A 72,089-nucleotide genomic window follows, 5' to 3' on the forward strand; every position below is an offset into this window, starting at 1 on the left:
CGTCAATTATTAGGCGGTGCTGGGGAATATTCAGCGATCGCTGATGCTTCAGCATACGGCTGGAGTGTACGGGCGATCGGCGGATGTGCGAGCAAAGTCCTCGCACCTTCAGGAGCAGGGCTGGTAACTCCGAATTTTTTATCAGGAAGCACTGCACCACCAGGTTCAAGGTGTGAGCCAGGCAAGGTATGTGTTTCAGCTCTGAAAAGGCTATGGCAGCCATAAAATTCCTTCTGTTATCACTGACTACCTTGCCTCAAGATGTACACTGCCCAGCCATGACTGAGTTTCTTACTGCAACTACTCGGCCAGTACTTCCGCGGTTTGTATGTTGTCGCCCAAACACTTCATTTGTAGCACAGCCTGCTGACGCTTACCACTAGGTGTTCCATAATGGGACACCTCGTGTGCAACACTGGCAGCTGACGATGGAGTGGTCGTGCGACTGCGTTCTGTGGACGAGCTTTCGCTCCTGGAGGAGGAGGAGGAGTGGTGGCGAATGCCTACAGCCAACTGTTTCCTAGACCGTGGGCTAGGCAGAACTGTCCCACTATTGCTGTGGACCCTGCATCCACCACATTAACCCAGTGCGCCGTGATGGACACATAACGTCCCTGGCCATGCCTACTGGTCCATGCATCTGTTGTGAGGTGCACCTTTCTACTGACTAATTGCCTCAGTGCATGAACAATGTGGTCTTTGACATGCTGGTGGAGGGCTGGGATGGCTTTTCTCGCAAAGAAGTGTCGACTGGGTAGGTCATAGCGTGGTACTGTGTAAGCCATCAGGGCTTTGAAAGCTTCGCTTTCAAACAACTGGTAGGGCATCATCTCTAACAAGATTAGTCTAGCAATGTGGGCGTTCAAACCCTGTGTAACATAGTAACATAGTTAGCAAGGCTGAAAAAAGACATTTGTCCATCCAGTTCAGCCTATATTCCATCATAATCAATCCCCAGATCTACGTCCTTCTACAGAACATAATAATTGTATATAGTAACATAGTTACGCGGATGACAGGAGGAGTACTTTCTTTTCCAAACGAGAGTCTCTTGTAGGGTGAGCTGGACTGGAGAGCTAAATATGGTGGAACTAGCGGGGGTGGTGGTGGATATGGCAGATTGAGAGAGGGTTAGTGATGGTATTCTTGATGTTGGCCTACATACAGTGTTTCCTACCAAGAACCTTGTGATTCCCTGACTGCTTTGGCCTTGCAACAATACCTCCACATTTGCTGCTGGTGTTGTCCTAACCGGTGGGCTTACAGTGAGGGAAGCAATGTAGCATTGCTGACTACCTTCATTCTGAGCATGTGCACCAATGGTACGGGACGTTTGGCAGTTAGTCCAGGCTTGCAAGTGCATGCTGGTTAAATGTCTAAGCATGCACATTGTATTTAAGTTTTGAAGATTCTTCCCTCTGCTAAAGGTCTTTGAGCATTTCTTACTGATAACTTTGCACTAATCATTCGGATCTTGGTTAAAAAATTTCCACACTGCACTCTTCCTACTATGGAATACCTTTTCAGGCATTGCACGCTGTGCTACTTTAACCGGATAGCCACGCTGTCCTAAAACTGTTTTTGGTTTTGACAAACGTTTTTGGCCAGATATGGGCCTGCCAGATGAAAGCTGTTGCGATGTAGATGGCTGCTGCAGATCATCCTCCTCCGCTTCTGAGCTACAGGCAGCGGCACCCTCTTCCCCCAATGGCTGTCAATCTGGATCAACAACTGGGTCATCTATCACCTCCTCTTCAATTTCATGTGCACCTTCCTCTGTGTCACCGTGTAAGGTGCTATAGTGTTCGGGACGGGGCTACCGTCAGGGTCACATTCTGGCTCAGTACACTGCGAGGACAATGTAGTGATCTGAGTCAATGAAACAGCATAATAATCTAGCTGTGGCTGTGCATCTGTGCACTCCATGTCCGATTCATCTTGTAATGGGCTTTTAACAATTTCCCTCTCTAACCCAGGCATGGTATGTGTAAAGAGCTCCATGGAGTACACTGTAGTGTCGCCTGCCGCATCCTTCACTTTTGGTTTGGGTGAAGGACACAAGGAAGCGACTTGTTCCTGACCGGGAGCATCCACTGACGACTCACTGCTTTTATATTTGGAACCTTCCGAAGAGGAGGCGAAAGAGCTAGAGGCTGAGTCAGCAAGGAAAGCCAAAACTTTTTCCTGCTGCTCCGGCTTTAAAAGCTGTTTTCCTACTCCCAGATAAGGGAGCCTTCGAGGCCTTGTGTAGCCAGACGATGACGCTGGCTCAACACCTTGAGCCTTTGGTGCTATTTTGCTTTTTCCCCACTACCACTAGATGCTCCACCACCACCACCACCACCACCATCAGTACCAGCTGGCAACGACCGCCCACGGCCTCTTCCACCAGACTTCCTCATTTTTTGGAAAAATCTAACCAAAATAACAACCATTATATGGTAGTGTGAAACAAGGTAGAAGGTGTATATAAACTTGATGAGAATTTAAATCTCCCTTTTTCTGGGGGGAGACTGCACCAAAACTCATGCCCAATGTATTACACTACAAAATGTAAGTGGCAGAACGTGGCTGGAAGATATACGACAAACAGAACTGACGTAGATCCACTTAGAGCCAATTTAAATCTCCCTTTTTTGGGGGGAAGACTGCAACAAAACTCAGGCCCAGTGTATTACACTACACAATGTAAGTGGCAGAACGTGGCTGGAAGATATACGAAAAACAGAACTGACGTAGATCCACTTAGTGCCAAATTAAATCTCCCTTTTTTGGGGGGAGACTGCAACAAAACTCAGGCCCAGTGTATTACACTACACAATGTAAGTGGCAGAACATGGCTGGAAGATATACGACAAACAGAACTGACGTAGATCCACTTAGAGCCTATTTTAATCTCCCTTTTTTGGGGGGGAGACTGCACCAAAACTCAGGCCCAGTGTATTACACTACACAATGTAAGTGGCAGAACGTGGCTGGAAGATATATGACAAATAGAACTGACATAGATCCACTTAGTGCCAATTTAAGTCTCCCTTTCTTGGCGGGGGAGACTGCAACAAAACTCAGGCCTCTTCCACCAGACATCCTCATTTTTTGGAAAAATCTAACCAAAATAACAACCGTTATATGGTACTGTGAAACAAGGTAGAATGTGTATATAAACTTGATGAGAATTTAAATCTCCCTTTTTCTGGGGGGAGACGGCACCAAAACTCATGCCCAATGTATTACACTACAAAATGTAAGTGGCAGAACGTGACTGGAAGATATACGACAAACAGAACTGACGTAGATCCACTTAGAGCCAATTTAAATCTCCCTTTTTTGGGGGGAAGACTGCAACAAAACTCAGGCCCAGTGAATTACACTACACAATGTAAGTGGCAGAATGTGGCTGGAAGATATACGACAAACAGAACTGACGTTGATCCACTTAGTGCCAATTTTAATCTCCCTTTTTTTTGGGGGGAGACTGCACCAAAACTCAGGCCCAGTGTATTACACTACACAATGTAAGTGGCAGAACATGACTGGAAGATATATAAAAAAATACAAGGACTGTAGTACAATTTCAATCTCCCAACAATGATCTCAGGACAAGTATGGCAGCCAGCAATAAAAAGGACTGCTGCACACAAAAGTGTGGACAAATAAACAAGAGAACTGTGCAGAAAGGAACAACAGGATTTTTGTGTTTAAAAAAGCAGTTGGTTTGAACAATGGCGTACAAACAACAATGCAGCTATCAGAGAGCCTTATAAGGCAGCCTAATAAGCTACAGCGCTGATGCACAAAACTATAAACTCCACTGTCCCTGCAAAGAAAAGGTGGTGTTGGACAGTGGAAATCGCTACAGCACAAGCAGTTTTGGGGTTAATCTTCCCTCCCTAACTATATCCCTTCTTCTGATGCAGCTGCAGCAACCTCTCCCTATGCTAAGATCAGCAGAAGTAAGATGGCGGTCGGCGTGCATGCCCCTTTATTGCCCCTGTGATGCTGCAGAACGCAAGCCAATCACTGCCATGCCCTTCTCTAAGGTGGTGGGGACCGAGACCTATGTCATCACGCTGCCCACACTCTGCGTCTGCCTTCATTGGATGAAAAATGACGCTGAAAACGTCATACAAAATGCAACTTTGGCGCGCTGATCGCCGACCTCATGGCCGATCCCACACTAGGATCGGGTCGGGTTTCACGAAACCCGACTTTGCCGAAAGTCGGCGATTTTTCAATTTGTCCGATCTGTTTCACTCAACCCTAGTAGTATGCATTCCCTTGTTTGGGAGTTGTAATAATCATTCCAGTAAAAGAATCGTCCGAGGCTGATATTTTTTAGCTTTTGCAATGCCTTTAAAACATTTTTAAAGAAATAAATTAATAGAAGACTTTAATTGACTGAAAGTCTAATTGACTGATTCAAATGAATGGAACTGATGACATCTCGTACTTTTAAAAATAGTCTTGAATTAAACTTGCTACATACATCCTAAACCTATATGCACCACGCAACTATGGCTTCCATTATTACAGACTAAGCAAATCCTGATGTGTAATCTGATCAACAGTTGTGCAATTTGTTTCCACTTGCAAATAGCCAATGTGCAAATATGTAAACATGTAAGTTGTAAGTCGCATGTGACTTACATTGAATCCCATTGGAGTAAAGTCACATGTGACTCGCCAGAAAAAAAACGTCACTTGCATTGTTGCCATGATAGACTGAGGTCTCAAAGCAACTCTAATAAGAATCATTACATAGTATGTCACAGTTCAGCCACATCAATCAGCAACCACAGTCTGTTTATCTCTAGCCATGCTTACATGCTTACTCACAAAATGCTACAAATATAAAACATGCCTTGTCAATACCTTCATAAGACTTTTTTTCATACAGTTTTTGAAGAATTCTTTTTTGGCTTCTGAAGATGTAGAATTTCTAAAAAACTGTTTTATTCACAAGTAGTTTTATGATTTGTTTTTCATACAGATCTAGTCACACACATTAGATAGATGACAGCAAAATGATGCTTCAGCAGATCATTCGGCCACCACCATCTCGACCATCATATTCCGGAGACTTCGTTCAGTTGAGCACTCTGTAGCAAGTTTCTCATAGAAAACAACCATCTCTGCCAAAGGCTTATCTAAGGGAAATCAGAGTGGCTGGCGGTCAGAAATCGAACATGCATAATATTGATATCTTCCCTGGTAAACAGTTGACTAGTACGCGCATACACATTAGAATTTAAGCAAAGCCTGTCAATGCTGGCGGGTGCAACCAGGAATAGTCTGTGTATGAGGGGCTTTACTTTGGCTCACATAACACTGGGATATATCGCCTAATTTTATATCAGTTATCTAATATCAAACTAGGTGTTGAATAACAGTTTACTCAGTGTTTAATTATCTTAATCCTTTTGTGACCTTTCACAATATATTTTATTTTAACCAGATATGTCAGTAAAAATGGACAAAGGAACTAATCTCTCTATGGCATTGCTGAGATATGGGCTTTTGAAGTTTATACAAATGTGCCCTTCAATCAAAGGGGTGCTCCATTTTTTTGTTTACAATGAGAGTGAAGAAAAATTACTTTGGAATTACAACAGGTATTAACATCTAGAAGACGCAAAAACACACAGAGAGGTCAAAAATACTCTGTTGTAAAAAAAAGTCACAGTAAATAAGCAAGTGCTAGTCAAAAAATGAAAAAAATACAGGGTATTTAGTTAATACGTTTTTTTTGCAAAAAAATGTATGTTAAGCTGCTCCACCAATCGCCAAGGTATACCCATAATAGAGCAGTCCTATCTAATGTATATAATCCCTATCTGATGTACTTAAAAACCTGATCATCTGTATAGTACCTGTGTAAGCAGGGCTCAGAGAGAAAAATATAAAAATATACATGTGGACATGCAGGATGGAACAGCTACAATGCAAATGACCCACAGAGGAGTGGTGGACTCCCCAGTCTTGTAGAAACAAGAGAACAATTATAGAACCAAAAACACATGGGCTACTTGCATAGTGAACAAGTCTGTAGACTTGTTTTAGGTATTAACATCTGTAGCAGTTCAAGAGCACTGAAAATGACAAACACTTCTCTCAGGATGCTGGCTCCCTCCTCTCTCGACCCTGTAATGAAAGTAAGCAATAATAGTAAGACATTCTCACTAGATCATGCAGAAAATATGTTATGACACTGCATGACTCTTCCTTCTTATGATTGAGCAATGTCATACAGGGGATTTCTATTAATACTCCCTTTGTTGAAGGGGAAATTTGCATATAAGCTTAAAAAAATTCTGCCCTTTTTTACTGACACATACAGTTTGAAATAAGTAATATAGGTAATGGTCTACTTAACATATTACTTTGATTCTTAAATTAAATATAAATATTTGCAATGAGTGAATTTAATTAAATTTGAATTTGTAAGTTTGCTTTAATTTGGCCAGGAAACAATTTGATTTTTAACCCCTTTTGTGTGCATTTTATCAGCATTTTTGTGATTTGATTGCAAATAACTTGGATTTTGGAAAATCTATTTTTTTCGGCCAAAAAGTTAATTTATTTTAGATCTTCAATAGAAAAAGTGAAGCTCATATATAGAGTCATTACAAACAGAGTAATCTATTTCAAGTGTTTATTTATGTTAATGTTGATGATTATGGCTTACAGCCAATGAAAACCCAAAAGTCATTGTTAGGAGTCGAGTTCCCACCGCTGCACAGGGGGAATCTCGAACCATGTCTGCTGCGGTGTCTCATTCTGCATCAGCCGCAGTGGAGCCTTCTCAGCGGAGACGTCGGTCCCAGCGTCTTGCTCAGTCTCACTCTGTGCAAAGGGTTACAGCTGCTTTTCCTGCTTCTGCCATTGAAGCCAGTGCTGGGCAGCGGCAAGCATATGCTTTTGGGACTAAGTCCTCTTTTCCCCTTCTGAGCATGCCCAGGGCAAGATCTCCCATTGGAGATCGAGGGTCACATGCTCAGATACTGCAGCAGATCCCATTGGTCCTCCAGGAAGGTCCTGAAGGTGCTAAACTTCTGTGGCAGCCTCCCATTGGTCCTTCTGGGAAGGTCCTGTACATGCTGCAGCTATAAAAGGTTTGCATGGCCGCACGGCCATGCGCTAGTATACAATTGTAATCGTGTGTGTGTGTTGATGAGTGCAAGTCGTTCCTTAAAATACCCATCCCTTGTGTATGCCTTTTCGCGTAAGGTGTATGGCTGCTATCTAGCGCCCAGCTGAATTCACAGTGTTAACACACGAAACAGCGTCTACTGCTATGACCGCCAGTATGGCACCATGCGCCATTGGAGCGCTTCTTTAGCCCAAGTCTGGGTGGTTAGTGGCGTCCGTCAGTACGGCACAGCTTGCACTCTCGTGCTATTTAATTATTAGTTTTGTTACATGCAGTACTGCGGCCCTGTGATGCAACAGGGTTCACTTTTTTCCCACAGGGTGAAGCTAACCCATGAGTATCCTTATTGTACCACCATATAGTCCGTCATTGCTTAGCAGCAGGTACCATCTCTGCACGGTGGACCCCGGGCTGCGAACTCACGTTATTCCTTTTCTCTAATTATTTGGTGCGTTCCGCTAGCCCTAACAGTCACTATCTCAGTAAATTAAAATACTTTATGACACCAGCATGAAAAATGATGTTAAAATCCAAAATGTGGTCTACTGAAATGCACTCAATACTAGGTTGGGATCCTTTTGCATCATTTAGTGCATCAATACGACGTGGCATGGAGGCGATCAGCCTGTGGCACTGCTGAGGTGTTATGGAAGCCCAGGTTGCTTTTATAGCAGCCTTCAACTCATCTGCATTGTTGGGTCTGGTGTCTTTCATCTTCTTCTTGACAATACCCCACAGATTACCTACGAGGTTAAGGTCAGGTGAGTTTGTTGGCCAATCAAGCACAGTAATAGTGTTGTTTTTAAACCAGGTATTGGTACTTTTGGCATTGTGGACAGATGCCAAGTCCTGCTGGAGAATGAAATTTCCATCTCCAAAAAGCTTGTTGGCAGAGGGAAGCATGAAGTGCTCTAAAATTTCCTGGAAAACGGCTTCGCTGACTTTGGTCTTAATGAAACACAGTGGACCTACACTAGCAGATGATATGGATCCCATAACCATCACTGATTGTGGAAACTTCATACTAGACTTCAAGCAGCTTGGATTGTGTGCCTCTCCACTCTTGCTCCAGACTCTGGGACCTTGATTTCCAAATGAAATTCAAAATTTACTTTCATCTGAAAATAACACCTTGGATCACTGAACAACAGCCCTGTTCTTTTTCTCCTTGGCCCAGGTTAGAGTCTTCTGGTATTGTCTATTAGTTATGAGTGGCTTGAAACAAGGAATTCGACACTGGCAGCCCTTGTCCTGGATTTGTCTGTTTGTGGTGGCTCTTGAAGCAACGACTCCAGCAGCAGTCCACTCCTTGTGAATCGCCCCCAAATTTTTGAATGGCTTTTTCTTAACAATACTTTCAAGGCTGCAGTTATCTCGGTTGCTTGTGCAACTTTTTCTACCACACTTTTTCCTTTAACTCAATTATACATTAATATGCTTGGATACGGCACTCTGAACAGCCAGCTTCTTTATTTGTTTGCACTGGTGTGCCAAACGGCCAATCCCTGATGGTAGGCTGGCTGTCTCATTGGTATTATTGCACCTGTGTAGTCGCCATCTGTACTTGGGCCCGCTGCACCATGATAGTGCATTTGATTCAAGGCCTAGATAGGTAAGCACCTTTGTCTGTTTTTTTGGTGTTTTTTCTAGAATAGTGGAGGCTTTTTCCTCTTTTACCTCCTTTTGTGGTTTTTGCTGTTAGAGTAGGACTGGCAAGTGTGAGGACCCTTGATGTGAGTTGCCAGCCTACGTATTGTGTCCACAATATTAACTAATACCTTACATATTTTGATATGTTTTTGTGTACTTTATTTTTAATTTTCCGGGTGCATTTGGGCCCAGATGACTTTGTAGACTGTGGCCTCTGTTCACACAGGATATATTACAGTTAGCACTGGGCAGCCTGCCACAGGGCATTATTAATAGGCTATGATCCAGATGCTTTGCATTCTCTGTGTGAATACTGCTGCAGATTATTTGTTTGCACTTGTGTGCCAAACGGCCAATCGCTGATTGTAGGCTGGCTGTCTCACTGGTATTATCACACTTGTGTAGTTGCCATCTTTACTTGAGCCCGCTACACCATGATATTCCATTTGATTCAAGGCCTATATGGGTAAGCACCTTTGTCTGTTTTTTTGGTGTTTTTTTCTTTTGTGGCTTTAGCAAAGACCTTTTTGTGGCTTACCCTCTTTGTGGAGTGTGTCAATGACTGCCTTCTGGACATCTGTCATGTCAGCAGTCTTCCCCATGGTTATGTAGCCTACTGAAACAGACTATGGGATCTTTTTGAATGCCTAGGAAGCCTTTGAAGGTGTTTTTTGTTAATTATTCTAATTTACTGAGATAATGACTTTTGGGTTTTCATTGGCTCTGAGCCATAATCATCAACATTAACAGAAATAAACACTTGAAATCGATCACCCTGTTTGCATTAACTCTATATAATATGTTTCACTTTTTGTATTGAAGAACTCAAATAAATTGACTTTTTCATGATATTCTAATTTTGTGAGAAGCGCCTGTAAATTTGCATTCAAACTATTTGCTGATTGACAGCTATATCTATATGCACACTTATACAGAGATAGATGTCAGTCACTGATAAGAACGCCCACTGGACCAAACATCTCAGAAAAAGCAGAGGATTAAATTATTAAATCACAGGTTGTACTGAATCTTATTTAACAAAACTATATATCAATTTACTCATCTGCTCCTTCTCTGTAACATAGTGCCTGAAGATTGGAATGCATTTTTATGGTGACAGGTTCCCTGTAGGAGCTGGTAAGATGTGCTTTTCAGTATCTGCAAGTTGCAAAAAGTGTCTTGACACATTATCTCTTTAGAAATATTCGTTAGGCTACGTTCAGATTAGCGTTTCCCGACGCTGTGTCGGGAAACGCAGCGGCGACGCACGCGTCATGCGCCCCTATGTTTTACATGGGGGCCGCATGCGTTTTTCTTGTTGCGTTTTCCGACACGTGCGTCGTTTTTGACGCTAGCGTCGGACGCAAGAAAATGCAACAAGTTGCATTTTTCTTGCGTCCGATTTTGTCAAAAAAACGACGCACGCGTCGCAAAACGCAGCGTTTTTGCGTGCGTTTGCACGCGTTTTTTCGTGCGTCGTGCGTTGCGTCACCGACGCAGCGGCGCGCAACGCTAATCTGAACGTAGCCTTAGCAAGTATTATTTCTTATGTGTCTTGTACATACTTAACTCAAAAACAGTTAAAATATTAATGGCACAAACAATATTGTGCTGTGTCTTTGCACTTTGCACTTGACAGAGCAGATACAAACACAAAGAAATTTGAACTCCTACAGCAGATTTCTAGGTCTAATTTTTGTAGCTTGGCAAGAAAATGTCTTGCTGAGATTCGGTAAGAGTGCAAACTTTTTCCCTGGAGACTTGTTTTTATGTGCACTGTTATGGATATGAGCTTTGAAAAAATCTGCCAGAGCTGTGTACAGCTCGGTAGGATAAAAGATAAAATAAGGAGAATGTGATATCTTATTGTGGATTTATGTGTGAAGAACAGTTAATCCTGTCTGCAAAAGCTGCCAATGTCAAGGCTTCCCCAGGGAGAAACTATGATAGGAAGAAAAGGACAGCAGCTTATCATTTTATTGGTAGTATATTGAGCCATAGTCATTACAAGATAAATGTGATCAAACCATGTATTGCAAAACCAGAGCTATATATATATATATATATACAGTCATGGCCAAAAGTTTTGAGAATGACACCAAAATTATATTTTCACATGATCTGCTGCCCTCTGGTTTTTATTAGTGTTTATCTGATGTTTATATCACATACAGAAATATAATTGCAATCATATTATGAGTACCAATAGGTTATATTGACAGAATGAGTTAATGCAGCAAGTCAATATTTGCAGTGTTGACCCTTCTTCTTCAAGACCTCTGCAATTCTCCCTGGCATGCTCTCAATCAAATTCTGGACCAAATCCTGACTGATAGCAGTCCATTCTTGCATAATCAATGCTTGCATTTTGCCAGAATTTGTTGGTTTTTGTTTGTCCACCCGTCTCTTGATGATTGACCACAAGTTCTCAATGGGATTAAGATCTGGGGAGTTTCCAGGCCATGGACCCAAAATCTCTATGTTTTGTTCCATGAGCCATTTAGTTATCACCTTTGCTTTATGGCAAGGTACTCTATCATGCTGGAAAATGCATTGTTGGGCGCCAAACTGCTCTTGGACGGTTGGGAGAAGTTGCTCTTGGAGGACATTCTGGTACCATTCTTTATTCATGGCTGTGTTTTAAGGCAAGACTGTGAGTGAGCCGATTCCCTTGGCTGAGAAGCAACCCCACACATGAATGGTTTCAGGATGCTTTACAGTTGGCATGAGACAAGACTGGTGGTATCGCTCACCTCTTCTTCTCCGAATAAGCTGTTTTCCAGATGTCCCAAACAATCGAAAAGGGAATTCATCAGAGAAAATGACTTTGCCCCAGTCCTCAGCAGTCCACTTCCTGTACCTTTTGCAGAATATCAGTCGGTCCCTGATGTTTTTTCTGGAGAGAAGTGGCTTCTTTGCTGCCCTCATTGAAACCAGGCCTTGCTCAAAGAGTCTCCGCCTCACAGTGCGTGCAGAAACACTCACACCAGCCTGCTGCCATTCCTGAGCAAGCTCGGCATTGCGGGTAATCCGATCCCGCAGCTGAAACTTTTTTAAGATACGGTCCTGGCGCTTGCTGGTCTTTCTTGGGCGCCCTGGAGCCTTTTTGACAACAATGGAAGCTCTCTCCTTGAAGTTCTTGATGATGCGATAGATTGTTGACAGAGGTGCAATCTTTGTAGCTGCAATACTCTTCCCTTTTAGGCCATTTTTGTGCAGTGCAATGATGGCTGCACGTGTTTCTTTAGAGATAACCATGGTTAACTGAAGAGAAACAATGATACCAAGCACCAGCCTCCTTTTAAAGTGTCCAGTGATGTCATTCTTACTTAATCATGACTGATTGATCGCCAGCCCTGTCCTTATCAACACCCACACCTGTGTTAATGGATCAATCACTAAAACGATGTTAGCTGCTCCTTTTAAGGCAGGACTGCAATGATGTTGAAATGTGTTTGGGGGGTTAAAGTTAATTTTCTGGGCAAATATTGACTTTGCAAGTACAGTAATTGCTGTTAAGCTGATCACTCTGACATTCAGGAGTATATGCAAATTGCCATTAGAAAAAATGAAGCAGTAGACTTTGGAAAAATTAATATTTGTCTCATTCTCAAAATTTTTGTCCATGACTGTATATGTATATATATTAAGTTGAATGTGTGTATGTGTGTGTGTATGTCCGGGATTGGCATCTGCACCGTCGCAGCTACAGCCACAAAATTTTGCACACTCACACTTCTGGACCCCAAGAGCGTCATAGGCTATGTTGTGAGGTGAAATTTTAACCCCGCATGTTCCAATTCACCAAAAAATTTTGCCCCTATCTATATAATGGGGGAAAAAGTGAAAGGAAAAGTGTTGGAGGCGTCTCAGCTACAGCCACAAAATTTTGCACAGTCACACGTCTGGACCCTGAGAGCGTCATAGGCTATGTTGTGAGGTGAAATTTTAACCCCGCACTTTCCAATTCACCAAACAATTTTGCCCCTATCTACATAATGGGGGAAAAGTGAAAGGAAAAGTGTTGGAGGCAAATTTACAGCTGCCAGATGTGAACAAGGGGGACTTAAAGAGTGAGAGCGATGGCGCCAAAGAGTATCGTTATGAAAGGCAATTCAGAATCACAATGGACATGGAGGTCAGAGCACATACAGTGAACTGACAATAACCCAAAATAATAGAACGAGCTCTGAGACGTGGGAACTCTGCAGACCGCAATCCCTAAGCCTATCAAACCACACTAAAGGTAGCCGTGGAGCGCTCCTGACCAGAACCTAGGCGCCTCGTCACAGCCTGAGAAACTAGCTAATCCTGAAGATAGAAAAATAAGCCTACCTTGCCTCAGAATAATTCCCGAAAGGAAAAGGCAGCCCCCCACATATAATGACTGTGAGTAAGATGAAAACACAAACATAGAGATGAAACAGATTTAGCAAAGTGAGGCCCGACTAGCTGAACAGAACGAGGATAGGGAAGATAACTTTGCGGTCAGCACAAAAACCTATAAAAAACCACGCAGAGGGGACAAAAAGACCCTCCGCACCGACTAACGGTACGGAGGTGGTCCCTCTGCGTCTCAAAGCTTCCAGCAGGCGAGAAAAACCAATAAAGCAAGCTGGACAGAAAAATAGCAATAAAATAACATAAGCAAAACTTAGCTTTGCAGAGCAGCAGGCCACAGGAATGATCCAGGGAAAAAACAAGTCCCACACTGAAACATTGACAGGAAGCATAGATCAAAGCATCAGGTGGAGTTAAGTAGAGAAGAAGCTAACGAGCTCAACAGATCACCTGAGGGAGGAAACTCAGGAGCTGCAGTACCACTTTCCTCCACAAACGGAAGATCCCAGAGAGAATCAGCCGAAGTACCACTTGTGACCACAGGAGTGAACTCTGCCACAGAATTCACAACAGTACCCCCCCCCTTGAGGAGGAGTCACCGAACCCTCACCAGAGCCCCCAGGCCGACTAGGATGAGCCACATGAAAGGCACGAACAAGATCGGGAGCATGGACATCAGAGGCAAAAACCCAGGAATTATCCTCCTGAGCATAACCCTTCCATTTAACCAGATACTGGAGTTTCAGTCTTGAAACACGAGAATCCAAAATCTTCTCCACAATATACTCCAATTCCCCCTCCACCAAAACCGGGGCAGGAGGCTCAACAGATGGAACCATAGGTGCCACGTATCTCCGCAACAATGACCTATGGAATACGTTATGTATGGAAAAAGAATCTGGAAGGGTCAGACGAAAAGACACAGGATTAAGAACCTCAGAAATCCTATATGGACCAATAAAACGAGGTTTAAACTTAGGAGAGGAAACCTTCATAGGAATATGACGAGAAGATAACCAAACCAGATCCCAAACACGAAGTCGGGGACCCACACGGCGTCTGCGATTAGCGAAAAGTTGAGCCTTCTCCTGGGACAAGGTCAAATTGTCCACTACCTGAGTCCAAATCTGCTGCAACCTGTCCACCACAGTATCCACACCAGGACAGTCCGAAGACTCAACCTGTCCAGAAGAGAAACGATGATGGAACCCAGAATTGCAGAAAAACGGTGAAACCAAGGTAGCCGAGCTGGCCCGATTATTAAGGGCGAACTCAGCCAAAGGCAAAAAGGACACCCAGTCATCCTGATCAGAAACAAAGCACCTCAGATATGTTTCCAAGGTCTGATTGGTTCGCTCGGTCTGGCCATTAGTCTGAGGATGGAAAGCCGAGGAAAAAGACAAGTCAATGCCCATCCTACCAGAAAAGGCTCGCCAAAACCTCGAAACAAACTGGGAACCTCTGTCAGAAACAATATTCTCTGGAATGCCATGCAAACGAACCACATGCTGGAAGAACAAAGGCACCAAATCAGAGGAGGAAGGCAATTTAGACAAGGGTACCAGATGGACCATCTTAGAAAAGCGATCACAGACCACCCAAATGACTGACATCTTTTGAGAAACGGGAAGGTCAGAAATAAAATCCATAGAGATATGTGTCCAAGGCCTCTTCGGGACCGGCAAGGGCAAAAGCAACCCACTGGCACGAGAACAGCAGGGCTTAGCCCGAGCACAAATCCCACAGGACTGCGCAAAAGCACGCACATCCCGCGACAGAGAGGGCCACCAAAAGGATCTAGCCACTAACTCTCTGGTACCAAAGATTCCAGGATGACCAGCCAACACCGAACAATGAAGTTCAGAGATAACTCTATTCGTCCACCTATCAGGGACAAACAGTTTCTCCGCTGGGCAACGATCAGGTTTATTAGCCTGAAATTTTTGCAGCACACGCCGCAAATCAGGGGAGATGGCAGACACAATTACTCCTTCCTTGAGGATACCCGCCGGCTCAGATAAACCCGGAGAGTCGGGTACAAAACTCCTAGACAGAGCATCCGCCTTCACATTTTTAGAGCCCGGAAGGTACGAAATCACAAAGTCAAAACGGGCAAAAAACAACGACCAACGAGCTTGTCTAGGATTCAAGCGCTTGGCAGACTCGAGATAAGTCAAGTTCTTATGATCACAAAGAAAAAATAGCCTATGCATAAACAAGCGCACACCTAAATATATATAAACAACAATCTTTATTGTAAACATGAACAAGGATAAAGACACATAAATCCATTAAAAACAATTAAAACCATGTGGAAACAAACCACCCTTCCCCCTGAAAGAATAATATGACCAAAATAAGGTCTAATCCCGCATGCAAAGGTATACACCAAAATCACACACTATAGTATATGGATGTTGACAAATACAATATAATAGCCTATAACTAATATTTATCAGGTAATATAACATACATTGGGCGTCCCCAACATAATAACTGAAGGATCCTAAATGCAAAAATATATAGGTTATAAAATCTAGCAGCAGCAAAATATCTATATAGCTGAGCATAAAGATACATCCACAAAGAAGGAGGATATGGGGTCACAAGGTATAGTGGACGAATAATGCTACCCAAAAGGGCGCTCAAGAGTCCCCAAATCCAAGGATTCGATAAATGTGCCAATATCGGGAATGCCCAGAGCTCAAAGACATACCCTAAAGGCAATGTAAAGTGCGAGAAGCCTCCAACAGGTCAGGGAGCAAAAAGCATAAGGGGGAAGGAGTGGGGAGAAGTCCCACGCGTATCGCTGCCTCTGTGCAGCTTCGTCAGGGAATAAACAGCAACCACAAGTGTCCCCCTTATATACAAATAGTACCGTATCCTATTGATTCCCGCACCGGAAGGTCCCGTACAGGGCCGGAAATGCAGAGAGAGGAAGTGTGCACCCATCGTAATCCACCCCGGCTCTGATGATCACCAACTCAGTACCGAGTCCAGCGCATGCGCTAAAATAGCGGACAAGAAGATAGATAAAGACAGCGCAAGCGTGATGTGCGGCCGCACAAGAAGAGAGAAGAAGGGAGGAAAAGTCCCGGGTCAATCGCAATCAGCGATCGGACGGAAGAGGAGCCCCGGAAATCTAACTATGTGGACAGATGGAGCCCAATGGTACACCAGGATGGAGGAAAAGAAATTATTATAAACATATGTATACATATTATAACGAAATTCTGAATAAATGCAAATATACACAGAGATATTTATATGTAATAAAGATAATAATAATAATAATAATAATGAGAATAATAAAGATAAGTAAATAGCTGAATCAAAGAAGACAAAGCACATATATGTGCCAAATAACTAAGATAAATCCTAAACCTAAAAAAGGAGCCAAGGGAGGATTATTATTATTAACATTGTTCATGTATACATCCCTATCCTATCTGATAAAGATAGGGAGTCATCTTCTACCTTAAAATAGGGAGATGTATAAGCCTCAATGCATACATAACCACATGATAGAGCATATAAATACCATAAAGTGCAGAACACATATACATGCGGAACAATATAATTGCATGCGGAAACCAATAAGATACATTTCCATATATGATATCAAAACAAACAGTACATATGATACTCAAGGCCTAAGAATATATGCCCCATGGAATAGAATAGAGGGCCAATGACAACAAATGTCCATAGTTCTCTAATGCCTCTCCATTCTCTTTATAACCTTGCACTTCAATTCAGATCCAGTCCTCTAGTTCCGTCCATGATACACATCTCTTGTTCCACTCCCAATGCCAAATGGGCTTATCCTAGAATCCCAGTTCCATTCCCGGAGAGCCCAACACAGAGAAATTTCTTTGTTCAGATCCAAAGTGCCACTTAAGTCTTTAATCCTGTCCCAGGAAGCCAGTATACAGGAGCTCCTCATTTAGACCGAACGGGGAGATAGACTTTAACCGAAAGATCCAGCGGGCTTCATGTTGTAGTAGTAATCTATGCCGGCTACCGCCTCTTTCATTGCCCAGAATTCTCTGCAGGCAAAAAAAATGGGTGTTAGTGGGTTTGCCTCCATGTTTCCTCATATAATGTGCTGCAACTGGTGTTAGCATTTTGCCTTTCTGGGAGTCTGTCCGGGCCAAATTAATAGTTGAGAGATGTTTTTGTGCCCGTTTTCTCAGCTCCTGCGATGTCTGCCCCACATACACTTTCTGACATGGACAAACAATAGCATAAATGACAAAACTTGTTTTGCAATTGATATAGTGAGCAAGAGAATGCTCCACATTATCACCAGGGTTATTAAAAGAATCCCTAGTGGGAAGCATATACGGGCATACATTACATTCACCGCAGGGGAACGAACCCCTTCACATTTTTAGAGCCCGGAAGGTACGAAATCACAAAATCGAAGCGAGCAAAAAATAACGACCAACGGGCCTGTCTAGGATTCAAGCGCTTGGCAGACTCGAGATAAGTAAGGTTCTTATGATCAGTCAATACCACCACGCGATGCTTAGCTCCTTCAAGCCAATGACGCCACTCCTCGAATGCCCACTTCATGGCCAGCAACTCTCGGTTGCCCACATCATAATTACGCTCAGCAGGCGAAAACTTCCTGGAAAAGAAAGCGCATGGTTTCATCACTGAGCAACCAGAACCTCTCTGCGACAAAACAGCCCCTGCTCCAATCTCAGAAGCATCAACCTCGACCTGGAACGGAAGAGAGACATCTGGTTGACACAACACAGGGGCAGAAGAAAAACGACGCTTCAACTCTTGAAAAGCTTCCACAGCAGCAGAAGACCAATTGACCACATCAGCACCCTTCTTGGTCAAATCGGTCAATGGTTTAGCAATACTAGAAAAATTGCAGATGAAGCGACGATAAAAATTAGCAAAGCCCAGGAACTTTTGCAGACTTTTCAGAGATGTCGGCTGAGTCGAATCATGGATGGCTTGGACCTTAACAGGATCCATCTCGATAGTAGAAGGGGAAAAGATGAACCCCAAAAATGAAACCTTCTGCACACCAAAGAGACACTTTGATCCCTTCACAAACAAAGAATTAGCACGCAGGACCTGAAAAACCGTTCTGACCTGCTTCACATGAGACTCCCAATCATCCGAGAAGATCAAAATGTCATCCAAGTACACAATCAGGAATTTATCCAGGTAGTCTCGGAAGATGTCATGCATAATGGACTGAAACACTGATGGAGCATTGGCAAGTCCGAACGGCATCACGAGATACTCAAAATGACCCTCGGGCGTATTAAATGCAGTTTTCCATTCATCACCTTGCTTAATTCGCACCAGATTATACGCACCACGAAGATCTATCTTTGTGAACCAACTAGCCCCCTTAATCCGAGCAAACAGATCAGATAACAATGGCAAGGGGTACTGAAATTTAACCGTGATCTTATTAAGAAGGCGGTAATCTATACAAGGTCTCAGCGAACCATCCTTCTTGGCTACAAAAAAGAACCCTGCTCCTAATGGCGACGATGACGGGCGAATATGCCCCTTCTCCAGGGATTCCTTCACATAACTGTGCATAGCGGTGTGCTCAGGCACGGACAAATTAAACAATCGACCTTTTGGGAATTTACTACCAGGAATCAAGTTGATAGCACAATCACAATCCCTATGCGGAGGTAGGGTATTGGACTTGGGCTCATCAAATACATCCCGGTAATCAGACAAGAATTCTGGGACCTCAGAAGGAGTGGATGACGAAATTGACAGAAATGGAACATCACCATGTACCCCCTGACAACCCCAGCTGGACACCGACATGGATTTCCAATCTAATACTGGATTATGGGCTTGTAGCCATGGCAACCCCAACACGACCACATCATGCAGATTATGCAACACCAGAAAGCGAATAACCTCCTGATGTGCAGGAGCCATGCACATGGTCAGCTGGGTCCAGTATTGAGGCTTATTCTTGGCCAAAGGCGTAGCATCAATTCCTCTCAATGGAATAGGACACTGCAAGGGCTCCAAGAAAAACCCACAACACTTAGCATATTCCAAGTCCATCAAATTCAGGGCAGCGCCTGAATCCACAAATGCCATGACAGAATATGATGACAAAGAGCAGATCAAGGTAACGGACAGAAGAAATTTTGACTGTACAGTACCAATGGTGGCAAACCTAGCGAACCACTTAGTGCACTTAGAACAATCAGAGATAGCATGAGTGGAATCACCACAGTAGAAACACAGACCATTCAGACGTCTATGTTCTTGCCGTTCAACTCTGGTCAAGGTCCTATCACACTGCATAGGCTCAGGTTTAAGCTCAGGTAATACCGCCAAATGGTGCACAGGTTTACGCTCACGCAAGCGTCGACCGATCTGAATGGCCAAAGACATAGACTCATTCAAACCAGCAGGCATAGGAAATCCCACCATGACATCCTTAAGGGCTTCCTGTACTGTTATGAAAGGCAATTCAGAATCACAATGGACATGGAGGTCAGAGCACATACAGTGAACTGACAATAACCCAAAATAATAGAACGAGCTCTGAGACGTGGGAACTCTGCAGACCGCAATCCCTAAGCCTATCAAACCACACTAAAGGTAGCCGTGGAGCGCTCCTGACCAGAACCTAGGCGCCTCGTTACAGCCTGAGAAACTAGCTTATCCTGAAGATAGAAAAATAAGCCTACCTTGCCTCAGAGAAATTCCCCAAAGGAAAAGGCAGCCCCCCACATATAGTGACTGTGAGTAAGATGAAAACACAAACATAGAGATGAAACAGATTTAGCAAAGTGAGGCCCGACTAGCTGAACAGAACGAGGATAGGGAAGATAACTTTGCGGTCAGCACAAAAACCTATAAAAAACCACGCAGAGGGGACAAAAAGACCCTCCGCACCGACTAACGGTACGGAGGTGGTCCCTCTGCGTCTCAGAGCTTCCAGCAGGCGAGAAAAACCAATAAAGCAAGCTGGACAGAAAAATAGCAACAAAATAACATAAGCAAAACTTAGCTTTGCAGAGCAGCAGGCCACAGGAATGATCCAGGAAAAAACAAGTCCCACACTGAAACATTGACAGGAAGCATAGATCAAAGCATCAGGTGGAGTTAAGTAGAGAAGAAGCTAACGAGCTCACCAGATCACCTGAGGGAGGAAACTCAGAAGTTGCAGTACCACTTTCCTCCACAAACGGAAGATCCCAGAGAGAATCAGCCGAAGTACCACTTGTGACCACAGGAGTGAACTCTGCCACAGAATTCACAACAGAGTATATACCGTACAGATGCTAAGGTGGGGCCCTGACATAGGATTCTCACCACACACGGGGATATGAACACACACATAAAAGGCGCCACAAACTACCCCGTGCTTGAACGCATATACCACCCTTAGCACACATTTCACCATACATACACCAACCTCGCCACATAAAAGTCGAAACACAAAAGTCGCCGCTCAAAACTCGCCACATGCAAAACTAGGCTCACGCCAAACTCGCCACACGTGCAAAACTCACCTCATGGAAAACTCGCCACACGCAAAACTTGCACACGCGGAAAAATTGCTACATGCACAAAAGTTGCAACACATGCAAAAGTTGCCTCACTCAAAACTTGCACATACTCAAAACGCACCACACATAAAACTCGCCACGCGCAAAACTCGCCATGCGCAAAACTTGCTGCACACAACTTGCTACACTAACCTGTCACATGCAACTCGACACACAAAAAGTTGCTACACGCATGTCGCCACACAAAACTCATCTCACAAAAGTCGCTACATGCATGTTGCCACATGCAACTCAACACACACAACTTGACACATGAAACTCGCCCTAAAACACACACAAGTCTGGTATTATCCTTCAAAAATAAAAATCTGATTAATAAGCAGACAAACTACAAGAGCAACAAATGTACCATATAGGAAATACGGCAGCTGTCAGTCACATGACCTGTCTGTTATGTGTATGTGTGAGCTAATATATACTGCCAGGGGGAGGGCTTCCTGTTGGCTGGGGATTTATCAGGCTGCCAATTTAGTACTATATACAGGAGAGATGACACACAGGTATATACTATATACAGGAGGAGATGACACACAGGTATATACTATATACAGGAGGAGATGACACAGGTATATACTATATACAGGAGCAGATGACACACAGGTATATACTATATACAGGAGCAGATGACACACAGGTATATACTATATACAGGAGGAGATAACTTACAGGTATATACTATATACAGGAGCAGATGACACACAGGTATATACTATATACAGGAGGAGATGACACATGTATATACTATATACAGGAGGAGATGACACACAGGTATATACTATATACAGGAGGAGATGACACACAGGTATATACTATATATAGGAGGAGATGACACACATGTATATACTATATACAGGGGAGATGACACACAGGTATATACTATATACAGGAGGAGATGACATACAGGTATATAGTATATACAGGAGGAGATGACATCCTGGTATATACTATATACAGGTGGAGATGACATAAGGGTATATACTATGTACTGGAGGAGATGACACACAGGTATATACTTTATAGAGGAGCTGATGATACACAGGTATATACTATATACAGGAGGAGATGACTTACAGGTACATACTGTATACAGGAGGAGATGACACATGTATATACTATATACAGGAGGAGATGACATACAGGTATATACTATATAAAAGAGGAGATGACACATAGGTATAGAGGAGGAGAGGACATACAGCAGGTATATACTATATACAGGGGAGATGACATACAGGTATATACTATATACAGGAGATGACATACAGGTATATACTATATATAGGAGGAGATGACATACAGATATATAGTATATACAGAAGAGATGACATACAGGTATATAATATGTACAGGAGGAGATGACACATGGGTATTTACAATATACAGGAGGAGATGACATACAGCAGGTATATACTATTTACAGGGGAGATGGCATACAGGTATATACTATATACAAGAGAAGACATACAGGTGTATACTATATATAAGGCAGATGACAAACATGTATATACTGAGGTGAAAATGAGGGGTGTGAGGTGAAAATGAAAAGGTGTGAGTGCAAAATGAGAGGAGTGAGGGAAAATAGTGGAGTGATCGGAAAATGACAGATGTGAGGTCGAAATGACAAGTGTTAGGGGGGAATGAGAGGAGTGCAGGGGAAAATAAGAGGAGTGAGGGGGAAAATGAGAGGTGTAAGGGAGAAAATGAGAGGTGTAAGGGAGAAAATGAGAGGCATGATGGGAAAATAAGAGACGTGAGGTGCTATAACTAACCACAGATGTTTACTATGCCCAGGCAATGCCGGGTTCTTCAGCTAGTATATATATATATATATATATATATATATATCTTAAACTAACCGCAATTCACTAATTTTCAAGTTAACTATATAGTAAATGTAATATTTTCTGTAAAGGAAATCTGTCACCAGATTTTTGCCACTTAATCTGAGAGCAGTATAATGTAGACACCGACGCACAGATTCCAGCACTGTCAATTACTAGTCTGCTTAGTTTAGTTTTGATAAAATCGCTATTTTATTAGCAGAAGATTATCACAGGATGACCAGTAAAACTGCTGCCAGGTAGTCAAGCATATTATGAGCTCTGTATAAATTGTTCAAAGACAGAAAACTGTCAATCAGTGGTGTGGGCAGGGCCATACACAGCAAAGCATTCAAACAACTGGTAGATGTGCAGCAGATAATAGACAGATTTTATCTGATTGCCAGCAGCCCGCAAATGACACATTGCTGGAATAAGGTGGCCATTTTCCCTAAGACCACCACAGAGAAAAGTATAAGAAGTGCGGGGACTCCGCCAACAGTTTCTGAAAGCCCGGAGTTTGTCTCAGCCTCACACTGCCAAACAACCCCTCCTCCTAGCCCAGGGTCCGCAGCATTGCCCCACTCCACTCCTTCCGCCAGCACCAGCTTCCTGCAGCAGCAACCCATCCTCCTGGGATCCTGCTCCACCGCAGGTACCATAAAAGTGGACCATAAGATGCTCCACCATTTTATTAAAAAAAATATTTTTCCTATTTTCCTCCCCAAAATTTGAGGTGCATTCTATGGTCCCATATGTTAGGTGTCAAGTTCCCGCTGCTGCACAGGGGAATCTCAAACCATGTCCGCTGTGGTCTCCCATTCTCCTCCAGCCGCAGTGGAGCCTGCACAGCAGAGACATCAATCCCAGCTTCTGGCTCAAGCAGATACTGTGCATTTGGTTACAGCTGCTTTCCAGGCTTAGCCTTTGTAACCAGCATTGATCAGCAGCAGCAGACATTCCAGTGACTAAGTCCTACTTTTCTTCTACGGAGCATGCCCACAGGATGACCTCTCATTGGAGGTCGGGGGTCACATGCTCAGGTCCTGTGGCGTCTCCGATTGGATCACTAGGAAGGTCCTGGAAGGCTACAGCTATAAAAGGTTCGCATGGCCGCTCAGCCATGCGCTAGTATAAAACCGAAATTGTGTGTGTGTGGATGTGTGACTGAATATGGTGAAAGCTCCTTAATCATTCCCATCCCTAGTGTTGTTGTCCCATCTCTTGGGTGATTGAGCTACCTAGTGCCAGACTGTGTCATCCAGCACTAGGCACATGCTACAGCATTTATTAGCAGCGACCACCAGTGTGGCGCCGTGCGCAATCAGTGCGCTTTCCTGACCCTAGTCAGGGTGGTTAGTGGTGTCTGCCAGAGTGGCGCTGTACGCATTCAGTGTGGTAAATGTTTCAGTCAGTCCTGTCCTGACAACCGGGTAGAGTAGGTGGGAATTCCCGCTTGGACTCAGCATCTGACTCAGGGCATCCTCAGGCGTGGGCTCAAAAGCTACCGAGGGTCAGAGCGAGTGAAATCACGAGTTTAGTGGTGAAGATATACCAAGATATATATCTTTCCTGTATCAGTTTAGTGGTGGTGATTCATAGGGATCCCACTAGCATCTTTCAGCTGCACCCTGTGACTGCTAACAAGGCGCAGCGTATATTTGGCGACTCTGTGAAGCAACAGAGTTCGCTTCCATTCACACTGGGTGAGGTCTAAACCCATGTGTGACCCATTACTCAGCAGCAGGTTCCATCTTTGCACGGTGGACCCCGGGCTGCAAACGCACCTCTTATCTCCCTTTATATTATTTGGTGCATTCCACTAGCCCTAACACCATGTGTCTTATAATCATCAAAATACAGTACATTACAAAATTGATTGTTTTCATATATGCTAACAATTTATTAAATAAAAATTATAGTGACGGTTACTTTTTGATCCCTTCACCCCTGAGCTTGTTTTCACCTTCCTGGCAAGGCCAAATTTTACAATTTTGACCAGTGTCTCGTGTTAATAACTCTGGAATGCTTCAAGGAGGTATCCTAGTGATTCTGAAATAGTTTTTTTTTTCATGACACATAGTATTTCATGTTAGTGATACATTTAGGCTGATTGTTTTGTGTTTAATTGTGAAAATATCAGAATTTGGCTAAAGTGTTTGAAAGTTTCATATTTTCACACTTTAATTTTTTTTTTTTTAAAGCCAGATAGTTACATCAAACAAAATGGTTAGTAAATTACATTTACCATATGACTACTTTACATCAGCATCATTTTTTAAACATATTTTATTTTTCTTAGGAAGTTAGAAGGAATAAAAGATCAGCAATTTCTCAATTTTCCAACAAAATTTACAAAACCAATTTTTTAGGGACCACTTCACATTTGAAGTGACTAGGAGGAATCTATATAATATAAAATACCCAAAAGTGACAGCATTTTAAATACTACATCCCTCAAAATGCTCAAAACCAGATTTAATACATTTATTAACCATTTATGCTTAACAGTAATTAAAGCTATGTGGAAGGAAATAAAAATATTACTTTTTCCCACACAAATATTGATTTAGCCACAAATTTTGCATTTTCACAAGGATAAAAAAGAGAAAAGGGACAATATAATTTGTTGAACAACTGCTCTTGACTAAGCTGATACCCCGTATGTGGTGGAAAACTACTGTTTGGTTGCACAACAGGGCTCAGAAGGGAAAGAGCACAATTTCACTTTTGGAACATAAAATTAGCTACAATAAATAGGGGACATCATGTTTTTGTAGAGCTCCTGATGTGCCTAAAATGTGAAAAAAGGCCATTTTGACCCCATTTTGAAAGCTACATGTCTCAAGAAACTTAAATAGAAGTATGGTGAGCACCTTGAACCCACAGGTGCTTCACAGAATATTACAACGTTAAGCTGTGACAATGAAAAAATACATTTTTCCTGCAAAAATGTTGATTTTGTCCCAAATGTTTCATTTTCACAATGGTAACAGTAGAAAATGAAGTATGCAATTTGTGGTGCAATATCTCCCGAGTACACTGATAATCCTATGTGTGGTGAAAAAAAAATTCTAAAGCTCAATTTTGGCTGAAATAGATTGAAGATACCATGTGTTAGGAGTCAAGTTCCCGCTGCTGCACAGATAAAATCTCGAACCATGTCCGCTGCGGTCTCCCATTCTCCTCCAGCCGCAGTGAAGCCTGCTCAGTGGAGATGTCGATCCCAGCATCTGGCTCAAGCTGATGCTGTGCGCTTGGTTATTGCTGCCTTTCCAGGCTCTGCCTCTGTGGCCAGTGCTGATCAGCAGCGAGCAGGCATGTCAGGGACTAAGTCCTGCTTTTCCCATACTGAGCATGCCCACGGGACGACCTTCCATTGGAGGTTGGGGGTCACACGCTCAGGTCCTGTAGCAGCTCCTATTGGACGATTAGGAAGGTCCTTGAGAGCTACAGCTATAAAAGGTTCACATGGCCGCACGGCCATGCGCTAGTATAAACTTGATAATGTGTGTGCAGATAAATGTCTGTCGATGGATAAAAGTTCCTTAATCATTCCCATTCCTAGTGATGATGACTGCTCATGAATGGTGGAAGCTACCTATCTCCCGACAGTGCTGCCTGCACACTTAGCACACGTTTCTGCATCTATTCGCACTGCCCGCCTGTACGGCACGGCGCGCAATTAGTGTGCTTTCCTGACAGCCAGTCAGTGTAGGGTGGGAACTCCTGCTTGGACTCTGCATCTGATTCAGGGCGTCCTCAGGCGCGGGCTAAAAAGCCACCGAGGGTCAGAGCGAGTCCAATCACCAGTTTAGTGGGGGTGATTCATAGGGATCCCACTAGTGTCTTTCAGCTACACCCTGTGACTGCTAATAGGGTGCAGAGTATTTACGGTGACTCTGTGAAGCAACACAGTTTGCTTCCATTCACACTGGGTGAGGTCAAACCCACGTGTGAGCAAGTGTCCATCCGCCATTACTCAGCTGCAGGTGTCATCTCTGCACAGTGGACCCCGGACTGCAAACGCACCTCATATTTTCTAATATTATTATTTAATCATAGTCTAGACTTAGTCCAAAGTATCTCCATATGCTTCATTATAGGGAATCTTCCTCCTGAATCACGTATTTTAGAGTTTTACATGGAAACCCTGATGTAATCGCTCATCGTAGAGTACAGGTTAAGTGTGAACCAAGCCTTACTGTGATCTTTAGGAAGCAGAATGAACAAATTCGCAGCAGGTCAAGAACTAGTTTTAGTTATTTTTTACACAGTTGCTTATGCGGTAAAAGGGATTAGACAGCTTTATTCTTTGGGTCACTGCGACTACAGTGATACTAGATGTACATCATCTTTTTATTTTTTGCTACTACCACATTCTGTCGACAGGGTCATGTCAGGGCTTGTTTTTGTGGGACAACTTGACATTTTTATTGTCATCATTTAGTACCTTTCTATTATGATTTTTGGGAGGCAGAAAGAACAAAAATCATCAATTCAGGAATTGCTTTTTGTTTTGTTTTTCATGCCATTCACCATATGGTAAAAATGATAATCCAGCATTTTTCTTCTGGTAAGTACAGCAATACCACATTTATTGCATTTTTTTATGTTTTGCCCCTTTTACACAATAAAAACAATTTCATAGAAAAAGTATTGCTAGAATCATAGAATCATAGGTCGGCTTTTGCATGTCTATGTTCTGAGAGCTATAGCTTTTTTATTTCTCTGCTGACGGAGCTGTGTGGCAGTTTTTTTTTTGTGGGACAAGATCATGTTTTCAGCAATACTATTTTTTTGCTTTTGTCTTTTTGATTGTTTTATTTCACTTTTTTGGTGTTATTATTAAAAAAGTATAGTTTTTTGCCACAGCTTTTACTTCTTTTTATGGCACTCATTGAAGGGGTTAAATGGTGTTTTAGGCTATGTGCACACATTGCGGATTTTGAAGCGTTTCCGCAGCATTTTTGGATGCGCGAAATTCCATCAAATCCGCAGAGTAATAAAGTAACAATGATAGTCAATGGAAATTTGAGAATTGTTGTACTCATGCTGTGGAAAAATCTACATAGATTTGCTGCATTTTTTTTCTGCAGCATGTCAATTCTTTGTGCGGAAACGTTTCTCCACCCATTGACTATAAATTGAGTAAGGCAAATCCGCACATCAAAAAACGCATGACAATCCGCAACAAATCCATAAGTAATCCGAAAGAAATCCGCTTCAATTCCACATTAAATCCGCCAGCATTTTGGCCTGCGTTTTCTGCCAAGAGATGCAGATTCTGCGCGGAAAATTCTGCAGGCCAATCCGCAACGTGTGCACACACCCTTATAGGGTGGGTTGTTGTGAATGCAGCAATACCAAATATGTGCTTTTTTGTTAGAATTTTTTTTTAAAATCTATATATTTATTTGTTTAATTTTTTTTATATTTTTACATTTTTTTGCTATATTTTTGTTATTTTTTTCACTTTTTTACTCAGTCCCTCTATTGAACTTTAACTTTTTTTAGTCTGATCACTGGCATAATGCAAGTATTGCTATCAGCATGGTTTACCATGCTCGCTGTAGCTGGCTGACTGGGAAGTCATCATGGCAACCTTGGGTTGGCATTTTAACAATTGGGAATTCGGGATGGCATTGCGGGGAGCCGATCTGAAGGGAGATGGGACACCCTCCTTCTTCCAGCCTTCTAAATGTTGCAATCTCTATTAATCTTGGCTTTTAGGGGATTAAATAGCCTGGAGCAGTGCTGCTACTGATTCTGGCACCGATCCTGGCAGTGATAACGAGATCGGCTATAACTTTTGCTGAGCTCTTGTCGCAATCATACGGACGCAGCTCCTGTGCCCCCATGATCACCAATATATATTTTTATGTCATTTTGTGAACCCCTTCTCTACATTGATGTAATCTTACATAAAATGTTGTGAAGGGGTTTAGATCTCTTGTTTCTAAAGGTTACTTTGATAATTAAATGGACTCGATGTGAATTAAGTTTGAGTCAAAATTTAAGAAATTCACATTTATCAGCAAATTTGAAAAAATTTGCTATTTTATTTGCACAAATCAACAACAAAATGCCAATTGCCTTTTTACACATTGCAAGAGATTGGATCCATAGTAGTCGACTGACACAACCTCAGGTCTTATTGTTGTGGCTTCCTCATAATACCTTGCAGCAATCATCACAAGGTAAAATGCAGCCAATGAAGAAGAACTATCAGGGAAGGGAATGTATCAGCCATTTTAGAGTGGATTAGAGTGTGTCAGAGCTCAGAGTTTAGCAATAAAGATAAAGTCCTCAAATATTGGAAAAATACTTCAGATTGAAGTTCATTATCTGTCCTCCGTAGTACATGCCTGCACAAGGCAATCTTGCCTTGCGCAGGTGTGTACTATGGAGGGCAGAGAATGAACTTCAATCCAATATTGCAGCCAGCATGCAGCCGGCGGGTAAGGAAAGGGTGAATCAAACACCCAAAAACCCCGCCCCTATGGCTGAAGATTGTTCCCTCCAAATTCAGGTGACAGAGTCCCTTTAAGTCACATACTATCCATTTCCGTGTGATCCTCCTTGAGATGGTTCTACTCCTTTATTGGAGGCCAGCTGTGTTTAATTAAACTGATAGGACTTGATTTGAAAAGGCACACACCTGTCTGTATAAGACCTCACAGCTCACAGTGCATGTCAGACCAAATGAGAATCATGAGGTCTAAGGAACTGGCCAAGGAGTTCAGAGACAGAATTGTGGCAAGGTGCAGATCTGGCCAAGGTTACAACAGAATTTATGCAGTAATCATACGAAAAAAACAAGGAGCCAAGAAAATCCCAAGTATAATTACCTATACAAATATGCAACATATACCATGAGAAATCTTCATAAAAAAATTACAAAATTTTATTGAAACATTAACACAGAAACATATACAAAAAATAAACATATAATAAATTAGGACAGGTGAGTAATGCGACAATGCATACAGGCAGTGCCAAAACTGTCTATAATTGAAAGGGTTCCCAAATATATAGCCACAATAATACATGTGCCTAGACCACAGTATCATAATTATAAGTAACCCAATGAGACCCATATACATCAGTGGGTGAGCCGCAGATATATAACACCAGACTCCATAACTCCATATGTGGAATATATACAAAACCCATAATGGAGATAGGGTATATGCAAAAAGTCACCGGAGGAGGGAGGCTGGAGAAAGTAAAGTCTTACCCATTATGACAGAAATGGCGCACAGCTCCGATACCCCAACGCGCATTTCGCTGCTTCCTCAGGTGGAAGGTACACATACCTTCCGTTGATCTGTAACGTCCCACGCTGTAAATCCATCTGAAGGGGTTAAAATATATTACAGGCAGGAGCTCTGCTAATGCAGCTGTGCTCGTGGCTGTAAAACCCCGGGGAATGAAGGTAATGTAGGTCAATGACCTATAGTTACCTTCATTCGTGGTGATGCGCCCTCTGCTGGATGTCCTCATATGAACTCGAGCCTGGGAAACCCGCGAAACCCGACCCGATCCCAATGTGAGATCGGGTCGGCGGTCGGCGATCTTTACTCCAAAGGGTTACTGTGCAAAGGGTTACTGCTGCTTTTCCTGCTTCTGCCATTGACTAAGTCCTGCTTTTCCCCTTCTGAGCATGCCCAGGGCAAGGTATCCTGTTGGATATCAAGGGTCACATGCTCAGATACTGCAGAAGATCCCATTGGTCCTCCAGGAAGGTCCTGAAGGTGTTCAACTTCTGTGGCAGCCTCCCATTGGTCCTTCTGGAAAGGTCCTGTACATGCTGCAGCTGTAAAAGGTTTGCATGGCCACACTGCCGTGTGCTAGTATACAATTGTAATCGTGTGTGTTGATGAGTGCAAGTCGTTCCTTAAAAAACCCATCCCTTGTGTATTACTGTTCGCGTAAGGTGTATGGCTGCAATCAAGCGCCCGTCTGAACTCACAGCGTGATACTGGCCCCTGATGAAGCTGCCTTTTGTGCGGCGACACGCGTAGGGCAACACGGCCCCACAGACTTACTTGGCACCTTATTTGACAGGACGGACTGACAGGACGGACTGGACTCCCTGCTTATTTACCTCTATCTCGGGTTTGGGGTCTGACACATTTCATGGGCACGACATGAGTATGACATCTTGGTTTATTTGTTTATAGGACTGCCTCTTTTTGTGCTCTATCTAAACTGGTTTTGATCTTTATATTTAGCCTTACATAACTTAGATGATATGGTATTTTGGAGGCTCTCGTCGGGTTTATATTGTACACAGTTTAGTGGGCATAGTGCTCATATGGATATTCCCTTCTAAAGTGGTCCATACCCATGTCCTTCCCTCTTATTAGGTTCTGTGGTTACTAACTGGGATTGGCACACTCTATGGGTACTTTATTGGATTATATACATTATTTTATGTGTTTTCCATTGGATTAAGATCTATGTATCATGTTTCTGCCCATATGATGTTATATACTTGAAGTGCTATATACATATATATATATATATTTTATTCCATATATATTTTTTGTTCCAAACCTTTGTGCCAAGATACATTCTAGTCTGTGGGTTGTGTTTTGTACTACCGTCATTACGGGTATTTTTGGTATATTTTAATTGTTTTTAGTGTTTGGTCTGTTTACAGTGTTCGTGTAATAAACTTTGGATATATATTTTTGTAATTTTGTGGTCCTGTTGATTTCCTTTTTCAACATGTCTTTCTGCTCTCCATAATTTCATGATGTTTTTTATGTTGAGGTAGATTCAGGACTGGTTACTTAATGTTGTATAAAAGGTGGTGCCCTCCACATTCTGTTTAAACTCACAGCGTTAACACACGAAACAGCATTTACTGCTGTGACCACCAGTACAGCGCCACGTGCCATTAGAGCACTTCTTTAGCCCAAGTCTGGGTGGTTAGTGGCGTCCGCCAGTACGGCACAGCTCGCACTCTCATGCTATTTTATTATTAGTTTTATTACGTGCGGTACTGCGGCCCTGTGACGCAACAGGGTTCGCTTCTTTCACACAGGGTGAAGCCAACCCGTGTGTATCCTCATTGTACTGCCATATAGTCCATCATTGCTTAGCAGCAGGTACCATTTCTGCACGGTGGACCCTGGGCTGCGAACGCATCTTATTCCTTTTCTCTAATTATTTGGTGCGTTCCGCTAGCCCTAACATTATACTAACGCCAGGGTCTGGCTAAGTAATGATGGACGAACAGCGATTGCAGGGGTATATCCAGCTGCTAGAGGGCAGGTTGGTGGCTCTCGATCGTGCAACCTCAGCAGTGGATGTTACCACAATAGCTGTTCAGGCTGCTAGCGTGGCTGCGGCAGCTTTACCCACTGCCATCTCTGTTCTGACCTTATCTCACCTCCCGCTGCCAGAGAAATACTCTGGTGACAGTAAATCCTCTAGGGGTTTCATGAGCCAGTTTGGTATACACCTCGAGCTCCTGGCTGCACGTTTTCCTACAGAGCGGGCAAAGGTGGGATTCATAATTTCTCTGCTGTCGGACAGGGCATTGGAGTGGGCTACGCCGCTATGGGAGCGCGACAATCATGTGGTGCAGAGTGCTCCTCGGCTTTTGAGCACTCTGGAACAGGTCTACTTAGGACCCCAAGTCACCCATGATACGGCGATCCAACTGCTGGCATTGACTCAGGGTTCGTCCATGGTCAGCCATTTTGCCGTCCACTTCCGGACATTAGTGTCTGAGCTGGAATGGTCAGATGAGGCCCTTATCCTGGTATTTTGGAGAGGGCTGGCTGACCATTTGAAGAATGCTTTGGCCACTAGGGAGATTCCCGCCACACTGGAGGAGCTCATAGCTATATCAACCCGCATCGACCTTCATTTTTACGAGCAAAGGTTGGAGCGAGCCCAGTGTAGGCAGAGGTTTCGGCTGGCTCCCACCTTCACCAAACCTCAGGAATCTCCAGTCCAGGCATCAGAGTCACATGAGGCCATAGAGGCGTTACGTGCGGGATCTAAATCCCGTTCTGCTCATGCTCCTATGGTCTGTCATGTTTGCCGGCAGTCAGGACATCTTGACTCCAAGTGTTCTCAGCGGTCGGGGGAACGTCGGCGTCTAGTGGTAGTTGGAGGAGGTACACTAGACACGGAGATGTTTTCCTCTAAATTGTCCTTCAAGGGGACAATAACCATAGGCCCATCCACTCTTATGGTAGAGCTTTGCCTGGACTCCGGGGCGGAAGGCAATTTCATGTCATCTGCTTTCGCCCAGCATCACGCAATACCCCTGGTGATGCTCGCCAAACCTGTGACCATATGAGTGGTAAATGGGTTGACACTACCCTCACAGATTACACATCAGACCATTCCATTCACTCTATCTATGTCTTCATCACATCAGGAGATTATCTCCCTATTAGTCATTCCTGAGGGAATTGATGAGGTCCTGTTGGGGATACCATGGCTTCGCTATCATTCTCCTCATATAGAGTGGTCCTCAGTGAAAATTTTGGGATGGAGTAGATCATGTGAGGGTACATGTCAGAGGAAGTGCGTTCAGGTTACTTCTACAGAGGTACCCGCAGATCTTTCCTCTCTCCCCAAGCACTATTGGTCCTATGTGGACGTGTTCCCAAAAGGGCTGCGGAGACCCTTCCTCCTCACCGCCCCTATGACTGTCCTATTGACCTCTTGCCTGGTGCAGAGCCTCCCCAGGGTCAAGTCTATCCGTTATCTCTCCCGGAGACTGAGGCAATGTCCCAGTACTTTCAAGAGAATCTGGTAAGATGATTCAATAGGAAGTCAGCATCACCTGCAGGGGCTGGCTTCTTCTTCGTGCAAAAGAAGAATGGAGAACTATGTCCATGCATGGACTACAGGGGTCTTAACGTCATCACCGTTAAGAATAAATACCCACTACCCCTGATATCTGAGCTTTTTGCTACGGGGAGCAAGGGTATTTACTAAGTTATATCTGCGGGGTGCTTATAACCTGATTCGCATCTGTGAGGGGGACGAATGGAAGACAGCTTTTAATACCAGGGATGGGCACTATGAATGTCTGGTGATGCCCTTTGGGCTCTGTAATGCCCCATCCATTTTCCAAGACTTTGTGAACGACATCTTCCGGGAGATGCTCACCACCTTGGTCATAGTCTACCTGGATGATATTCTCATCTACTCTCCAGATATTGACGCCCATCAGATAGATGTTCGCAAAGTTTTTGACCTCTTACGGGCAAACTCCCTCTACGCCAAGTTGGAGAACTATGTGTTTGAGCAGGAGTCCTTGCCTTTCCTTGGCTATATCATCCCTGCCCAGGGATTGGCTATGGATCCTGCCAAGCTACAGGCTGTGATGGACTGGCAAGAACCCCATTCTCTTAAAGCGGTGCAGCGCTTTATGGGCTTCATTAATTACTATCACCAGTTCATCCCACACTTCTCAACTTTGGTAGCTCCCTTGGTTGCCTTCACCAAGAAGGGAGCAAATTCCAAGTTGTGGTTGGAGAAGGTCTCCAAGGCCTTTCTCTTGATTAAGTCACACTTTGCTAGCACTCCCATCCTACATCTCCACGATGTAGATAAGCCATTTATTATGGAGGTGGATGCCTCATCCGTTGGTGCTGGAGCAGTCCTCTTCCAACAGGATGCTCAAGGTCGGAAGTATCCTTGCTTCTTCTCCAAGACCTTTTTACCAGCAAAGAGGAATTATTCCATCGGGGACAGGGAGTTGCTAGCCATGAAGTTGGCTTTCTCAGAGTGAAGACACCTCTTGGAGGGAGCTCGCTTTCCCTTCCAAGTGTTCACAGACCACAAGAACTTGGTGTACTTACAGACAGCCAGCGGCTGAATTCTCGTCAGGCTAGATGGTCCTTGTTCTTCTCCTGGTTCCATTTTACTCTCCATTTTCTCTCCAGGGAGAAGAACATTCGTGCTGACACTCTCTCTCGCTCCGTAGTGTCATCTGAGGAGGAGGAGCCTCGGCTTATTGTCCCTTCTGAGAGCCTGAGAACTGTAGCTCCGGTTTTGTTAGAGTCTGTGCCCCCAGGCAAGACTTTCGTTCCATCTAATTTGCGACCGGAGGTTCTCTCTTGGGCTCACTCGTCCAGGGTGGGTGGATATTTTGGGACCAGAAGGACATCTGAGCTTTTGGCGAGGACGTACTGGTGGCCGCATAAGGCCCGTGACTAGGATTGAGCGAAACAGATCGGCAATTTTCAAAAGTCACCGACTTTTAGCAAAGTCGGGTTTCGTGAACCCAGAGTGAGACTGAGCAAGAAGTTGGGACCAATGTCTCCACTGAGCAGGCTCCACTGTGGCTGATGCAGAATGAAAGACCACAGCAGACATGGTTCGAGATTCCCCCTGTGCAGCGGCAGGAACTCGACTCTTAACACCCAGCCAGAGCCCTTACCTAAAACCAATTGAGCATCTCTGGAGAGACCTGAAAATGGCTTTCCACCAACATTCACCATCCCACCTGATAGAACTGTAGAGGATCTACAAGGAAGAATGGCAGAGGACCTCCAAATCCAAGCGTGAGAAACTTGGTGCATCATTTCCAAGAAGACTCATAGAGCTCAGAGTGTACAATAATGAGAAAAAAATGAACTTTTTAGAATTTAGTAAATGGCTGCAATGAAACAAAAAGCGAAAAATTTATAGGGGTATGAATATTTTCCGTACCCACTGTAATATATATATATATATATATATATATGGATAGCCCCCAAACACACGGCCACGAGTTCTCGGTACCGGGCCTCTCTGATTCAGTTCTGAGGCTTTCACGGTGGCTAGACCTGGTCCGTGACCCTGCTAAGGGGCGTCCAATAAAAGGTGATAGGAGTCAGTCAAGGTTTCGTGACGCCACCTGTGGTACTCGGTCAGAGTGACCGACGCTGCTGTGGGGTCCGCTGGGGTGATGGAATGGCAGCCAGATGGTATACCTTCCCACAGGTGAAGTGTGTCCCCAGGGCTTCCCAGTAAGGTGGATGGGAATGATGTGAGGTGCAGGCAATAACGAGGACACAAGGTTGCAGTCTCTTTACCTCTTTACCGAAGACTTCAGGATCCTCAATCCAGAGCACGATTAACAGGGCTTTCTGAGACCGGCTGGTCCGATGGGCACATCCAGAGTTCCCTTTGCAGGTGGAAATCAGTGCCTACCATTAGCGCCTGTGTGTTGTAGTGCTACCCTGCTGAGCATACGGAATAGTCCTCACAACTTCTGTTCTCGTACGTTCGTTCTTTCTAATTCTCTCTCTCTTGTTCCAGATGTTACTAGTTTCTCATCCCCCAGGTATGTTATGGCTAGGACGCACCCGTATGACGGGAAGGCTCGGAGCTCTTCCGGGACCCTAGAGACGCCCCTCTCCACGCGTTGCCCCCTATGCCTTCGTAGGAAATGTAAGGTAGACAGCCAACCTATAATTAACTGTCCTGCGGAGTTCGAAGTAAGGCCTAGAGTCAGTTACTTCCGCGATGTTCCGGCCACCGGCTACGCGCCTCAGTAGGATGTTGCCTCGGTCTCATGGCACGACTCCTACTGGCTCTCCTTTGTGCTTGATCTCGTTTCTCACTGTTCCACAATGTCCTTCCCTTCATGTCTCTTTCTTAGGATACCGCCATAAGGCAGTGCAGGCGTGGTTCCATAACGTTCTGCTCTGTTTGCTAGGTACCTGCCAGGTTCCCACGCCCGACAGGGACCCCCCTGTGTCTTCTCCCTGCAACACCCCCTGCCACGGGATGTTGCCTGAATCCAACCCAGTCAGCTTCTGACTAACTTCCTATCCAACCCCCAGTTTTACCAGTGTGAGGAGTGGCCCAATAAATAAAGCCTTCTTCGCCCCCTAGTGACCGGAGTGTGAAGTGTAATGTGTGCTGGTGATACCTGGTCAGTAGAATTCCTAGAGTGCCATCAGACGTACCATCACTCCCCTTAGCGGCAGAGTGTCATACTGCAACGACCAGATCTCTGGGACGCTGTATATATATATATATATATATATATATATATATATATAAATCAGCAAATGAAGGCAGCACTCCAAATCCTCATGCAGGTAAGAATGTGACTTTTATTGAACCCACATCTCTGTGCGACGTTTCGGCTCACACTGAGCCTTTTTCAAGCCTTTTTCAGTGTGAGCCGAAACGTCGCACAGAGATGTGGGTTCAATAAAAGTCACATTCTTACCTGCATGAGGATTTGGAGTGCTGCCTTCATTTGCTGAATTTTGTATTTATGTGGGCAGATGAGTGGACCATTCTGCCCAGGAGGCCAGGCACCCACCGGTGAGCATTGTGCTGTTCCAATTTTTAACGGTATATATATATATATATATATATATATATATAATATATATATATAATATATATTATATGTATATGTGTGTACAGTATAGACCGAAAGTTTGGACACACCTTCTCATTTAAAGATTTTTCTGTATTTTCATCACTATGAAAATTGTACATTCACACTGAAGGCATCAAAACTATGAAATAACACATGTGGAATTATATACTTAACAAAAAAGTGTGAAACAACTGAAAATATGTCTTATATTCTAGGTTTTTCAAAGTAGCCACCTTTTGCTTTGATGACTGCTTTGCACACTCTTGGCATTCTCTTGATGAACTTCAAGAGGTAGTCACCGGGAATGGTTCTCACTTCACAGGTATGCCCTGTCAGGTTGAATAAGTGGGATTGCTTGCCTTATAAATGGGGTTGGGACCATCAGTTGTGTTGTGCAAAAGTCTGGTGGATACACAGCTGATAGTCCTACTGAATAGACTGTTAGAATTTGTATTATGGCAAGAAAAAAGCAGCTAAGTAAAGAAAAACGGGTGGCCATCATTACTTTAAGAAATGAAGGTCAGTCAGTCCGAAAAATTGGGAAAACTTTGAAAGTGTCCCCAAGTGCAGTGGCAAAAACCATCACGCGCTACAAAGAAACTGGCTCACATGAGGACCACCCTAGGAAAGGAAGACCAAGAGTCACCTCTGCTTCTGAGGATAAGTTTATCCGAGTCACTAGCCTCAGAAATCGCAGGTTAACAGCAGCTCAGATTAGAGACCAGGTCAATGCCACACAGAGTTCCAGCAGCAGACACATCTCTACAACAACTGTTAAGAGGAGACTTTGTGCAGCAGGCCTTCATGGGTAAATAGCTGCTAGGAAACCACTGCTAAGGACAGGCTAACAAGCAGAAGAGACTTTTTGGGGCTAAAGAACACAAGGAATGGACATTAGACTAGTGGAAATCTGTGCATTCGACTGATGAGTCCAAATTTGAGATCTTTGGTTCCAACCACCGTGTCTTTGTGCGACACAGAAAAGGTGAACAGATGGACTCTACGTGCCTGGTTCCCACCGTGAAGCATGGAGGAGGAGGTGTGATGGTGTGGGGGTGCTTTGCTGGTGACACTGTTGGGGATTTAGTCAAAATTGAACGCATACTGAACCAGCATAGCTACAACAGCATTTTGCAGAGGCATGCTATTCCATCCGGTTTGCGTTTAGTTGGACCATCACTTATTTTTCAACAGGACAATGACCCCAAACACAGCTGATAATGATGTTGTCCAACACAAAATATAAATGGAAAAAAATCAGGCAGCACTCCAATTCAAGGAGAAATTGTAGGCTGTAATCCAGCACCAATGGTGCAATGTTTTGACCTCACAGCACGGTCTTTGTCAAGCACGCGAAATGTTGCACCACTTGGTGCTGGATTAAAGCCCACAATTTCTCCTTGAATTGGAGTGCTGTCTGATTTTTTTCCATATATATATGCACATATGTGGCACAGGATATATTATATGCAGGGTTAATCCCATCTTCTAGTCGCTCTTCACACCAAAAGTCATTCTAAGTTGGTGTTGCTGTGTCTTGATGTACTTCTCTCATGGGATTCACATAGACTAGAGCTATTGCTCCAAGTGACATAAAGAACATGTTACTTTGAGGGAACTGAGTAGAAAATGGCAAATTTTGATCAAAGGACTGAAGAGACCACAACAGCAGTGAATACAATTGACAACTATTAGTATCAAGACATTCCTTAATGACCAAATGAGTTCAGAACCAAGCTTATTTTACAATCATTGAAATTGCTGCAGGAATGCCAGCAATACCAGAACATTTGAAGAAAAATCAGTTATAAACACTAGCATTTCAAGTCCAGCAGGAATTTATATATGAAACTAGCTGACGAGCCCGGCGTTGCCTGGGCATAGTAAATAACTGTGGTTAGTTATAGCACCTCACTTTTCTTATTTTCCTATCACGCCTCTCATTTTCCCAATCACATCTTTAATTTTCCCCCTCACAGCTCTCATTTTCTCCCTCACACCTCTCATTTTCTCCCTCACTCCTCTCATTCCCCCCTAACACTTGTCATTTCGACCTCACATCTGTCATTTTCCGATCACTACACTATTTTCCCTCACTCCTCTCATTTTGCACTCACACCTTTTCATTTTCACCTCACACCTCTCATTTTCACCTCAGTATATACATGTTTGTCATCTCCCTTATATATAGTATACACCTTTATGTCATCTCCTGTATATACTATATACCTGTATGTCATCTCCCCTGTACATAGTATATACCTGCTGTGTGTCATCTCCCCTGTATATAGTATATACCTGTATGTCATCTCCTCCTATATATAGTATATACCTGTATGTCATCTCCTCCTATATATAGTATATACCTGTATGTCATCTCCTCCTATATATAATATATACCTGTATGTCATCTCCTTCTATATATAGTATATACCTGTATGTCATCTCCTCCTGTATATAGTATATACCTGTGTGTCATGTCCCCTGTATATAGTATATATCTGTGTGTCATCTCCTCCTGTATATAGTATATACCTGTATGTCATCTTCTATATATAGCATATACCTGTATGTCATCTCCTCCTGTATATAGTATATACCTGTAGGTAATCTGCTCCTGTATATAGTATATACCTGTGTGTCATCTCCTCCTGTATATAGTATATACCTGTATGTCATCTCCTCCTGTATATAGTATGTACCTGTATGTCATCTCCTCCTCTATATAGTGTATACCTGTGTGTCATCTCTCCTGTATATAGTATATATCTGTGTGTCATCTCCCTTGTATATAGTATATACCTGTGTGATCTCCTGTATTAGACCTCATTAACACGTTATTTGCTCAGTATTTTTACCTCAGTATTTGTAAGATAAATTGGCAGCCTGATAAATCCCCAGCCAACAGGAAGCCCTCCCCCTGGCAGTATATATTAGCTCACACATACACATAATAGACAGGTTATGTGACTGACAGCTGCTGTATTTCCTATATGGTACATTTGTTGCTCTTGTAGTTTGTCTGCTTATTAATCAGATTTTTATTTTTGAAGGCTAATACCAGACTTGTGTGTGTTTTAGGGCGAGTTTCGTCTGTCAAGTTGTGTGTGTTGAGTTTTGTGTGGCAACATGCGTGTAGCAACTTTTTGTGTGTCGAGTTGCATGTGACAGGTTAGTGTAGCAAGTTGTGTGCAGCAAGTTTTGCGCATGGCGAGTTTTGCGCGTGGTGAGTTTTATGTCTGGTGCCTTTTGAGTATGTGCAAGTTTTGTGTGAGGCAACTTTTGCATGTGTTGCAAATTTTGTGCATGTGGCAATTTTTCCGCGTGTGCAAGTTTTGCGTGTGGCGAGTTTTCCATGAGGTGAGCTTTGCACTTGTGGCGAGTTTTGCGTGAGCCTAGTTTTTGCATGTGGCGAGTTTTGCGCGTGGTGAGTTTTGAGCGGCGACTTTTGTGTTTCGACTTTTATGTGGCGAGGTTGGTGTATGTGTGGTGAAATGTGTGCTGAGGGTGTTATATGTGTTCAAGCACGTGGTAGTGTTTGGCGCATTTTGTGTGTGTGTTCATATCCCAATGTGTGGTGAGTATCTCATGTCGGGGCCCCACCTTAGCAACTGTACGGTATATACTCTTTGGCGCCATCGCTCTCATTCTTTAAGTCCCAGTTGTTCACATCTGGCAGCTGTCAATTTGCCTCCTACACTTTTCCTTTCACTTTTCCCCATTATGTAGATAGGGGAAAAATAGTTTGGTGAATTGGAAAGCGCGGAGTTAAAATTTCACCTCACAACATAGCCTATGACGCTCTCAGGGTCCAGACGTGTGACTGTGCAAAATTTTGTTGCTGTAGCTGCGACGTCTCCAACACTTTTCATTTCACTTTTTCCCCATTATGTAGATAGGGGCAAAATTGTTTGGTGAATTGGAAAGCGCGGGGTTAAAATTTCACCTCACAACATAGCCTATGACGCTCTCAGGGTCCAGACGTGTGACTGTGCAAAATTTTGTTGCTGTAGCTGCGATGCTTCCAACACTTTTCCTTTCACTTTTTTCCCCATTATGTAGATAGGGGCAAAATTGTTTGGTGAATTGGAACGCGCGGGGTTAAAATTTCACCTCACAACGTAGCCTATGACGCTCTCAGGGTCCAGACGTGTGACTGTGCAAAATTTTGTTGCTGTAGCTGCGACGCTTCCAACACTTTTCCTTTCACTTTTTTCCCCATTATGTAGATAGGGGCAAAATTGTTTGGTGAACTGGAACGCGCGGGGTTAAAATTTCGCTTCACAACATAGCCTATGACGCTCTCGGGGTCCAGACGTGTGACTGTGCAAAATTTTGTGGCTGTAGCTGTGACGGTGCAGATGCCAATCCCGGACATACACACACACACACACACACACACACACACACACACATACACACACACACACACACACACATACACACATTCAGCTTTATATAGTAGATTTACCTTAGCTTTTAACCTACATTCACATAAAGTATTAGTATTGAAATCTACTCCATATTCCAGAGCAATCAGAAAATAGAAAAGCGAAGTCGGAAGCAAGGAAATTGCTGTATCAATAATGAAATAATATATTCTTTTAATAGGCTGCATTGCATTAAAGTGTGCCTTCAGCCACAATGAGAAATTAGCAGAATTCAGTCTATCTACTGTATTGAATTCATAGGATAGAAAGTAGCACCAATGTCTCTATTGCCTGAGTATCCAGGATCTTCTCTCTTCTTCCCAGATCTCCTTTGTAGGTAACTGAACTGACTAACATATTGGAAGATTACTTCGCCTTCCATAAGTAAGTTTAGTTCAATAATATAATCAATAAATGGGAATGTAGCTAACTCATTTTCTTATACTTGTGCTTCTTAGAAAACAATATAACTGACACCTTGACAATAAATTTTAGAAGCGAAATATAAATATAGATTTTTTTTTTTACCAAGCATGGAATTGGTTAATTTTTCCACTCAAGATAGACATTAAAATGTTGTGCAATTCATGGGCAGCATATTATAAAGCAAGAAACATTGAACAGTTTAATAATTATTTGTAAGAAATTTTTGAGTATTATTTATATTTTATTCATTGATATCCCTAATAATACTGGACTTAGCAGTCAATAGGGTACTAATAATGAGAGAAACATAGAATTCCCAGAATATTTTGGTTTCAAATGTCTATAAAATGAACATACTCACATCATAATACAGGGCTAGACCACCTAGGCCCCTGACCTGAGCTAACTGTCTCATATTTGCCTGTGAAGGGGTTGCACCATGATCAAAAGTTACTTTTAATCAACGGATTTTGGAATAATAATACGTTCCACAATTGGATGTATTTAACTAAAATGTTCATGTGCTGAGATAACATTAAATATGTGACCCTGTACTGTGTAATGGCTGTGTCTGACCTTGCAGGAACAGGGTCTGATCATAGCAAAGCTCCAGGGCAGGGAAGGAAGCTAAGGAGACATTACAGCAGAGAGTCACAGATGTCTCTTTCTGTGAGGTAGAACATTTCACTTTTTTCTTTGCTGCCCAGAAGCCGTGGTATAATCAGACTATGTCCCTACACAGTCAGGTGCAGCCATTATGCAGTACATGGGAGGGGCACATTTATAAGTTTTTTTAAATACACTAAAAAAATGAATTAAACACGTCCAATTGTGTAATTTATTACTATTCCAAGATCTATTGATTAAAATATAAGCAGGAGAAGGAGGTCTGGAAGCTTCAATGGGATCCACATGCAGCACCAAATGGGTAGAGCCAAATCAGAAGGCAGGTGGGTGCTCGCAAGACTGGTGAGCACTGCCAAACCGGAAAAATAGAGAGGATAGCGGCAACTGATGAAAAAATGAAAAAAAAACTTTATTCAGGCATAGCAAGCAATTTTAAAAACATGAAAAGCCTTTCGCGTTTCAGGTGCATGCAGCACCTTTAGTAAGGCTTTTCATGTTTTTAATATGGCTTGCTATGCCTGAATAAAGTTTTTTTCATTTTTTCATCAGTGGTGTGCCGCTATCCTCTCTATTTTTCCTGATTAAAATATACTTTTGTTCATGGGAAAACCCCTTTAAGGTAGTTAGCTCAGATCAGGAGACTTGGCCGAGGATATTGGGTTGCAAGTATGGCCTGTGGATCACAGACATGTAAAGCCAGTGTGCACACAGACATACACTATATGGACAAAAGCATTTTGAGAGACAAGTTTTAAGCACTGAATTCAGATTTTTGATTCATTTCCATTGCCACAGGCATATAAAATCGAGCATATAGCCGTACGGTGTAGCTTTACAAATATTTGTCTAAGAATGCATTGTCAGACCATGATCAACTCTAAGTGGCATTATTGAAAGTAGAAGCATTTAGCAATTTCAGCACTTAAAATTCTCACGGTGCTCTTGGTGATCTCATTGAGGTCACTGCAGTTAATTGTCCCGGCTGATAGTGAAGTGCCTTAAACGTCTGACCTCTGTAATTTCAAACAAAAGTTTCTGCACCAAATATTATGTTTTTTTTTTTAATTGTATGAAATACTTATTTCATCCAGTAAAATGCTAATTAATTAAGTAAAAATCGTACAATATGATTTTCAGAATTTTTTTCAGATTCTGACTCTCACAATTGAAGTGTACCTATGATAAAAATTAGTGATGAACGAGTGTACTCGTTGCTCTGATTTTTCCGAGCACGCTCGGGTGACCTCCGAGTATTTATGACTGCGGCAGCTGAATGATTTACAGCTAATAGCCAGCTTGATTATATGTGGGGATTCCCTAGCAACCAGGCATCCCCCACATGTACTTAGCCTGGCTACTAGCTGTAAATCATTCAGCTGCCGCAATGAAAATAAAATCTCCAAGCAGTCATAAATACTAGAAGGTCACCCTAGCGTGCTCAGAAAACCAGAACAACGAGTACACTCGCTCATCACTAATAAAAATTACAATCTTCTCCAAGCTTTGTAGGTGAGAAAACTTGCTAAATCGGCAGAGTTTCAAATACTTATTTTCCCCACTTGAAGACACAAAGTCCACATGGACTTTTTTCCTCTCTGAACCCTGTTCACACAGGTAATATACAGATGATCAGGTTTTTAAATACATCAGATAGGGATTGCATACATCAGTTAGGACTGCTCTGATATGGGTATACCTTGAAGTTTGGTGGAGCAGCTTAGTATACATTTTTTGCAAAAAACGTATCAACCAAATACGTTTTTTGCAAAAAACGTATCAACCAAATACCCTGTTTTTTACATCTTTTTACTAGCACTTGCGGATTACTGTGATTTTTTGAAACTGAGTGTTTTTGGTTCTGCTATGCTCTTTTGTGTCTTCAAGTTTCTTAGTGGTGTGTGAGCATGTTCCTACAGACTTGTTCACTGTGCAAGTAGCCCATGTGTTCCTGTTTCCATTATTTTCCCAACTGTATATGCAAGCTTTTGTATTTTCAGAGACACGATGATCTGTGTGGCAAACTCTGCAGTGTTTGAGTCCCAGCATTAGGACATTGATGTGAAGGTTTGAAAAAAAAGTCGAAAAGAAAAAAGTTGTAATCAAACGAGATATCATTGGTACATTAATGGTTCTAAATATTTATTCTGTATAGAAGTACTTTATATTGGTATGTTTACACATGCCAAATGGCGGACTAAGTGACCACCAATCGGTAAACCATTAACAATTGGCAGTTGTTTACTGTGGTATGTCTGTTTAACCTTCGTCCGGCTAAGTAGGTACAATTGTAACTATTCCGTTTTAAAATTGCAATAACATTTTTTTTTTCGAAAAGCCGTAGAGGGCTAAAATTTCGTGACATCTCTGCAGTTTTGGTCCAGAATATATTGGCCAAATTTCAATAAAATATATATGAAGGTACAATTGTACCTCTGCAGCCTGTTAACGTTGTAAAATTATGCAGCCTGACGAAGGTTAAACAGGCTATCAAATGATGCACACTGATCGTTCCAACCCATATTATATAGCATCCCCCGTTGTTGCATATAGCGCTGTCCCGTATTATATAGCCTCTTGTGATATATAGCTTCGTTTCTTATTGTACAGTATTCTCTTATGTATAGTACTGTACATAAGGAAAAAAAATCATCACATGCTCTCTCAAGTGAATCATGTGACATGTCACGTGATACAGTGTGTGCAGGGGGGACTCATGCCTTCAAAACTGCCTGAGACCCAGACTACTCTTAACCCCTTCCCGACCCATGACGCCACGTAGGCGTCATGAAATTCGGTGTCAATCCGACCCATGACGCCTATGTGGCATCATGGAAAGATCGCGTCCCTGCAGATCGGGTGAAAGGGTTAACTCCCATTTCACCCGATCTGCAGGGACAGGGGGAGTGGTAGTTTAGCCCAGGGGGGTGGCTTCACCCCCCCGTGGCTACGATCGCTCTGATTGGCTGTTGAAAGTGAAACTGCCAATCAGAGCGATTTGTAATATTTCACCTATTAAAACTGGTGAAATATTACAATCCAGCCATGGCCGATGCTGCAATATCATCGGCCATGGCTGGAAACACTAATGTGCCCCCACCCCACTGATCGCCCCCCCAGCCCTCCGATCTGTCCGGTACACTGCTCTGGTTCCCCTCCGTCCTGTGCTCCGCTCCCCCTGTGCTCTTGTCCACTCCCACCTGTGCTCCAATCACCCCCCCGTGCTCCAATCACTCCCCCTGCACCCCGATCCACCCCCCGTGCTCCGTTCCACCCCCGTGCTCCGTTCAACCCCCCCGTGCTCCGTTCCACCTCCCCATGCTCCGTTCCACCACCCCCGCGCTCCGATCCCCCCCCCATGCTCCGATCCCCCCACCCCATCATACTTACTGATCCTGTCGGGGTCCGTCCGTCTTCTCCCTGGGCGCCGCCATCTTCCAAAATGGCGGGCGCATGCGCAGTGTGCCCGCCGAATCTGCTGGCCGGCAGATTCGTTCCAAAGTGCATTTTGATCACTGAGATATAATCTATCACAGTGATCAAAATTAAAAAAAATAATAAATGACCCCCCCCCTTTGTCACCCCCATAGGTAGGGACAATAAAAAAATAAAGAATTTTTTTTTTCCACTAATGTTAGAATAGGGTTAGGGCTAGGGTTAGGGTTAGGGTTAGGGCTAGGGTTAGGGCTAGGGTTAGGGCTAGGGTTAAGGCTAGGGCTAGGGTTAGGGCTAGGGTTAGGGTTAGGGTTTCGGTATGTGCACACGTATTCTGGTCCTCTGCGGATTTTTCCGCTGCGGATTTGATAAATCCGCAGTGCTAAACCGCTGCGGATTTATGGCGGATTTACCGCGTTTTTTCTGCGCATTTCACTGCGGTTTTACAACTGCTCAAATAGAAAATCGCAGTTGTAAATTTGAGCAGTTGTAAAACCGCTGCGGAATCCGCACAAAGAAGTGACATGCTGCGGAATGTAAACCGCTGCGTTTCCGTGCAGTTTTTCCGCAGCATGTGTACAGCGATTTTTGTTTTCCATAGGTTTACATTGAACTGTAAACTCTTGGGAGACTGCTGCGGATCCGCAGCGTTTTCCGCAGCGTGTGCACATACCTTTAGAATTAGGCTATGTGCACACGGTGCGGATTTGGCTGCGGATTCGCAGCAGTGTTCCATCAGGTTTACAGTACCATGTAAACCTATGGAAAACCAAATCCGCTGTGCCCATGGTGCGGAAAGTACCGTGCGGAAACGCTGCGTTGTATTTTCCGCAGCATGTCAATTCTTTGTGCGGATTCCGCAGCGTTTTACACCCGTTCCTCAATAGGAATCCGCAGGTGAAATCCGCACAAAATACACTGGAAATCTGCGGAAAATCCGCAGGTAAAACGCAGTGCCTTTTACCCGCAGATTTTTCAAAAATGCTGAAAAATCTCACACGATTCCGCAACGTGGGCACATAGCCTTAGGGTTAGGGTTGGAATTAGGGTTGTGGTTAGGGTTGTGATTAGGGTTATGGCTACAGTTGGGATTAGAGTTAGGGGTGTGTTGGGGTTAGTGTTGGAGGTAGAATTGAGGGGTTACCACTGTTTAGGCACATCAGGGGTCTCCAAACGCAACATGGCGCCACCATTGATTCCAGCCAATCTCGTATTCAAAAAGTCAAATGGTGCTCCCTCAATTCCGAGCCCCGACGTGTGCCCAAACAGTGGTTTACCCCCACATATGGGGTACCAGCATACTCAGGATAAACTGCGCAACAATTACTGGGGTCGAATTTCTCCTGTTACCCTTGTGAAAATTAAAAAAATGCTTGCTAAAACATCATTTTTGAGGAAAGAAAAATGATTTTTTATTTTCACGGCTCTGCGTTGTAAACGTCTGTGAAGCACTTGGGGGTTCAAAGTGCTCACCACATATCTAGATAAGTTCCTTGGGGGGTCTAGTTTCTAAAATCGGGTCACTTGTGGGGGGTTTCTACTGTTTAGGCACACCAGGGGCTCTGCAAACGCAACGTGATGCCCGCAGACCATTCCATCAAAGTCTGCATTTCAAAAGTCACTACATCCCTTCTGAGCCCCGACGTGTGCCCAAACAGTGGTTTACCTCCACACATGGGGTATCAACGTACTCAGGCGAAACTGGACAACAACTTTTGGGGTCCAATTTCTCCTGTAACCCTTGGAAAAATAAAAAATTCTGGGCTAAATTATTATTTTTGAGGAAAGAAAACATATTTATTATTTTCACGGCTCTGCATTATAAACTTCTATGAAGCACTTGGGGGTTCAAAGTGCTCACTACACATCTAGATAAGTTCCTTTCGGGGTCTAGTTTCCAAAATGGGGTCAATTGTGGGGGGTTTCTACTGTTTAGCCACATCAGGGGCTCTGCAAACGCAACGTGACGCCCGCAGAGCATTCCTTCAAAGTCTGCATTTCAAAACGTCACTACTTCAATTCTGAGCCCCGGCATGTGCCCAAACAGTAGTTTACCCCCACATATGGGGTATTAGCGTACTCAGGAGAAACTGGACAACAACTTTTGGGGTCAAATTTCTCCTGTTACCCTTGGGAAAATAAAAAATTGCAGGCTAAAAATCATTTTTGAGAAAATAATTTTTTTTTTTTTCATGGCTCTGCGTTATAAACTTCTGTGAAGCACTTGGGGGTTCAAAGTCCTTACCACACATCTAGATTAGTTCCTTTGGGGGTCTAGTTTCCAAAATGGGGTCATTTCTGGGTAATCTCCAATGTTTAGGCACACAGGGGCTCTCCAAACGTGACATGGTGTCCGCTAATGATTGGAGCTAATTTTCCATTTAAAAAGCCAAATGGCGTGCCTTGCCTTCCGAGCCCTGCCGTGCGGCCAAACAGTGGTTTACCCCCACATATGGGGTATCAGCGTACTCAGGACAAAGTGGACAGCAACATTTGCAGTCCAATTTCTCCTATTACCCTTGGCAAAATAGGAAATTCCAGGCTAAAAAATCATTTTTGAGGAAAGAAAAATTATTTTTTATTTTCGTGGCTCTGCGTTATAAACTTCTGTGAAGCACCTGGGAGTTTAAAGTGCTCAATATGCATCTAGATAAGTTCCTTGGGGGGGTCTAGTTTCCAAAATGGGGTCACTTGTGGGGGAGCTCCAATGTTTAGGCACACAGGGGCTCTCCAAATGCGACATGGTGTCCGCTAACAATTAGAGCTAATTTTCCATTCAAAAAGTCAAATGGCGCGCCTTCCCTTCCGAGCCCTGCCGTGTGCCCAAACAGTGGTTTACCCCCACATATGAGGTATCACCGTACTCGGGAGAAATTGCCCAACAAATTTTATGATCCATTTTATCCTATTGCCCATGTGAAAATGAAAAAATTGAGGCGAAATAATTTTTTTGTGAAAAAAAAGTACTTTTTCATTTTTACAGATCAATTTGTGAAGCACCTGAGGGTTTAAAGTGCTCACTAGGCATCTAGATAAGTTCCTTGGGGGGTATAGTTTCCAAAATGGGGTCACTTGTGGGGGAGCGCCAATGTTTAGGCACACAGGGGCTCTCCAAACGCGACATGTTGTCCGCTAACGATGGAGATAATTTTTCATTCAAAAAGTCAAATGGCGCTCCTTCCCTTCCAAGCCTTACCATGTGCCCAAACAGTGGTTTACCCCCACATGTGAGGTATTGGTGTACTCAGGAGAAATTGCCCAACAAATTTTAGGATCCATTTTATCCTGTTGCCCATGTGAAAATGAAAAAATTGAGGCTAAAAGAATTTTTTTGTGAAAAAAAGTACTTTTTCATTTTTACGGATCAATTTGTGAAGCACCTGGGGGTTCAAAGTGCTCACTATGCATCTAGATAAGTTCCTTGGGGCGTCTAGTTTCCAAAATGGGGTCACTTGTGGGGGAGCTCCAATTTTTAGGCACACGGGGGCTCTCCAAACGTGACATGGTGTCCGCTAAAGAGTGGAGCCAATTTTTCATTCAAAAAGTCAAATGGCGCTCCTTCCCTTCCAAGCCCTGCCATGCGCCCAAACAGTGGTTTAACCCCACATATAAGGTATCAGCGTACTCAGGACAAATTGGACAACAACTTTCGTGGTTCAGTTTCTCCTTTTACCATTGTGAAATCAAAAAAATTGTTGCTAGAAAATAATTTTTGTGACTAAAAAGTTAAATGTTCATTTTTTCCTTCCATGTTGCTTCTGCTGCTGTGAAGCACCTGAAGGGTGAATAAACTTCTTGAATGTGGTTTTGAGTACCTTGAGGGGTGCAGTTTTTAGAATGGTGTCATTTTTGGGTATTTTCAGCCATATAGACCCCTCAAACTGACTTCAAATGTGAGGTGGTCCCTAAAAAAAATGGTTTTGTAAATTTTGTTGTAAAAATGAGAAATCGCTGGTCAAAGTTTAACCCTTATAACTTCCTAGCAAAAAAAAATTTTGTTTCCAAAATTGTGCTGATGTAAAGTATACATGTGGGAAATGTTATTTATTAACCATTTGGTGTCACATAACTCTCTAGTTTATTTGGTGTCACATAACTCTCTGGTATATATATATATATACAGTATATATATATATATATACATATATATATATATATATATATATATCTATATATATCTATATATATATATATAGATATATATATATATATATATATATATATATATATATATATATATATATATATATATATATATATATATATATATACACAGTACAGACCAAAAGTTTGGACACACCTTCTCATTTAAAGAATTTTCTGTATTTTTAGGTCTATGAAAATTGTACAAAAAAATTTAAAGAAATGGGTGCTCACTGTATTAATAGGTGCTCAGGAGAAAAACCATGAGGATATCAAAAAAGAACTCAAGGAATGCTTTGGGTGGGTTCTGCTCCTGTACATCCTTTTTCTAAATGTCTTTTTTGACATTATCCTACAAAGCGGATGAGATATCAAACATCATCTCACAGGTCACGACCCCGGGGGACCTATATATACACAGTGCCTACAAGTAGGCAACTATTTCAACCCCCTGCAGATTTAGCAGGTTTACACATTTGGAATTAACTTGGCATTGTGACATTTGGACTGTAGATCAGCCTGGAAGTGTGAAATGCACTGCAGCAAAAAAGAATGTTATTTCTTTGTTTATTTTTTTTTTGAATTGTGAAAAGTCTTTTCAGAGGGTCATTTATTATTCAACCCCTCAACCCACCAGAATTCTGTTTGGTTCCCCTAAAGTATTAAGAAGTAGTTCAGGCACAAAGAACAATGAGCTTCACATGTTTGGATTAATTATCTCTTTTCCCAGCCTTTTCTGACTATTTAAGACCCTCCCCAAACTTGTGAACAGCACTCATACATGGTCAACATGGGAAAGACAAAGGAGCATTCCAAGGCCATCAGAGACAAGATCATGGAGGGTCACAAGGCTGGCAAGGGGTACAAAACCCTTTCCAAGGAGTTGGGCCTACCTGTCTCCACTGTTGGGAGCATCATCCGGAAGTGGAAGGCTTATGGAACTACTGTTAGCCTTCCACGGCCTGGACAGCCTTTGAAAGTTTCCTCCCGTGCCGAGGCCAGGCTTGTCCGAAGAGTCAAGGCTAACCCAAGGACAAGAAGGAAGGAGCTCCGGGAAGATCTCATGGCAGTGGGGACATTGGTTTCAGTCAATACCATAAGTAACGTACTCCACCGCAATGGTCTCCGTTCCAGACGAGCCCGTAAGGTACCTTTACTTTCAAAGCGTCATGTCAAGGCTCGTCTACAGTTTGCTCATGATCACTTGGAGGACTCTGAGACTGACTGGTTCAAGGTTCTCTGGTCTGATGAGACCAAGATCGAGATCTTTGGTGCCAACCACACACATGACGTTTGGAGACTGGATGGCACTGCATACGACCCCAAGAATACCATCCGTACAGTCAAGCATGGTGGTGGCAGCATCATGCTGTGGGGCTGTTTCTCAGCCAAGGGGCCTGGCCATCTGGTCCACATCTATGGGAAGATGGATAGCACGGCCTACCTGGAGATTTTGGCCAAGAACCTCCGCTCCTCCATCAAGGATCTTAAGATGGGTCGTCATTTCATCTTCCAACAAGACAACGACCCAAAGCACACAGCCAAGAAAACCAAGGCCTGGTTCAAGAGGCAAAAAATCAAGGTGTTGCAGTGGCCTAGTCAGTCTCCTGACCTTAATCCAATTGAAAACTTGTGGAAGGAGCTCAAGATTAAAGTCCACATGAGACACCCAAAGAACCTAGATAACTTGGAGAAGATCTGCATGGAGGAGTGGGCCAAGATAACTCCAGAGACCTGTGCTGGCCTGATCAGGTCTTATAAAAGATGATTATTAGCTGTAATTGCAAACAAAGGTTATTCCACAAAATATTAAACCTAGGGGTTGAATAATAATTGACCAACACTTTTATGTTTAAAATTTATAAAAATTTAACTGAGCAACAAAACTTTTTGGTTTGTAAGATTTATGCATCTGTTAATAAATCCTGCTCTTGTTTGAAGTTTGAAGGCTCTAACTTATTTGCATCTTATTAAACCTGCTAAATCTGCAGGGGGTTGAATACTACTTGTAGGCACTGTACATTCATACATACAGGTGCCTCTCAAAAAATTAGAATATCATCAAATGTTAATTTATTTCAGTTCTTTATTACAAAAAGCGAAACTCACATATTATGTGCTCTATGTCAAGTGTTAATTTATGTTAATGTTGATGATTATGGCTTACAGCCAATGAAAACTCAAAAGTAATTATTTCAGTAAATTTGAATAATTAACAAAAAAACACCTGCAAAGGCTTCCCTGGCATTTAAAAATGGTTCCTTAGTCTGCTTCAATAGGCTCCACAATCATGGAGAAGACTGCTAACTTGACTGATATCCAGAAGGCAGTCATTGACACATTCCACAAGGAGGGTAAGCCACAAAAGGTCATTGCTAAAGAAGCTGGCTGGTCACATAGTGCTGTATCCAAGCATATTAATGGAAAGTTGAGTGGAAAGAAAAAGTGTAGTAGAAAAAGGTGCACAAGCAACCGGGATAACCGCAGCCTTGAAAAGCCTCAAAAAGATTGTTAAGAAAAGGCCATTCAAAAATTTGCGGAAGAGTCACAAGGAGTAGACTGCTGCTGGAGTCATTGCTCCAACAGCCATCACACACAGACATACAGACATATTCAGGACATGGGCTACAAGTGTTGCATTCCTTGTGTCAAGCCGCTCATTACTAATAGACAACTCCAGAAGCATCTTACCTGGACCAAGGAGAAAAAGACCTGGACTGTTGCACAGTGGTCCAAGGTGTTGTTTTCAGATGAAAGTAAATTTTGCATTTCGTTTGGAAATCAAGGTCCCAGAGTCTGGAGGAAGAGTGGAGAAGCACACAATCCAAGCTATTTGAGGTCTAGTGTGAAGTTTCCACAATCTGTGTTGGTTTTGGGAGCCATGTCATCTGTTGGTGTAGGTCCAATGTGTTTTATCAAGATCAAAGTCAGTGCAGTCGTCTACCAGGAGATTTTAGAGCACTTCATGCTTCCATTTGCTGACAAGCTTTTTGAAGATGGAAATTTAATTCTTCAACAGGACTTGGCACCTGTCCACATACTGACACAAATAAGCAATTACAAGTATAGATGAATCAATCAAGGAGTGTTGATTAGTGTTGAGCGATACCTTCCGATATCGGAAAGTATCGGTATCGGTTGGGATCGGCCGATATTCAAAAAATATCGGATATCGCCGATACCGATACCCGATCCCAATGCAAGTCAATGGGACCAAAATATCGGAATTAAAATAAACCCTTTCTTTCCTTGTAGGTTCATTCTACATCAAGGAAAACAACTAAGAATAATGTAGGATGTATTGTGGGAGGTGGCGGAGACATTAAAGGCAATGAGTTTTAGCCCAATCAAATAGAATAGCATGTTTTTTTTTTTTTTAAAGACGTTCGGAGTGAAAAAGATATTGAGTATGTAAATTTTTTTTTATTTTGTCAGATATTGATGTTTCACTATTCCACGCCCTTCCCCTTCTTTTTTTTCTTTTTTTTTTTTACTTTTCCCACACTTTTATCTTCATCATCATCAGCATCTTTGACATCAACTTCTTCTTCACCTTATTCATCTTCTTCTTCATCTTCTACCTATTTTTTTTTTTATTACATTCTTCATATTCATTTTATTCAACTATTATTATTCTTCCTATTCTACATATTCTTTTTATTCCACTGTTATTATTCTTCCTATTCTACTTCTTCATCATATTCTCATTTGTGACAGGCATTCCCGTAGTTGTTATCTATAAAAGTTGGAAGATTACACCTTCCGTTCTGCCAGTCACAAAAGTTACATTTGTCCGCGTTCAGTTTGGCCTGCAGCATCAGGCTTTATCCAGGGGCACCACGAGGAGGAACGGACTCACCCCCATACACTGCTTAGTCTTCTTCTGCATATAATTTAGATAATATCTTTTGCTCTGATATTAAGTCTTATGCTTAATGTTCTTCTGCTCTTTGTTCTGCAGCCTCTTGTTCTTCTGCTTCTCGGTCTTCCATGTCGTCGTCTCCAGGGTCGTCATCTCCAGTGTCGTCATCTCCGCCGTCGTCGTCTCAGCCGTCGTCGTCTCGGCCGTCATCGTCTCCGCCGTCGTCATCGGGGTGGTCTTCCGGGTCGTCGTCGTCATCGGGGTGGTCTTCCGGGTCGTCGTCATCGGGGTGGTCTTCCGGGTCGTCGACTTTAGGGTCTTAAACTTGGAAATGTAGCAGAAGGTACAAGAAGGCTGAGAAAATGCCAAGAACCAGCTGATGGAACTGGAACTCGGATGGCTACCCGAAGGTTCAAGAGCCTATGGAACTACCGAGGACCAGCTGACGTTACTGGAACCCGGTTACTAAGCAGGAGGTACCCGTGCTAAAAAGCACTACCAAGGACCGCCTGGCGTTGGCGGAACTCGGATACCCAGAAGGAGGCACCTAAGCCAAAGGCTCTGCCCAGAACCAGCTGACGTTACTGGAACCAGGATGGGGAGCAGAAGGTACAAGAGCAAAAGACACTGCCGAGAACCAGCTGACGGTACTGGAACCCGGATGGGTAGCCGAAGGTCCAAGAGCCAATGGAGCTACCGAGGACCAGCTGACGTTACTGGAACCCGGTTACTAAGCAGGAGGTACCCGTGCCTGAAAGCACTACCAAGGACCACCTGACGTTGGTGGAACTTGGATACCCAGAAGGAGGCACCTAAGCCAAAGGCTCTGCCCGGAACCAGCTGACGGTACTGGAACCAGGATGGGGAGCAGAAGGTACAAGAGCAAAAGACACTGCCGAGAACCAGCTGACGGTGCTGGAACCAGGTGGTGGACCCGAAGGCCCACAGGAGAGGAGAGAACAGCTAGGCCGCGAGGCAGCCGCAGTTACCGAACCCCAACAGTCCTACAGGGGGAGCTGGGCCTACTGGCACTACAGAACCAGCCTTGACTACCAGTTCACGCAGCCCACATAGGAAGCTCCTAAACTGGAGGCACCCTGGAGTTGGCTAACCCGACTGCAACACGACGGGGCAAACATAGGCGTCTCAGCGAGTTTGACACACCCCGGAAACAGCTGACGGTGCTGAAACCAGGTTTGGCACGAGGGAGTACCTGTGACAAAAACACTGCCGAGAACCAGCTGGCGGTGCTGGAACCCAGATGCGTTGCCCCAGTGTGCAAGAGCCAATGGCACGACCGAGGACCAGCTGACGGTGCTGGAACCCGGTTACTAAGCTGTAGGTGCCCGCGCTTAAAAGCACTACCAAGGACCGCCTGACGTTGGCGGAACTCGGATACCCAGGAGGAGGCACCTAAGCCAAAGGCTCGGCCTGGAACCAGCTGACGGTGCTGGAACCAGGTGGTGGACCCCAAGGCCCACAGGAGAGGAGAGAACAGCTAGGCCGCGAGGCAGCCGCAGTTACCGAACCCCAACAGTCCTACAGGGGGAGCTGGGCCTACTGGCACTACAGAACCAGCCTTGACTACCAGTTCACGCAGCCCACATAGGAAGCTCCTAAACTGGAGGCACCCTGGAGTTGGCTAACCCGACCGCACCACGACGGGGCAAGCATAGGCGTCTCAGTGAGCTTGACACAACCCGGAAACAGCTGACGGTGCTGAAACCAGGCTTGGCACGAGGGAGTACCTGTGACAAAAACACTGCTGAGAACCAGCTGGCGGTGCCGGAACCCAGATGCGTTGCCCCAGTGTGCAAGAGCCAATGGCACGACCGAGGACCAGCTGGCGGTGCTGGAACCCGGTTACTAAGCTGTAGGTGCCCGCGCTTAAAAGCACTACCAAGGACCGCCTGACGTTGGCGGAACTCGGATACCCAGGAGGAGGCACCTAAGCCAAAGGCTCGACCCGGAACCAGCTGACGGTGCTGGAACCAGGTGGTGGACCCCAAGGCCCACAGGAGAGGAGAGAACAGCTAGGCCGCGAGGCAGCCGCAGTTACCGAACCCCAACAGTCCTACAGGGGGAGCTGGGCCTACTGGCACTACAGAACCAGCCTTGACTACCAGTTCACGCAGCCCACATAGGAAGCTCCTAAACTGGAGGCACCCTGGAGTTGGCTAACCCGACCGCACCACGACGGGGCAAGCATAGGCGTCTCAGTGAGCTTGACACAACCCGGAAACAGCTGACGGTGCTGAAACCAGGCTTGGCACGAGGGAGTACCTGTGACAAGAACACTGCCGAGAACCAGCTGGCGGTGCTGGAACCCAGATGCGTTGCCCCAGTGTGCAAGAGCCAATGGCACGACCGAGGACCAGCTGGCGGTGCTGGAACCTGGTTACTAAGCTGTAGGTGCCCGCGCTTAAAAGCACTACCAAGGACCGCCTGACGTTGGCGGAACTCGGATACCCAGGAGGAGGCACCTAAGCCAAAGGCTCGGCCTGGAACCAGCTGACGGTGCTGGAACCAGGTGGTGGACCCCAAGGCCCACAGGAGAGGAGAGAACAGCTAGGCCGCGAGGCAGCCGCAGTTACCGAACCCCAACAGTCCTACAGGGGGAGCTGGGCCTACTGGCACTACAGAACCAGCCTTGACTACCAGTTCACGCAGCCCACATAGGAAGCTCCTAAACTGGAGGCACCCTGGAGTTGGCTAACCCGACCGCACCACGATGGGGCAAGCATAGGCGTCTCAGTGAGCTTGACACAACCCGGAAACAGCTGACGGTGCTGAAACCAGGCTTGGCACGAGGGAGTACCTGTGACAAGAACACTGCCGAGAACCAGCTGGCAGTGCTGGAACCCAGATGCGTTGCCCCAGTGTGCAAGAGCCAATGGCACGACCGAGGACCAGCTGGCGGTGCTGGAACCCGGTTACTAAGCTGTAGGTGCCCGCGCTTAAAAGCACTACCAAGGACCGCCTGACGTTGGCGGAACTCGGATACCCAGGAGGAGGCACCTAAGCCAAAGGCTCGGCCCGGAACCAGCTGACGGTGCTGGAACCAGGTGGTGGACCCCAAGGCCCACAGGAGAGGAGAGAACAGCTAGGCCGCGAGGCAGCCGCAGTTACCGAACCCCAACAGTCCTACAGGGGGAGCTGGGCCTACTGGCACTACAGAACCAGCCTTGACTACCAGTTCACGCAGCCCACATAGGAAGCTCCTAAACTGGAGGCACCCTGGAGTTGGCTAACCCGACCGCACCACGACGGGGCAAGCATAGGCGTCTCAGTGAGCTTGACACAACCCGGAAACAGCTGACGGTGCTGAAACCAGGCTTGGCACGAGGGAGTACCTGTGTCAAAAACACTGCCGAGAACCAGCTGGCGTTGCTGGAACCCAGATGCGTTGCCCCAGTGTGCAAGAGCCAATGGCACGACCGAGGACCAGCTGGCGGTGCTGGAACCCGGTTACTAAGCTGTAGGTGCCCGCGCTTAAAAGCACTACCAAGGACCGCCTGACGTTGGCAGAACTCGGATACCCAGGAGGAGGCACCTAAGCCAAAGGCTTGGCCCGGAACCAGCTGACGGTGCTGGAACCAGGTGGTGGACCCCAAGGCCCACAGGAGAGGAGAGAACAGCTAGGCCGCGAGGCAGCCGCAGTTACCGAACCCCAACAGTCCTACAGGGGGAGCTGGGCCTACTGGCACTACAGAACCAGCCTTGACTACCAGTTCACGCAGCCCACATAGGAAGCTCCTAAACTGGAGGCACCCTGGAGTTGGCTAACCCGACCGCACCACGACGGGGCAAGCATAGGCGTCTCAGTGAGCTTGACACAACCCGGAAACAGCTGACGGTGCTGAAACCAGGCTTGGCACGAGGGAGTACCTGTGACAAGAACACTGCCGAGAACCAGCTGGCGGTGCTGGAACCCAGATGCGTTGCCCCAGTGTGCAAGAGCCAATGGCACGACCGAGGACCAGCTGGCGGTGCTGGAACCCGGTTACTAAGCTGTAGGTGCCCGCGCTTAAAAGCACTACCAAGGACCGCCTGATGTTGGCGGAACTCGGATACCCAGGAGGAGGCACCTAAGCCAAAGGCTCGGCCTGGAACCAGCTGACGGTGCTGGAACCAGGTGGTGGACCCCAAGGCCCACAGGAGAGGAGAGAACAGCTAGGCCGCGAGGCAGCCGCAGTTACCGAACCCCAACAGTCCTACAGGGGGAGCTGGGCCTACTGGCACTACAGAACCAGCCTTGACTACCAGTTCACGCAGCCCACATAGGAAGCTCCTAAACTGGAGGCACCCTGGAGTTGGCTAACCCGACCGCACCACGACGGGGCAAGCATAGGCGTCTCAGTGAGCTTGACACAACCCGGAAACAGCTGACGGTGCTGAAACCAGGCTTGGCACGAGGGAGTACCTGTGACAAGAACACTGCCGAGAACCAGCTGGCGGTGCTGGAACCCAGATGCGTTGCCTATTAAAGATTGTCTTGCTAGAGCCCCAACTAGCGGTGTTGGAGCTAAGGGTAAGCAGGGGGAGCAGAGTGTAGGCCGAAGCCTGCACTGGAGGCAGCTTTGTGTCTGCGTTGTGTTTGCAGGACACTTTGCCGGCTACACAGTGGGGGAACAGCTGGCGTTGCTGAACCCCACTAACACAATGGCGTGTGTTTTTCTCTGTGCAGCTAGCACTTGCGGTCAAAAACTAGCGATGTTAGAGCCCGTGTTGAAGCAGGAGGAGGAGGAGAGGAGCAGAGTGTAGGCCGAAGCCTATTTGAACCAATTTCAAAGGAAACCTTTAACCCCCCCTCAGGTGTTACAAAGTACAAGAGACACACCTTGTGCAGTATTAATGCTGCACAAGTGAAAGGTTGCTCTATTAATTTGTCTACTTGCACACGCTGAATGAAAGACGTACACAATTTAGCCCATTCTACAGTCAAACTGTAGTGGATGCGTGACTTGGCTTTTTAAGGAGACGCAGCACAGGTGTCCCAAATAACGCCTTGGTGCTTGGCGCAGCTTCCTGAGCGTTGTTATTTGCTGTACAGGAGTCTGCGCTCTTGTGTTATCCCTTGGCAATGCCCTGTTAGAGCTGCCCGTCTTATGACCTCATTTCATGTTGGCCGGTGCGGTTAACGATGGCCATAAATCCCAGACCCACAGTGCCTTTTCATAAAGTCACACTGCGGTGCTGTGATTCGTGGCCTTGAGCAGTAAATATTTTGGCCGCTCACACACGTCCTTACACCTGCTTCAGACTGGGCGGCCTCTGCTGATCCCTTCTCGCATGCCGCGGCCATGAGGCTGCACAGTCTGAAGAAGGCGGAAGGAGATGAGTTAAGACAGGTGAAGATATGCACTGCTCGTGCCCATCAATCACACCCTCGCAGTCAAAATAAGACAACGAGGAGCATTGTTTCAGGCAGGGCGGACGCACAGGCGCAACAAGCCAACCAATGATGTCAGAAGACGGGAAGCGCTACCAAGGGGGGTGCTGCGTATCATTAGAAAGGAAAGTCACACCTCAGGGACAGTGGAATGGTCTCAATGAGACACATTTTGTACGTTTTGAGTTCCACGTGGGCAAGGACAAAAAGTCAGCCACCTTGTACAAATGCAGCAGTACTGCTGTACAAGGTGGCTGTTATACATAGAAACACCTGGGGGTGGGGGGCAGGCTCCCTTCAATTTCAGTTCATGTGCCTGCGTGGCGTTTGCAGGACACGTTGCCAGCTGCACAGCAGGGGAACAGCTGGCGGTGCTGAACCCCACTAACACATTGGCTGGTGTTTTTCTCTGTGCAGCTAGCATGTCCGGGCAGAAACAGGCGTTGTTTGAGCCCAGGGTCAGCAGGAGGAGGAGAGGAGCAAAGTGTAGGCCGAAGCCTGCACTGGTGGCAGCTTTTGGTCGGTTGTGCCAGCGTGGCTTGTGCTGGACACGTTGCCGACTACACAGCAGGGGAACAGCTGGCGGTGCTGAACCCCACTAACACATTGGCTGGTGTTTTTCTCTGTGCAGCTAGCATGTCCGGGCAGAAACAGGCGTTGTTTGAGCCCAGGGTCAGCAGGAGGAGGAGAGGAGCAAAGTGTAGGCCGAAGCCTGCACTGGTGGCAGCTTTTGTTCTGTTGTGCCAGCGTGGCTTGTGCTGGACACGTTGCCGACTACACAGCAGGGGAACAGCTGGCGTTGCTGAACCCCACTAACACATTGACTGGTGTTTTTCTCTGTGCAGCTAGCAGTTCCGGGCAAAAACTAGCGGTGTTTGAGCCCAGGGTCAGCAGGAGGAGGAGAGGAGCAGAGTGTAGGCCGAAGCCTAGTTGAACCAATTTCAAAGGTTACCTTTAACCCCCCCTCAGGTGTTGCAAGGTACAAGAGCCACACCTTGAACAGCATTAATGATGCACAAGTCAAAGGTTGCTCTATTTAATTTTGCTCCTTGCACACGCTGAATTAAACACGTACACTATTTAGCCCATTATACTGTCAAACAGTAGTGGAGGCGTGACTACTAGTCTTTTTAAGGAGACGCAGCACAGGTGTACAAATTTACACCTAGGTGCTGGGCGCAGATTCCTTACCGTTGTTATTTGCAGTACAGGAAACTGCGCTCTTGTGTTATCCCTTGGCAATACCCTGTTAGTGCAGGCCGTCTCATGACCTCATTTCATGTTGGCCGGTGCGGTTAACGATGGCCATAAATCCCAGACCCACAGTGGCTTTTCCTAAAGTCACACTGCGGTGCTGGGATTCGTGGCCTTGTGCAGTAAATATGTTCACCGCTCACACATGTCCTTACACCTGCTTCAGACTGGGCGGCCTCAGCTGATCCCTTATCGCATGCCGCGGCCATGAGGCCGCACAGTCAGAAGAAGGCGGAAGGAGGGGAGTGAAGACAGGGGAACATATGCACTGCTCGTGCCCATCAATCACACCCTCGCAGTCAAAATATATGAGACAACGGGGGGCGTTGTGTCGGGCAGGGGGGACGCACAGGCACAGCCAGCCAACCAATGATGTCAGGAGACGGGCAGCGCTAACAATGGGGGTGCTGCGTGTCATTAAAAAGGAAAGTCACACCTCAGGGACATTGTAATGGTCTGTAATGAGACACATTTTGTACTTGTTGAGTTCCACGGGTGCAAGGAGAAAAAGTCAGCCACCTTGTACAAATGCAGCAGTACTGCTGTACAAGGTGGCTGTTATACATAGAAACACCTGGGGGGGTGGGGGGCAGGCTCCCTTCAATTTCAGTTCATGTGCCTGCGTGGCGTTTGCAGGACACGTTGCCAGCTACACAGCATGGGAACAGCTGGCGGTGCTGAACCCCACTAACACATTGGCTGGTGTTTTTCTCTGTGCAGCTAGCATGTCCGGGCAGAAACTGGTGTTGTTTGAGCCCAGGGTCAGCAGGAGGAGGAGAGGAGCAAAGTGTAGGCCGAAGCCTGCACTGGTGGCAGCTTTTGGTCAGTTGTGTCAGCGTGGCTTGTGCTGGACACGATGCCGACTACACAGCAGGGGAACAGCTGGCGGTGCTGAACCCCACTAACACATTGGCTGGTGTTTTTCTCTGTGCAGCTAGCATGTCCGGGCAGAAACTGGCGGTGTTTGAGCCCGGGGTCAGCAGGAGGAGGAGAGGAGCAGAGTGTAGGCCGAAGCCTGCACTGGTGGCAGCTTTTGGTCGGTTGTGCCAGCGTGGCTTGTGCTGGACACGATGCCAACTACACAGCAGGGGAACAGCTGGCGGTGCTGAACCCCACGAACACATTGACTGGTGTTTTTCTCTTTGCAGCTAGCAGTTCCGGGCAGAAACTGGCGGTGTTTGAGCCCGGGGTCAGCAGGAGGAGGAGAGGAGCAGAGTGTAGGCCGAAGCCTGCACTGGTGGCAGCTTTTGGTCAGTTGTGCCAGCGTGGCTTGTGCTGGACACGATGCCGACTACACAGCAGGGGAACAGCTGGCGGTGCTGAACCCCACTAACACATTGACTGGTGTTTTTCTCTGTGCAGCTAGCAGTTCCGGGCAAAAACTAGCGGTGTTTGAGCCCAGGGTCAGCAGGAGAGGAGCAGAGTGTAGGCCGAAGCCTAGTTGAACCAATTTCAAAGGTTACCTTTAACCCCCCTCAGGTGTTGCAAGGTACAAGAGCCACACCTTGTGCAGCATTAATGCTGCACAAGTAAAAGGTTGCTCTATTTGGTTTGCTCCTTGCACACGCTGAATAAAACACGTACACTATTTAGCCCATTATACTGTCAAACAGTTGTGGAGGCGTGACTTGTCTTTTTAAGGAGACGCAGCACAGGTGTCAAAATTTGCACCTAGGTACTGGGCGCAGATTCCTGAGCGTTGTTGTTTGCTGTACAGGAGTCTGCGCTATTGTGATCCCTTGGCCATGCGCTGTGAGCGCTTCCTGTCTTCTGACCTCATTTCATGTCGGCCGTTGCGGTTAGCGATGGACATGAATCCCAGACCCACAGTGTGTTTTCAAAAAATCACACTGCGTGGCTGGGATTCGTGGCCTTGTGCAGTAAATAGGTTTGCCGCTCACACATGTCCTTACACCTGCTCCAGACTGGGCGGCCTCAGCTGATCCCTTATCGCCTACCACGGCCAGGAGGCCGCACAGTCTGAAGAAGGCGGAAGGAGATGAGTTAAGACAGGCGAACATATGCACTGCTCGTGCCCATAAACCACACCCTCGCTGACAAAATAAATATGACAACGAGGGGCGTTGTTTCTAGCAGGGCGGATGCACATGCGCAGCCAGCTAACCATGATGACAAAAGACGGGAAACGCTACCAAGGGGGGTGCTGCGTATCATTAGAAAGGAAAGTCACACCTCAGGGACAGTGGAATGGTCTCAATGAGACACATTTTGTACGTGTTGAGTTCCACGTGGGCAAGGACAAAAAGTCAGCCACCTTGTACAAATGCAGCAGTACTGCTGTACTAGGTGGCTGTTATACATAGAAACACCTGGGGGGGTGGGGCCAGGTTCCCTTTAATTTCAGTTCATGTGCCTGCGTGGCGTTTGCAGGTCACGTTGCCGGCTACACAGCAGGGGAACAGCTGGCGTTGCTGAACCCCACTAACACATTGGCTGGTGTTTTTCTCTGTGCAGCTAGCACTTCCGGGCAAAAACTAGCGGTGTTTGAGCCCAGGGTCAGCAGGAGGAGGAGAGGAGCAGAGTGTAGGCCGAAGCCTGCACTGGTGGCAGCTTTTGTTCTGATGTGCCAGCGTGGCTTGTGCTGGACACGTTGCCGACTACACAGCAGGGGAACAGCTGGCGGTGCTGAACCCCACTGACACATCACCTAGTGTTTTTTCTGTGTAGACAACACTTCCAGGTGGCAACTGATAGTGTTGAAACCCAGGGAATCAAAGAGGAGCAGAGTGTAGGCCGAAGCCTGCAGTGGAGCAAGTTGAAAGGGAACCTTTAACCCCCCCCCCAGGCATTTGTTGCTGAAAGAGCCATCTTGTACAGCAGTAATACTGCACATGGAAAATGGTGGCTCCGAAAATTATGCTCCTTGCAAACGCTGAAGTACACACTCATATAATGTGTCCCCTCACACCGTCAAACCATCCCGGAAGTGGGACTTTCCTTTGTAATGTGACACAGCACAGCCGTCATTCCAACCCCCTTGGTGCCGGGCGCCACCTCCTCAACGTTGTTTGGTTCTGTCACGGAGCCCGCGCTGTAATGTTATCCCTTGGCCATGCACAGTTAGCGGTGCCCGTCTTCTGACATCATGTAGGTGTCAGGCTGGCAGTGCCTGTGCGTCCAAGCTGCCCGAGATCCAACCTTGCAGTGTCATCTAATGTAGTCCCACTGCGGGCCAGGGATCCATGGGCATGCGCAGTGCATATCATCGCCTCTCACTCACCTCCTTCCTGCTTCTTCAGACTGTGCGGCGTCACGGCCGTGGCATGCTATTAGGGATCAGCTGACGCCGCCTAGTCTGAAGAAGCGTGAAGAAGGGGAGTGAGAGGCTAGTATATGCACTGCGCATGGCCATGGATACCAGGCCCACTGTGGGATCACATTAGACGACACTGCGAGGTGTGATTTCGGGCAGCGTGGACGCACAGGCGCAGCCAGGACGACAACAAATGATGTCAGAGGACGGGCAGCGCAAACTGTGCATGGCCAAGGGATAACATAACAGCGCAGGGTCCATGACGGAATCAAACAACGCTAAGGAGGCAGCGCACGGTGCCAAGGGGGTAGCAATGAAGGCTGTGCTGCGTCACATTACAAAGGAAAGTCCCACCTCCGGGACGGTTGGACGGTGTGAGGGGACACATTACATGAGTGTGTAGTTCAGCGTTTGCAAGGAGCATAATTTCAAGAGCGACCTTTCCCTTGTGCAGTATTAGTGCTGCACATGGTGGCTCTTTCAGTAACAAACGCCTGGGGGGGGGGGGACAGGTCCCCTTACATTTTAGTTGTGCCAGCGTGGCGGTCGCATGACACGTTGCCGGATACACAGCTGGGGATCAGCTGACGTTACTGAACCCCAATAACAGAGGAGCGACTGTTGACTGTGCACACAGCACTTCCAGGCACCAACTGGCGGTGTTAGAGCCCAGGGACAGCAGGAGGAGCAGATTGGAGGTATTGCCGCACACACAGCTGGGGATCAGCTGACGTTACTGAACCCCAATAACAGAGGAGCGACTGTTGACTGTGCACACAGCACTTCCAGGCACCAACTGGCGGTGTTAGAGCCCAGGGACAGCAGGAGGAGCAGATTGGAGGTATTGCCGCACACACAGCTGGGGATCAGCTGACGTTACTGAACCCCAATAACAGAGGAGCGACTGTTGACTGTGCACACAGCACTTCCAGGCACCAACTGGCGGTGTTAGAGCCCAGGGACAGCAGGAGGAGCAGATTGGAGGTATTGCCGCACACACAGCTGGGGATCAGCTGACGTTACTGAACCCCAATAACAGAGGAGCGACTGTTGACTGTGCACACAGCACTTCCAGGCACCAACTGGCGGTGTTAGAGCCCAGGGACAGCAGGAGGAGCAGATTGGAGGTATTGCCGCACACACAGCTGGGGATCAGCTGACGTTACTGAACCCCAATAACAGAGGAGCGACTGTTGACTGTGCACACAGCACTTCCAGGCACCAACTGGCGGTGTTAGAGCCCAGGGACAGCAGGAGGAGCAGAGGAACAGAGTGTAGGCCGAAGCCTGATTGGAGCAAGTTGAAAGGGAACCTTTAACCCCCCCCCCCAAGACGTTTGTAGCTGAAAGAGCCATCTTGTGCAGCACTAAGGATGCAAAAGGAAAAGGTTGCTCTTTTAATTATGCTCCTTGCAAACACCGAAGTAAACACTAAAAATGTGTCCCTTTATACCGTTAAACCGTTCCGGAGGTGCGAATTTCCTTCGTAATGGGACACAGCACAGCTGTCATTCCTATCCCCTTGATGCCGTGCGCTGCCTCCTCAGCGTTGTTTTAAGCTGTCACGGAGCCTGCGCTGTTCTGTTAGCCCTTGGCCATGCCCAATTAGCGCTGCCTGTCTTCTGACATAATTTGGTGTCAGGATGTCAGTGCCTGTGCGTCCACGCTGCTCCAGATCCCACCTCGCAGTCTCGTCTAACGTAATCCCACTGCGGGCCTTGGAACCATGGGCATGCACAGTGCATAACCTCGACTCTCACTCCCCTCCTTCCCTCTTCTTCAGACTGTGCGGTGTCACGGCCGTGGCATGCTAGGGATCAGCTGACGGCGCACAGTCTAAAGAAGGCGGAGGGAAATGAGCGAGAGCCCGAGGGGAAGATATGCACTGCGCATGCCCATGGATCCCAGGCCCGCAGTGTGACTCAATCAGAAGACACTGCGAGGCGGGATCTCGGGCAGCGCGGCCGCACAGGTGCAGCCAGCCTGACACCAAATTATGTCAGAAGACAGGCAGCGCAAATAGGGCATGCCCAAGGGATAACAGAACAGCGCAGGCTCCGTGACAGCTTAAAACAACGCTGAGGAGGCAGCGCATGGCACCAAGGGGGTAGGAATGACGGCTGTGCTGCGTCACATTACGAAGGAAAGTCCCAGCTCCGGGACGGTATAACGGTATCAGTGAACACATTTTATAAGTGTTAAGTTCTGCGTGTGCAAAGAGCTAAAAAAAAAGAGCTACCTTTTCCTTGTGCAGCATTACTGCTGCACAAGATGGCTCTTTCAGTAACAAACGACGGGGGGGGGGGACAGGTTCCCTTACATTTAGGTTGTTGTGCCAGCGTGGCGGTCGCAGGACACATTGCCGGCTACACAGCTGGGGATCAGCTGACGTTACTGAAACCCAATAACACTGGGTCGTATGTTTTTACTGTGCAGCCTGCACTTCTGAGCCGCAACTGGCGGTGTTGGAGCCCAGGAATAGCAGTTCAGGTGGTAGAAAGATGAACACAGCAGGAGACCTGGATGACACCCAATTACTTAATCAGGCAGAGGAGTGGCAAATTCCTGCGAGATCCAGGCCTGGTTCATTTTCAGGAAAGTAAGCCGGTCAACGTTATCGGAGGATAGTCGCATGCGACGGTCTGTTAGTACACCACCTGCGGCACTAAAGACACGTTCCGATAAGACACTAGCCGCAGGGCAAGCCAGCACCTCCAATGCATACTGGCTTAGCTCTGGCCATGTATCCAGCTTAGAGACCCAAAACTTGAACGGGGAAGAGCCGTCTGGGAGTACAGTAAGAGGGCAAGCCATGTAGTCTGTCACCATCTGACGGAACCGTTGCCTCCTGCTGACTGGAGTCGCCGGTGATGGTGTAGACATTTGGGGCGGGCACACAAAAGTGTGCCAGAGTTGTGCCATACTGGGCTTGCCTTGGGCAGAGGCACTGCTTCTGCTCCCTCTTTGGGCAGAGCCTCCCCCACTGCCTCGACGCACTGAGCTGCTTTGTAAAGCACTAGCAGCACTCCTCTCAGTTGGACAGGAGAAGATGATGGAATTCACCAGTGTGTCGTGGTACTCCCGCAATTTACGCTCCCGGGTCAACGCAGGGATGAGGTTTTGGACGTTGTCCCGGTAGCGAGGATCGAGGAGGGTGAACACCCAATAATCAGGCATGTTGAGATTGTGGTCGATGCGGCGGTCGTTTCTCAGGCACTGCAGCATGAAATCCACCATGTGCTGCAGAGTGCCAACTGGCCCAGAAACGCTGTCCCCTGCTTGAGACATGATCTCTGCCCGCTCGTCATCACCCCACCATCGCTGTACACACTGACCACTGGACAATTGTGTCGCTCCCTCCTCTGGACGGAGCTCTTCCTCCTCCATTGACTCCTCCTCATCCTCCTCACAAATTGGCCCCTGCGTACCCCTTTGTGAGGAACCACGTGGCGCTGACTCTCCAGAAGCTGATGGAAAAGGTGACTCCTCATCCTCCACCTCTTCCACCACATCATTCCTTAACCCTTGCAAAGTTTGCTGAAGCAGGCAGATAAGGGGGACAGTCATGCTGACTAGTGCATCATCTGCACTTGCCATCCGCGTGGAATAATCAAAAGGACGCAAAACCTGGCAGACGTCCTTCATAGTGGCCCACTCTGTGGTTGTGAAGTCTGATCGGCGCTGACTGCGACTTCTTTGCGCCTGATGCAGCTGGTACTCCATAACTGCTTGCTGCTGCTCACAAAACCGCTCCAACATATGTAACGTGGAATTCCACCGGGTAGGTAGGTCACATATGATGCGGTGTTCCGGAAGGCGGAATCGGCGCTGCAGAGCAGCAATGCGGGATCTGGCCAAGCTGGAACGCCGCAAGTGAGCACACTCTAGGCGGACCTTGTGCAGCAGGGCATCAAGATCCGGATAGTCCCTCAGAAAACTCTGCACAACCAAATTGAGCACATGTGCCAGACATGGGATGTGAGTGAGGTTGCCAAGGGCCAAAGCTGCCACCAGATTTCGGCCATTGTCACACACTACCATGCCTGGCTGGAGATTCGCTGGCAGTAACCACACATCGCTCTCCTGCTTGATGGCATTCCAGAGCTCCTGCGCTGTGTGGCTTCGATGCCCCAATGAAACTAGTTTCAAGATTGCCTGCTGACGTTTGGCCACGGCTGTGCTCATGTCGGTCATAGGTAAACGTTCACGGGTCCATGTGGAGGTGGACTGTGACGGATCCTGCAGAGAGGAATCAGAGGAACTGGTGTAAGAGGAGGAGTCGATGCGTACAGACTGGATTCCTGCAATCCTTGGAGTGGGCAGGACACGTCCTGCGCCACTCGCACGATCTGTACCTGGCTCAACAACATTAACCCAATGGGCAGTGAGGGAAACATATCGCCCCTGTCCATGCTGACTGGTCCACGCATCGGTGGTGAGGTGGACCTTGCTACTGACGGCGTTCAGTAGCGCATGTTTTATGTTTGCCTCAACATGCCTGTGCAGGGCAGGGACAGCCTGCCTGCTGAAGTAAAAGCGGCTGGGCACCTTGTACTGTGGGACTGCCAATGCCATCAAGTCACGGAAGCTGTCAGTCTCCACCAGCCTGAACGAGAGCATTTCCAGGGACAACAGTTTGGCAATGCCTGCATTCAGATCCTGTGCTCGGGGGTGGTTGGCCGAGAATGCCCGCCTTTTCTCCCATGCCTGGACTACCGATGGCTGTAGAGTAGACTGGGAGTGTGAGGATGACTGGGAAGGTGGTGCTGTGGATGGAATTACACTAGGTCTCTGGACAACAGTGGAGGAAGAGGCAACACGAGATGAAGAGGTGGTAGCTGCCGCTGTTGGTTGGCCTACGTCTTCACTGTGTTTCTGTAACTCCACCGCGTGCCTGTTCCGCACATGTTTCCACATATTTGTGGTATTGAGGTTGCTGACACTTTTACCTCTTTTTACTTTCTGATGACACAGCCTGCATTTGACAAAACAAATGTCATCTGCAACTGTGTCAAAAAAGGACCAGGCACTGCAAGTCTTGGGAGCGCCCTTTTTGGCTTTGGAAAGAGACAGGCTCCTAACGGGTGCCAAAGTGGAGGCTACAGGCTCCGCAGTCTTCCCCCTCCCTCTCCCTCTTTGGCCCGTAAGGGGAAGCTCTTCCTCAGAGCTGCTCCCACCACCTTCCTGTTCCTCACGCCACGATGGGTCAAGGACCTCATCATCTCCACTACCCTCTGCCACCAACTGCTCCTCCTGGGTAGTCTCGGCAGCACAGTACGCATCAGAAAGCGGCACCTGAGTTTCATCATCAGATGCGTACTGCGCTGTGGTCACCGGAGGCACTGGCCCACCTGCCTCTTCAGAGTCAGAGAGATAAAGCTTTTGGGCATCACTGCACACTGCCTCTTCTTCCATTTCTCCAATGCTGCTTGGCTGGCCCCCTGTTTCCAAGCCAAGAGATTCAGAGAACAGAAGTAGAGACGGCTCCTGTCCTGGGCTCTCTGACTGCCTGGCCAATTTGGCAGGTGGTGAAGAGACAGATGGCTGCTCTCCAGTGCTCTGTGCCTGAGAGGATGTGGCACTAACTGAAGTCGATGCCGAGGCGTTAGCTGCCATCCACCCGACAACGGCTTCAATTTGGTCTTCACGTAGCAGCGGTGCACGGCGCTCTCCGACAAAGCTGCGCATGAAGGACTGTTCCCTGCTGAAACTGAGTGACGACGAGTCACCGGCGCCCGCAGCAGGCACAGAATCACCACGTCCTCTCCCTGCTCCTCTCCCTGCTCCGCGCCCACGCCCACGTGCCTTACTCCCTGCCCTCTTCATCTTGGTTGACAGATAAAGATAAGCAGAAAAGTACTAAGGCCTTAGTGTGCTTATTCCTGAAATGCTCCTCCTAACAGGTGTAAGAAACACTAATGTTGTAAATTGTGGACTAAACTTTATTATTTTTCAAATGTGGCCTACACAAGTGTTAAGTTGTGTTTGGTGAACTTAACTTTTTTTTTGGTGCAGATCGGGCTACAGAGCTAGTTTAAATCACACGGAGACCGTGCAGACAGCCGTAAACGGCGCTGCAAGGCCAAAAAACCCTCCTCTCGGTTATCCTATATAGTGTTTTTCCACTATTTAGCTGGATACGAGTGGAAAGACACTAATAGGAATTTTTATTTTCAAATTTTAAACTGGCTGCACTATTTGAAAAAAAGGAAATTGTTTTTCAAGGTATGAGGCAGTAACGCACCCTGAGCTGAATCCAACCGGCTATGGCTGCACACAGACTACAGGGTGAGCTGCGCTCACACAGAGACCGTGCAGACAGCCGTAAACGGCGCTGCAAGGCCAAAAAACCCTCCTCTAGGTTATCCTATATAGTGTTTTTCCACTATTTAGCTGGATACGAGTGGAAAGACACTAATAGGAATTTTTTTTTTCAAATTTTAAACAGGCTGCACTATTTGAAAAAAAGTAAAATTTTTCTCTAGGTATGAGCCAGTAACGAACCCTGAGCTGAATCCAACCGGCTATGGCTGCACACAGACTACAGGGCGAGCTGGGCTCACACGGAGACCGTGCAGACAGCCGTAAACGGCGCTGCAAGGCCAAAAAAACCTCCTCTAGGTTATCCTATATAGTGTTTTTCCACTATTTAGCTGGATACGAGTGGAAAGACACTAAAAGGAATTTTTTTTTTCAAATTTTAAACTGGCTGCACTATTTGAAAAAAAGGAAATTGTTTTTCAAGGTATGAGGCAGTAACGCACCCTGAGCTGAATCCAACCGGCTATGGCTGCACACAGACTACAGGGCGAGCTGCGCTCACACAGAGACCGTGCAGACAGCCGTAAACGGTGCTGCAAGGCCAAAAAACCCTCCTCTAGGTTATCCTATATAGTGTTGTTCCACTATTTAGCTGGATATGAGTGGAAAGACACTAATAGGAATTTTTGTTTTTCAAATTTTAAACAGGCTGCACTATTTGAAAAAAAGTAAAATTTTTCTCTAGGTATGAGCCAGTAACGAACCCTGAGCTGAATCCAACCGGCTATGGCTGCACACAGACTACAGGGCGAGCTGGGCTCACACGGAGACCGTGCAGACAGCCGTAAACGGCGCTACAAGGCCAAAAAACCCTCCTCTAGGTTATCCTATATAGTGTTTTTCCACTATTTAGCTGGATACGAGTGGAAAGACACTAAAAGGAATTTTTGTTTTTCAAATTTTAAACAGGCTGCACTATTTGAAAAAAAGTAAAATTTTTCTCAAGGTATGAGCCAGTAACGAACCCTGAGCTGAATCCAACCGGCTATGGCTGCACACAGACTACAGGGCGAGCTGGGCTCACACGGAGACCGTGCAGACAGCCGTAAACGGCGCTGCAAGGCCCAAAACCCCCCCTCTAGGTTATCCTATGTAGTGTTTTTCCACAATAGAGCTGGAGACTGGTGGAAAAACACTAATAGGAAATTTGAGAAAAAATGTGCAGCAGGCTGCACTAAGAGCAAAAAAGGACAACTGTGTGAGGCAGTGTGAACCCCCCCTGAGCTGAATACAACCGGGTATATGGCTGCACACAGACTACAGAGTGAGCTGCACACACACACACACACAGAGACCTTTCAGAACGCTGTTAAAACAGCGCTGCAAGGCAAGAGCAAGGTGAACAGTGAAGAACACACAGCGTTTTGCTAAATTAGCCTTTGGAAAGGAAAATAAAGCAATTAGCTAGCTCGACTGGCCCTCAGTTAGAACACAGCGTCCTGTCCCTAACTGAAATCACAGCAGAGTGAGCGCAAAATGGCGGCAGCGTTTTTTATAGTGCAGAGTGACATCATTTCAGCAGCCAATCCAAGCCTTGCCAGTACTTACATGCCCACCATGCTAAACAGGATGTGCCCACACTTCCAATCATTCCTCATTGGCTGCTGCGTTCAGTTTGAATTCTGGGAACTTCCGATTCCGGTATCCGATACGCGGGAAGTATCGGAATTCGGTATCGGAATTCCGATACCGCAAATATCGGCCGATACCCGATACTTGCGGTATCGGAATGCTCAACACTAGTGTTGATCCATTAATATCATAAGAAGAAAGTAGCATTTAATGGTAAATATTAAAATTCGAAGACACAACAAACATAAACATCTGAGTCCCCCAAAAGGATAGGCCAAAGGGCTTAAAGTACAGAATCCGGGGACCAACTACCTATCAAAAAACTACCAATACCAGTAAAAGATGAGAGGGGCCTGTAATTCACATCATAGGTAGACCACAACTATGAGAGTAAAAATGAGAAAACAAATCCAGAAAATCATCTTGTCTGACTTGGCAAGATTTA

Source organism: Ranitomeya imitator, chromosome 4 (genome assembly GCF_032444005.1).
Source record: "Ranitomeya imitator isolate aRanImi1 chromosome 4, aRanImi1.pri, whole genome shotgun sequence".
NCBI classification, from domain to species: domain Eukaryota; kingdom Metazoa; phylum Chordata; class Amphibia; order Anura; family Dendrobatidae; genus Ranitomeya; species Ranitomeya imitator.